General features: G+C 33.8%; 1 protein-coding gene across 12 annotated transcripts; it reads left to right on the forward strand.

The window, feature by feature from the left end:
• The first annotated feature begins 47,690 nt into the window (after positions 1 to 47,690).
• LOC124370485 lies at positions 47,691 to 53,067 on the forward strand. 12 transcript variants are annotated; one of them, XM_046828768.1, is made up of 6 exons: positions 47,693 to 47,807; positions 48,928 to 49,088; positions 49,292 to 49,339; positions 49,549 to 49,596; positions 49,804 to 49,851; positions 52,690 to 52,842. In XM_046828768.1, exons 2-6 carry the CDS (start codon positions 48,935 to 48,937, stop codon positions 52,761 to 52,763), a joined length of 372 nt encoding a protein of 123 aa, XP_046684724.1. In that variant the 5' UTR covers positions 47,693 to 47,807; positions 48,928 to 48,934; the 3' UTR covers positions 52,764 to 52,842. The 12 variants fall into 12 exon arrangements, with proteins under 12 accessions (XP_046684729.1, XP_046684730.1, XP_046684735.1 ...); XM_046828772.1 differs by lacking the exon at positions 52,690 to 52,842 and adding an exon at positions 51,901 to 51,983; XM_046828767.1 differs by lacking the exon at positions 52,690 to 52,842 and adding an exon at positions 51,497 to 51,585.
• The last annotated feature ends 9,871 nt before the right edge of the window (positions 53,068 to 62,938 follow it).

Below are 62,938 nucleotides of genomic sequence, written 5' to 3' on the forward strand. Positions count from 1 at the left end.
GTGAGGAAGAAGATCCATTATCCGGTATTTGGTAGGTATATGGGCTGTGACAATACTTGAGTGTACCACCAGAAATATCTTAGTAGAGCAGAAGTACGTATAAGTCAACCTTCCTGAATGGTATAAAACCTCGAGGGTTGTAAATTCTTTCTGATTTTGTTGGCAACCAGCGAAGTTAAGTATGTATCAAACATGTCTTATTAATTTTAAAATTATCTACCTTATCTTCTCACAATAAACTAACGTATCCAACAGGATGCTATATATGTCAGTGAGAAAATTAAATTTGTGAATTGATCAGATCTAAGTTTAGGGTTTAAAAAGAAGTATGCAGAAAAGGTTGCAATAAATGTGTGACTATACTTTATACTGGAAAAAAGGCCGACAAGTATATTTTTTAAAGTTAAAGAGTCTTATATCTGAAAGTTAAGAGTGAATATATGCTAACCAGAAGAATACAAAAGAGCTTTTTCTTAATGAAAGCGGTTTCTCAATAAATAAATCTTTAATGTGATTGATGCCTTTACGCTCTCGGCTGATATTGTATGAGGCATTTCAAGCCAAAAACTGCATATAGAACACTCCTTATTTTTAAACGTTTATAAATATTGTTATTCTGTTAGGGAAAAAATCTTATAATTCCTCATAGTCCTATAAGGACTTTTGCGCTACATTCAGAGTGATAGGATTTTCTGGATGGGTAATGTTAGGGATAGGGCCACATATTATAGAGGTCCATGAAGAACAATTTAGGGCGTTCATTAATCCATGTGCCCTCAAAAAGGGTTGACCTGCTCTGAACTGGCCTCTGCAGTCAAAGCAGGTATAGGGTGGCAAACTCTTATGTTGAGGCTAGCAAGAACCTCTGACACTTAGGAACAAACCCCACCAACTCAAACAGCCATCTCCCGCAGTAGACTACATGTATTACACAATAGATTAGATCTATTGAATTACACTTGCACCCCAGAATATCGAAATTTCGGTTAGTGATGTTCTGCTCTTTAACACCCATAAGGTTTCTCAGGTTTATGTGACACAGACTTTTCCTGTGCACAATGTTAGGTACCACTGGAAAGTATAACCTAGCCAGAAGTGCTCCCTGCTGGGTTCTATGTTGGAATAAGTGTTACAGTATTCGATACAAAAATATAAAAAATTCTATAACATGACAAGTATATAATCATTTTGAATAGTAATTGGTTAAAGTATAGGAGAGTAATCAATGTCAACTATGGAATGGGTATGGAAAGATAATTAAGCTAGTGCGAAAACAACACAAATGTTAGGGCAATGGTTTGAACATTGCAGACTGGTTTTTAAAATATTTATAGTTCTAGGAAACGGTCTCAAAATAAAATGAAAAATTATTTAATGCTCACCCTGTAACCTACTTTTCAAATAATAGTATATTGCTTGTTTAATAACCTACAGATATAGAACCTTGTTAACCCTAAGTAACTTGAAACAGATACATTAGAACGAAAACTATGATGAAATCTACGAAGGTTATTTTAGTTGAACATATACTATTTAGCAATAACTTGATATATCGAATAGTAGTATATCGATAAATAGGATATAAAATATGATAATTTATCACATAAGAATAAATGTAAGACAGTTAACAAAACATGTTTGTTTCTATAGTAAATATGTGTTTGTGTAATCAGATAACAAGACTTGGTAAAATTTCAGTAGTAGTGATGTAAACATGCAAGTAAAGGTTTAACCTAAAATACAAATAAACAGGTGAAGCAAACATAATACTGCATATACTAATATTTTTCTTAATATCCATAGTAACACTAAACGGCAGGTATTTCAAAGTTTTCGATAAGTTCAAAAGTGGTGTCTACAAAATTTGACGACCTCCCACCAAGTTAGATTGTAGAAGCAGGACGTGGAACAAGTGACATGGCCAAAACCTTGATAATGGCTAGGAGTATATTCATTTTTAAATTTAATGCTCAAAGTCGTTTAACACGCAGGACGTGGAAGATCTACACCAGGAGTACTATTGGCCAAGACCAAGATCGAGAAAAGGACTATTCTCGATTTTTTCCTAACTATTCTTATTACCCAAAGCAATTTACATTCCAGTTTTGCAGTTATTAATTACAGCTAAACCTGTGAAACAGCACCCATAAAATTATTACGCGTTTGCAGTTAAGAGTATTTTAATTTATAAAGAATTTTACAACGATTTTATTTTTTTGTTTACTGATTTATATTGATTAAAAATAAATAAAAAAAAACATTCATTTAGCAAACTGGAAGGACTTGATTTAAGATTTTAAATCCTTTCAGTACTCTAAGTGTACAGAAAGAATCACTTACAACGGTTTCATACATTATCTAAATGATGAAATATATAAGTTTATACATATATGATTAAAAGGGTAAAGATTGTCAAGAGAAATATTTACTTAAATGTGTCTGTGAGACATTTTCAAGCACTTTATAGTTTTGTAAATATTAACAATAATTTAAAATTAGCAAATGTTAGTTTATCTAAGATTAAAATTCATAAAGTATTGTGTTAATTTGATTAAACTGTATTATTTCTAAAAGTGGCATTGTACAGATTTAAGAAGTATTATGGTCTATATCTTTTATTATATACAATTAGTTGCTGAGATTACAACCAGAGTGTTTTTCCATTTTAAAGAGATTAGAAATGTCCGATTGAAAAAATACCATTATAGAAACAACTTATTAGATTCTATTTTCACCTTTAAATATTAAATTTATACATTTGATAATAATTTAACACTAAGGAAAGTTAATAGAATACTATATTTTAAAATACTGCCAGATTGTAGTTGATATAAAACTTTTAATTAAAATAAGTCTTGTAATGTTCCTTCCCAGAATTGCACCTTGTTTAGAGTATATCAAATAACTTGTAATAGTAAAACTAACCGTAGTTAGTAACATATTATTATTAATAGGAGGTGAGCATTGTGTAAACAAAAGGAAAGCAAATCGGCTGGAAAATCAGGTGGAAACACTAAAAATTTTTGTTAAGAAGTGATGAGCTATTTAGGCTTAGAGGTGCTGCGGTTTATACCCAGATACCGGGACAACTGAGGCTCTGGTTCTCGAATGCAAATTTTACTCTAAACCTATTAAATTCTAGTATATATTGCTATACAATATTTCTGGTGTAATTTATTGAGCCCAGCAGTTGTTTACACTATACACTTTATTTATACGTATAACTTTAAAACATATATCATCATTGAAATAAAAGAATGTAAACTGCAAACTTAATTTTAAGAGCCTCAAACATTTCCTATTGGAAACTGTTTATGTGGATGCAGTCTTTTGAATTAGTAGATAAAGTGTACCATATTAAATACCTAATATATTAATCACTCAACCTTAAAGTCATATCATATCTGTTTCCTATTTAACTACAACATTGTAATCGTCAATGTTATTGAGTAACGTAACATTACTCAACAATCATGCAAAGTTTATTTTTAGTTTCGTTTGAAAATAGTTATTAGACAAACGAACTGTGTTGTTTTAAAACGTAAGGTTTACAGAAAATATTTGAGACATTTTATTCTTAAAATTAATTTCAGTCCTTAACTCGTTATAATAGGTAACATTATAATTGGTTCCCAATTATCTAAAACAGTGTAATAATGTCAATGTTATTGAGAAACGTAATGACTTCGACAACCATGCAGATAAAGTAACTCGTAAAATGACTTCAAATGAATATTAGCACTAAATTTATTTTTAGTACGCTAAACTTCATTAAAATATTTATAAGACGAGTTAATAGTTTGTTTTTTTAAGTTATAAGCTTTACAGAAAATATTTGTGATATCTGATCTTTAAAATAATTTCAGTGCTTACTTGTTATTTTGTTATTGTGATTTCCGTGGTCTACTCAAATTAACTGTTAATCACAAAAGTATTTTTTACGTCTTTATTTCCACTATTCCAAAATTAGAATGAACAAAGTGTAACATATGTTGTATCGTTTTGCAGCAAAAACTTTAGAATAAAAAGACAGAATCACCTGTCATTTCATTACTGTAAAAGAAAAACATTTTTGTTACATTTTTCCAATTTAGCACAACATACTCGTATCACTATCATGTTACCAAATACACCCAAAAATATAAAAAATCAAAACAAACTAGCTTTAATGAAACACAAATTTTAATATTGACACTTTTAGGAAACAACTGGATATAAAATATAAAATCCCAAATGAATTACTTAAACATTTTCCAAAGTAACCATATACATAAAAAAAATGCGTTTTAAAACAACAAAATGGCAGGATGTGGATAATTTAAGAGCACCATTTGTATATTATATTATTATGTAAAATACATTGAAAACAACATCAATTATGGACGTTACAAAATCTTGTAGGAAACGCCGACTTAACCTCGCGTAGTGCGATGGCAGGAATGTTAGGGGTTAAAACTGTCATCAAGCTTTGTTCATTAGAGTTTTGTACAGAAGATTATTCAGTTTCAAATAATTCGATAATCCTGGTATGATAAATATATTATAATCTAGATTATTTGTAAGGGAATCCAATTCAATTAACTAACTTAATCCAACACTTAACATCAGGGATATCATAATTTTATTAATTTTCACTGGAACTCATTCATCATATAAATGGTTACCATTAGTAGTGCTTCGGAAGCCACCTTTAGCCGTTTGTCCCAAAGTTAAGTATTAGGGAGGGCTTCTTATAACTTTAGTCTGGTAAAATAAGACTTTACTTACTTAAATTGATTTAATTAATTTATATGCTTTACTCACTTTACTTACTGTACTTACTTTATACGCGTGAAAGATACACACTAAATATTTTTATAAGTCACTAATAAAAATTCACACTAAATGTGTAGTTTAATTCTAACGTGACCACTGTAAATTCAAAGTAAGTTTTTAATAAAAAGTAATTTAAAGTTTATAATCCTATATTAAACTATAAAAAGGCATTTAAATGGGTAAATATTTACACGAAACTTGATAAAATTCAACTTTTACACTATGGCTACCAGGCGGTTCGGCACAGTGCACTATCAAGTACAACACACTGAGCTCTTAACTACTGGTAGCCAACATGTGCAACTCTGGATCTTTATATCATTATAAAATATACCAAGCATTTAAAATTTGTCATTACAAAAGTGAGGCCGATTTCCTCTTAAGACTTTTCACGCCTATTCCTAAGGGCCACTGGCCTACGCGAAGTTCTTATCATACAGAAAATGGATGAGAATCAACAAATTCAAGGCCGATGGCACTGACAATAAGTGCTGCCACACAAGGACTTTTAAAGTGTGCTAACTCTAGCTTAGTTCCAGTCTTAAATCTTTGACCGTGCGGTGATCAGCTCTATCAATCATCGTATGTGGACATAAAACATATACATACAGTGAAACGGATATACATATAGACAGAGAGACATATAGACATACAGATGGAAAGAAATGAAATAATTCAGTGAAAGCAGTTTTCCCAGTGTGAATTTTTAAGTTTCATCAATGTTATAGTAACGGGGAACTAATTATACTGTATGTGCCATTTTAACATTTTACACACATATATCACACCATGCGCCAGTGGTTTAAATTAGAAATCAGAAAAACCTCTTGTAATTTTGTCATTAAAGCACCTTGTAGTCAATAGATATGAGCAGTAAATTGTTTATTACATTTAATATAAGTATAGAATATCGACAGGATTTACAAGTAATTTTGTATTTATGTTCTTCTAATTCTGAAAGGATCTAATTCTTCTAACTTTGCCCGCAGAATGTAAATAGCACACTCATTTGTTACAATTGAAATCTACAAATTTCTATTAGGTACAAAATGTTACATTAAATAAGTGACTCCATCTTAATTTGGGAAATATCGTTTAATTACAATAAATATTATAATAATATATTTTTAATTATATTTTAGTCGTACATCTGATAACAAAGAGTTGCTGAATACTGTAATTGAAACTTCTAATAGCTTTATTTAATAGAATTTGCTTCTTAATAAAAAGAGAGAATGCATTACATAAATTCATTTACATCCTGTGCGGATATAGTCAAAGACCTCTTTAAGCACGAAGACGAGTAACAGCATACTATTTTAATTTATTCTAATGTGTGTATATTTATAATGAGAAATAAATTATTTATTTTTACATATGATTCACAGTTTACCTTTTTATATTTAAACAATAACAATGCTACTGCGGAAACATGTTTTATAATAAAAAAACTATAATTAGTTAAAGTACAGGGAAGTAATCAATGTCTAACATGCAATAAGTATGGGGAGTTAATTAAGCTAGTTGGACAACCCTACTAGTGTTAGGGTAGTAGTTCGAAAATTTCAGACTGTTTATGAACACAGTGTTATAGCCTTCAGTTTATCAGTCTTATACTCGACATGATAAGTAAAAATAAATCACCACAGACTATTTGAAATTTATATGAAATGTATATAATATCCAATTTCTCACAAATTTTTCAAATAATTGGTTGTTTGTTTAAAACTTATCAAAATATTATTTTGTTTTCCCTAAGGCACTACATAATTTCAGATAAAATGTGCTGTATTGCAGACTACTAGAGCTGATACATTAACGCGAAAGCTTTGGACAAATCTACGCAAGTTATCTTAGTTGAAGATATACTTATTGGTAATAACAAGAAATATCAAAATACACAATATTCTAATACAAGTAACACAACTTGTTTGTCTCTATAGTTTTTATCTGTATCGGTAATCAGACAACAATAATCGGTTTTTTTCCTTTTTTTTCTTTTCTTTTCTTTTCTTTGCCTAAAAGGCGGTCTGGTTTTAAATAACCATGATACCTCGATGTACACTATTGTTGTCCATTTGTTCATCATAGTTTTGATTGTTATAATACATACACCTAATCAGCATCCATTCACATATATACACACATCACAGATAATATTTACAAAAAAATGTAACAGCACAAAGGTAAAAAATGGATTTTGTCTTCTCTGCCAGGGGCCAATCAAGCAGTATCAACGTTAGTATAATGTACACAAGCACGTGAAGGCGAAAACCAAAACAAATAGAAACAGGTGAAACATATACAACAGTGTGAATATTAATACTGTTGTAATATCCATAGAAACAACAAAGGACACGTAATTCAATGTTTTTCGATAAATTGAAAAGTTGTTTAGAGAAGTCGTTGAACTCACACCACGTTGGTTTGGAGGAGCCCACCCAAAACAAGTGCGACTAGGCTAAAAGCTTGATAAGGACCAGGAGTCTTTTCGTAGTTCAGTAAAATCAGTAAAGTCGTTAGACACGCAGGACGTGGAAAATCAACACCGGGATTCAACCAGTACTATGGCAAAGACCAGGATCGAGACAAGGACTTATAGATGAGTTACTTTTTACTTTTCATTTTAGTTTTTCTCTAACTATTCTTCTTACACAAAGTAGTTTAAATCCTAAATTTAGTGATTAATAATAATAATAAGAAAACTAATTCAAACGGTTCCTATGTAATAATTTAATTATTAACAGGATTTTTATCGTTAAGGAAATTTAAAATTATTTTAATTTATTTTTTGCTGAAGTTCTGAAGGCAAACAGAAAGAAACCTCAGAAAATTCATCAGATTGATTTAAATCCTTTAAGTACTTTTAGTGTACAGAAAGAATCAGTTTTAAATCACCTTCAAAATAATCTCTAAATGTCTTAAGATCCTTTCACATATATACCTATTTGATAATAAGTGTAAAGGTTACTTAGAGAATTAATTACTTGGTTAAATATGCCTGAGAGCAATCTTTCATGCATTTTATAAAAATATATAATATTAAAAATATTTTGAAATTAGTAAATTCTAGTTGAATTAGGATTAAAATAATAACTAATTATATTTACATGTTTGCACTGGAACCTTTAATAAGGATATTGTACAAATTTCAGGAGAAATACGACCTATAATTTTAACTTATTTAGTTGCTGAAATTACCACCAGAACTCTTTTTAAATTTACAAGACTATTAAAGTAATATAGCCATATACATAACTTATTAGAATCCATTTTTGCCTTTATTAAATTTTAACAAATAATAATAATATTACCCTATTGCATGCCAAATTATAATGAATCGTTGTAGAAAATATTTGTAAACATTCTTTAAATAATTATAAGTCATGATTTCATACGAAGATTTTTATGTTTTTGACTACAATATATATTTTTTTATACACAATTGTGGTTCATTATTTTCCCCGAAAATTAATGTGCATTTTTAATGAATCATTTTACAACGCCCAAATTTTTTAACATCAGTTCATAAATATTTGATAATGAGTATCGATTACTTAAAAAAGTTTTACTTAAATATGCCTAAGAGACATCTTTCAGTCATTTTATTTATTTAAATCCTTAATGTACTCTAAGTGAAAGAAAGAATAAGTTTACAATCACCTTCAATATCATCTCTAAGTGTTTTAAAGTCCTTTCATACATATTTGATAAAAACATTAAAGCTTAGTTAGAGAATTATTTAGTTAAATATGCCTGAGAGACATCTTTCAGGCATTTTATAGTAGTGCAATATTAAAAATATTTTTAAATTAGTGAATGTAAGTTGACTTATGATTAAAATTCATAACTTAATTATATTTGATTGCTTCCACTTAAAAATTACATCACGATAATGTAAAACTTGTTTAGGAAAAATATAGTCTATAATTGTTTATTCAATCAAAATCTTCCTGGAACTACCACCAGAGGTCAAAATTAAACCTTCATACACATTCCGAATGAAAATCAATTGCTAAACTTCTAGACGAAACGTTAAGAGCCTCTTTGAGCCAAAAAAATAAACATACAAATAAAACAATTTTAAGTTGAACAGTTATCAATTCTGTACCGTGCTCTATTGTCGCCTTAAAATATTGAGTATTCTCACCTTAGCTAAGTGAGATTTCATTATAACATAGAATTTGCTATTCGTAAAAGTTATACAACAGCTGTATTTTGACATCTAGTAGGAAGGTGCAGAATAAAGAATTACCAGAATGTGTCTATTAGACATCTTTTACTATCTTAGTAGCTAGTCTAGCTAACCGATCACCGTCTCAGCTTATCGATTTAAAGGCTTGAGTTGGAGTCCCGGTTACAGGATATGACTTTCGTAACCTGAAGTAATAAAGGCTCCTAAACGTATAATCAATTGTAAAAATGTAAAATGCATAACAGTATGAATTCATCGTAAAATTTGCTGTAGATTTGTACACTTTTCATAATTTTTATAAAATATTTTATAAGCTGGGAAATTAAATATACCTGAGGTTACATATCCCCTGATAACGTAAACTAATAGACAAAGACATGATATTTTGTAATTTGAGTTCTATTTAACACGTCTCATAATTAATTTCATTATTCTCTGATTAAACTCAATAAAGTATTTAACTATGTGTTATCAAATCTCTCATGAAGAAAATATAATATTTTTAATCAGAATTTTGGAACATATCTAAGCACGTGATATTGCAATAGAAAGAAACAAGGAAGTTTATTACAGTAAATTTTAGTGTACACGACATTTTAACTGTAGGGGAATTCTAATTCAATCTTGTGAACGTTGAGGTAAAATATTCAATATCCAGTATTAGGTAGGTATATGGGTAGTAACAATACTTGCGTGTACCACCAGAAATATCTTTGTAGGGCAGAATTACGAACGAGTAAACCCTGTTGAGTGGCATAAAACTTCTAGGGTTGCAAATACGCTCTAATTTTGTGAGCAATGAGCAAAGTTAAGTATGCATCAAACATGTCCGCTGAGGAGTGCTATTAAAATCACCTACTTTATCTTCTCATACTAAACTAAAGTATCCCGCAGAATACCATATATGTCATGTGTAGAAAGTAAAATTTGTGAATTGATTAGATCTAAGATTTAGCGTTCCTAAAGAAGTGGGTAGAAAATGTGCTATAAGATTTAGATTGCGCTTATTTTGGAAAAAGCCCAACAGACTTGTTGTAACTAAAAAAGTCATATATGAAAGTTAAATCGTGACTATATTCTATAAAATTAAAATACCAAAGTGCTTTTCTCTATGGATGCGGGTATCAAGAAATAGATTACGCATGTGAAGTAAGTTGTAACGTCCTTTGCGAGTGTATATTAAAAGGAATTTTCGATCCCAAAATGACGTAAAGAAAACTTTATTTTTAAACTCTTGGATTATAAATATTTTTAAAACCCTTAGGAAAAGAAGCTTATAAATTAAACCTTATCCTATAAGGAACTATGTGCTGCTTCCGGAGTGACAGGATAGTAAGGTTAGGGGTAGGGATCGCCTCATATTGACATCCATGAGGAATAATTTAGGGTACTAATCTCATCATGTACCCTCGAAAGAGTGGGAGGCCATTTTTGAACCGGCCTCTTTAGTCAAATCAGTTAGGGTGCTACACACCCTTTTGTCTAGGCTGGCAAAAACCTTTCTCTCTTACAAAACAAACCCTACCATCTCCAAAAGTTATCTGCCGCAATAGACGAGAAATTTCGAATTAACCAGACCCAAGAATCTTGACATGTGCGGTTAGGGATATGCCGCTTCTGGACTTCCATGACGTTGGCGAGATGTAAGTGACACATCGGTTTTTTTTACCTGGTAAGTTCAGCTGGAAGGTATAAAACAGCCAGAAGTAATCCCTGCTGGGTTGTAAATATATAAATTATATAAAGGAATATCGTTTTTGATACAGAAATATTAAATGTCTCTACCATGATACGTATAATAATGTAGAATAATAATTAGTTAAAGTCCAGGAGAGTAACCAATGTAAACTATACGATGAGTATAGAAAGTTAATTAAAGCTGTACGACAACCTTACTAGTGTTAGGACATAGGATTGAACATTGCAGACTAGTTAAGAAAAGTTTTGTCCGCGGCATACAGGTATTGGTTATTACAGGAAGATCGAAGTAAACTGTTCCAATACATAATTAAAATAATGTATTGTTTATTTATTAACTCATCGATATCGTAAATTGTTTGCTCTAAGGAACTTTACAATTGTAATCTACATATACTGTTATGTAGACTATTTAAGCTATGTAGACACATCAAAGGGAAAGTGATCTACAAAGTTTTCATTACTTGCAGATACACTATTTAACAATCACGACATATCGATTATTGTGCCGGGATATTTAATCTAAATTATGATAATTTATCACGATGACATTAATGTAAGACGAGTAACAAAACGAGTTTATCTCTATAGTATGTATGTGTTCGGGTATCCTGATAACGAAAATCTATTTACTGTTAATAGTGTCATTACGTGCATAATTAATTGACGGGAAAAACTATAAACAAAAAACGGATGATACATACAACAGTAAACATATTAAATCTTTTATATCCATAGAAACAAGAAAGAACATGTAGTATCAAGATTTTGATAAATTCAAATCTGTTATTTACAAAATTCGTTGAACTCAAGCCACGTTATGTTAGAGAAGCACGACCAGGAACAAGTGCGATGGCCAATACCTTGATAAGAGCCAGGATCTCTTTCATTGTTCCGTTTAATTTTCTAAATCGTTTAACGCGCAGGAAGTGGATAATCTACACCCGGAGTACGCTGGTGAAGACCAGGATCGAGACAAGGACTTATATATGAGTTACTTTTCTTCTTTCAAAGTCTTATACTTTGATTATTCTTCTTAATGAAAGTAGTTTTCCATCTTAGATTTAGCGACAGTTAACCACATCAAAAATATTGAAATAGTTCCAATGTAATTATAACAAGTTTGCAGTTAAAAGGATTACAATTTTTAATGAATTTTACAATAAGTTTATTTTCTTGTTTTATCTTGACCAACAAATAACTTTCGTATATTTTGTGGACGAACTGAAAGAACTTGTGATCTACGGTTTTACATCCCTTCAATACTCTAAGTGTACAGAAAGAAAACAGTTTACAGCTAAATTTTTTAAAATCGCCAAATGTTTTAAGATCCATTATCACATATTTTATAAAAAGTATAAAGACTACCAAAAGAATTATTTACTTAAATGTGTCTGAGAGAAATCTTTCAGACATTTTATAGTAGCGTAAATATTGAAAATAATTTTATATGATTGTTTAAACTCAATTATTTATATAAAAGGTGTTGTACAGATTTAAGGAGAATTATGGTCTATATATTTTAATTTTTTTAACTGGTTGTTGACTCAGTTTATTTGCTTGTTTTATCTTTATCAAGAATAACTTTCGTATTTTTTGTGGACGAACCGAAAGAACTTGTGATTTATGATTTTAAATCCCTTCAGTACTCTAAGTGTACAGAAAGAATCAGTTTACAACCAGCATCTTTGAAATAACTAAATATCAAGTCAAGTCAAGTCGCTGTGACTTGGGGGGGTGGATACCCCACATCTTTCAAGGCCTCTGCCGGTTAGGCTTTTGCCTTGTGTCTCGAGGGTCATAGCCCTAGTAGCTTTCGCTACCTGTCAGTGGGAACTATATATATTAATATACATTCTCACATGTTTTTATAAAAAAGTGTAAAAATAACCAAGAGACTTAAATTAAATGTGTCTGAAATACATCTCTCAGGCGTTTAATAGTTGTGTAAATATTGAAAATAATTTGAAATTAGTAAATGTTAGCCCATTTAGGATTAAAATTCATAACGTGTTGCGTTAATTTGTTTAAAATCATTGATTCCTAAAAATGGTGTTGTACATATTTGAGGAGAATTGTAGTCTATATCTTTTAATTTATTTAACTAGTTGATGAGATTACCACCGGAGTTTTCTTCCACTTTTCAAGGGACTAGAAATTGCCGATTGAAATTATAATTATTATATATATGGGTTATAGAAATAACTTCTTAGGTTGCATTTTCACCTTTAAATGTTTAAATTACACTATTATTAATAATTATACACCGAAGAAAATAAAAAATGCTATATCTAAAAATAATGCCAGCTTCTAGTTGGTATTAAACACCACTAAAATTGTTTATCGGAATATAATTTTCATTTCACACTGACAGGAAAGCCAATCTACTGCAAAATCAGATGGGAACAATTAAAATACTTGTTAGGAAATGACGAGCTATCTAGCCTTAGATGCGTTACAGTTTATACCCAGATACCGCGGTAACTGAGGCTCTGTCTGGTTGTTACATGCTCATTTTACTTTTAACATTATAAATTCTACTATAAATTGCTATTCAATATTTTCTCTTTTTAATGACTGTGTGCTATAATTTTTTAGACAATAATCTTTAATTTATACACAGAACTGTAAAACTCAATTAGCTTTGAATAAAATATCGTAAATTGCAAACTAGATATTTAAAGAGCCTCGAATATTTCGTATTGGGACCCGAGGATGTAGATGCATTCTTTTGAATTCGCAGAAAAAAAACACACTATAATTAATATATAGTATTGTCTTCACTTGACCTTAAGGTCATATCATATTTGATTCCTATTTATTGAGAACATTGTATTCATAATATTCATTGAATGCTGTATTTTAAAGTATTCCTTATAGGTATTTACGAAATTTGTATATTATTTAATAACTTAAGTATTATTTGAATTTTTAATATAAAAATATAATTTTTCACTGCTTACCGTGTGGCAGGACGCAGTGTATTCCAGTATTTTGTATTTCAATATATAAATATCGTAAGTCGCAGTAAGATGAAAATAATAATGGCAAGTACAATATATTATTTATATAGATGGTAGCGATGACATATTAAACCAATATACATATTCTGCTATTTTACAAAATACTTATGTTTAGCTTGTTGGACGTTTCCCATAGAGTATTTAATAGGCGAGTTTATCAATATGTAATAAATTCACAATATAGATAACCCTGTACGACGATTTATGCGATAGTAATTAGTTTCTTATAAATTAATGAAACTTTGGCCTACAAATAAATTTAATACCTTAAATTACATTTGAGACACCGGATAGGTTATTATTTAATTAGTAAGTAACCTTCTCAGGCACATTGTGAGAGAATTGTATTTACTTGTATCATCATACGCTAGTAATACATTCCTTACGTAGATAACCCTGTACGACGATTTATCCTCATGCGATAGTAATTAGTTTCTTATAAATTAATGAAACTTTGGCCTACAAATAAATTTAATACCTTAAATTACATTTGAGACACCGGATAGGTTATTATTTAATTAGTAAGTAACCTTCTCAGGCACATTGTGAGAGAATGTTATTTACTCGTATCATCATACGCTAGTAATACATTCCTTACGAAGCCTTAAAAGAATGGAAGTTCACGAATGAGTATAATATCTAAAAATTATGATTTAAAACAATTTCGTAAATTATTTAGCCTACATGTTGTGGAATTTTAAAGTAACTTATATAATTATTAATAAAGTAGAGTGCAATTTATAAAATAATTATATAATAAAATGAACCAACTAGAGGATGTTGTTTTCTATCTAATTTGCTCGAGATGCCTGGACATACACTATATGGATAATATAACAGTATATATATTAGAATCATAAATATAATAGCATTTATTAGTACATCTCTGAACCCAATCAGCAACACAAAGTATTTACTGTCTAAAATTGTGGTATGATGAAATCGTTAAGTATTCATTAGTTGTAGTAATAAAGTAAAAACCCAGGTATTATAATTTAGATACATTTACAAAACTAAGGTTATTTTCAAGCATAAACAAACCTTTGTCTTTGTTGGACAAAATATTAAATTTTGGTAAATATTCATTTGGGCTTTAAATTTATAATCACATGTTAATAACTGAAAAGTTTTGGATGTAACTACGTTATAATTGGCAATTTCCACTACACACTTTAATCAGAAATCGAGAAGAGGAATTTTCAGATATTCAATTTTCTCCAAAGAATGTTTATTTCAGTGTTAAACCACAAAGGATAGTTAATTCATTAAAATATACTAATATATTTTTGAATGTAATTACATTTGATATAAACATTTGAAACAATATTTTAGAAATTTATTACTGTTCCAGTTTTCTTGTAAATGAAATTGTAAATCTGTAAGATTTGTAATTGTAAGGCTGTTATCGGTTTGGACGCACAATGTCCAAAATTTTAAACGTATATCACTTTCTTACTTACAGTGTTTATACTTCAAATAAATTTTAGAGATCACAGAGTATGGTCTTGATCTGTGAAACCCCCTTGAACACATTCTTCGTTGAAAACATCATAATCCTGAATGATTTTTCAAAGGAAAATCGTTGAAGTATAAGTTCTGCAATCATGTGTAATAAACCAAATACCTGAATGAGCATGGTAATTTTAATACTCATTTATAACGTAAGGTTAGAGAAGGCACTTCCTACTGATGTGGGTAAACAATCCAACGAGTCATAAACTAAATATTATTATGCGCAAACGTGCAATATTATGACAACCATCTAAGGCAGTAACCGTCAGTTCGGAGTTTATTGCTAGACATGATATCCTTAGGATGCAAGCCAATCCGACCAAGTATTTAACTACAAAACAAAAACCTCTAACGTTAGACTAGTTCTATTCCAGTAGATATAAAGCAATTTCAATAGCTCCAGCTGGAGACGAAAAGACCCTAAAATCGGAAGCCTGCATTATGTTAGTAACTATATTTCCCTGGCAACAAACATCACCAATAGTGGTCCCCAATTCTGTCACCTGTCAATAACAACATTAGAAACTTGACTTGGCATCAATTCGCTGATAGAGCTTCCTCGACAAAAAAAGGATCGATGGCCAACCATTATGCCCTCTTCCAAATGTGACCAGGGCAGCCTGGGCCGGGTTAACACAATAACAATTATATCACACCAGTTTACAGCTCTCTTTAGGGTTGTATTAAGGTTATTAGACGTCACTACCATTTTAAATTTACCAGTCACAAGAATTATCATGTTATCCCATCTGTGCGAAAAGGCCTCTACTGTTACAGACCTAAACAGGTCGTCCATAACAAGAAGAAAGGACGCTATCCTATGGAAAGCCTTAAGTGGTATTTTCACTGATCCTTTCACCCCAAATAGTCGGTTTAATGTTTCTAAATTATTAGTAGGAATTTATGATCCAATAATTCCTGTACTGTTAAATATCAAATGTACATGAAAATTTTAGTTCTTTAATTCTGAAAATAGAGATTCCGGAAAAAAGTGAGAAAAACTATTACAGTAAGGTGTCAATGTACTACATTCCAGAGAAATTTTTTATCATTTTCTTGGAAAAGGATATTAAATTTACCGATTGTTCCTTGCTTAAAGTTCTATTGGAATTTTAATAATGATGAGAATTTTTTTCATTATTATTATATAACAAAGAAATCAGAGCAGTTTTTATGGTTTAATTTTGTGAAACCAATATTCAAAATTGTCATTTTATTGTCCACTCTATTGCTTCAAAGACTTCAAACTAACAAAACTAACGAAATTACTCGTACTTAAAGGTTTAGAACTAATAAACATTTGTTCTGATCATTATTAAGTTCTTTATATCCTGATGTGATTAAAATGTTAGTCTCAGAACTAAAACGAGTAATAGGCGACTTATAATATGTAATCAATGAATGAAAACTACAACTCGCTGGAAAGTTCTAAAATTTATTGATTCTGTTAAGAAATTTACATTATAAAGATGTTGTGTACTAGAGTCATTCTGCTATTGCTGTACTTTACGAGGGTGTCCTTTCTATTTAGAAGTTCATCAGGCTTATTTTTATACGAATTATTTATTCTAGTTTACCACGACACAGAAGTTAAATTATTATTAGTGATAGCAAGAATACTATTAGAAAATTATATCCAAGTAAGTTGTTTTATTACTGCATCATTTTCATTTGCCATGTCTTATCTCTTGTACTGTCGATGCGTGCTCTGGTGAATGTTTACGTAACCAACGGAATTAGTTAGGAATTGTAGACTATATTTCTTTTTTAAATTATTTGAAACTGTATTTTAAGTTATTATGTTTTAGACATTAAACGTGGTGTAGTTGTGTATTACTAATGTTACTCAGATAACGTACACTAATTTAAACTAAACATAATATGTAGCCTAACAAAAAAAGTCCAAAAAGTTGCACGAAGACTTACGTTAGAACATTATTCACATAAAATATTAAATGTTAGCCATCAACTATGGAAAGCAGTTCAAAACTGGTGTGACGCCCAGAATTTCGAAAGTGATTCAAACCCAATTCCCTCTGCACGCTTAGGGTACAGAGAGGATTAAAACAGCCCAAACACGAGTTTTGTAGCTTTCTATAAAGCAAATCAGAGAAAGTCTTTGAAAAATAAAAGGAAATTAAACAAAGTAATACATTATATTTGAAACTTCTATTTGCTTTGGAATCAGGTGATCGTTTTATATAAACTTTTTGTTTTTTGTATTGTATTTAATAGTCACTAAAATTAAGGTGTAAATTGCTTTGGGTATCAAGAGTCATTATTAGGAGAAATTGTGGTTAATCAATAATAGAAGTAACTCATCCTTGTAAGTCCTGGTCCTCGTCCAGCTTCTGACCATTAAATTGTACTACATGTGGTGATTACCTGACGTGCTGCAAGTTGAACGACGCTGGAAATGCTGACACATACTCGTAATATTATTTAATGATTAAAAACATTAAAATATTAGACCTTTGTTGTTTCTATGGATATGAAATAATGTTTGAGTGGAAACTGTTAATTGTATATCATATGGGTGACTTTTTTTTATCTTTTAGCGCCTTTTTATATCAAGGATACTTATAAAAAGAAATTAATTTCTACTTGTCTGATCTCCCATACACATACATTATAGTATAGAGAAACCATATAGTCATAAGTTACTCACCAAGATATAATTTCATAATGGTATTTTGGAATGGTTGCTTTGTAAATATCTCTCTGGACATTAACTTTTAGGGCAAAAGATTACTTATGTATTCAGAGTGAAAACCAAATATACGCTTCGATAAAGTCAGTTACAGTTATTTTTGAGGTTGAGTGGTAGATGTTCACTCAACTTTGGGAATCATTTGTAGAGCAGGGAATTTTTTATTTTTCTGAGGCATACGTAGAACGAGACCACCTTTTATCTAGGTTTTCTAACTGTGGGGAAAAGCAGAATCGAAGCAAATATATTTTATAGTAATGGAGTATACATATAATAAGGCCTCTTTTTTCTTCTTAGCCTTTAAAAGGGCGACCGATTTTTTTTGCTTTGAAGCATTAAGAAGAAAAAGGCAACCACATTTCAACTTCAGTAGTCTCAAAAACATGTCAAGGCATTCAAGCAAAGCCTCATTGGAATGTTCAAAACACGACCAGAATGCCAGTGATAAAACACCCTTTAATTTCACAACGTATTGAAATATGAGCAGGTATTTAAGATATTTCCTTAGGTTCTCTACATAACCTTCAAACAAGATCATCACTAAAAACTAACAATTCCATGATTGAGCATACCCTTGTTTAAAGAGTCCACTTCTACTTAATGACAAACTGGCCGTTCACGATAAGATTTTTAGGGATTAGAAGTAATGCCATCATTAGGGAAGGCCCAAAAGAGTATTTTTAACTATTCTAAACAATAGCATGTATTGGAGGTTATTATATAAAATATTTTATCCTACGTGTAACTAAAGTTATCTATGTACGTATTGTAGCTTGGATAATTAAATACATGAAATGGAAGAGAATACACTACTGCAGGTTTTGCAATATACTATTTTCAGAAAAATCAAACACTATCTCCTTTGAAAATCAAGATTTTACAGTTTAATAAAAACAAGCTTAATGTGTGGCTGTCCTAAAACAGGTAATGAATTGTTCTTATTTTTAGACTATCCTGTGAGAGTTATCGCTTTCATAAGAGTCTGATTTAAAAGACAACAACAAATTTGTTTAAGAAAACTGTATCAACTAAGTTATGCATTAATACAAACCAAAAAGTTTTGGCAACCTTCAAATTTCATCAAATTATCAGTTTTTTTCATACTTGTTTATCATTTTGGTGGATTTTCCATATCGTATGTTTGATAACATTGGATAACTTTAATAGTTAAACTGAAAGTAATCGGATATAAATCATAACCATTAATTAAGAATATCCAATAAATAAAAAATATATTTCTTTGGTTAGTTATATAATTTAATAATACTCTTATTCAATTGAAATATGTGATACTTAAAACATTATTAAAGAAGATTACTCTAGCAGTTTTCTCTATCTATGTAGCAGTTCAGCTTGACGCATTATTCTTCATAGCGACTCTTTTAATTAATTTTTTATGACAAATATATATTATTATTTGCAATTACTTACAGTAAAAAATAGAATATTATAAGATATATTGGAACCTAATTTGGCGTTTCCATCAATGCATAACTTAAGTTCCCCTTCTCTTATTTAATGTTCTAAAGAAGAGATCTGGAGTTTATTTAGGAAACTAATTGAATAATTTAACAATTATAGACCATATTTCTGTTATAAACTCGGCATAACTTTTTCTTTTATATTTATTGATTTTAAACAACAAACTCAATTTATTAAGGCACTCTAACCATTTTCAACTAGCATACACCGTGAGTCATGGTTCCGGTGACGGTAATGTCTGGGTTAAGTTGAACAGCCTTACCATTTACAGTGTATACCTCTCCCCAATTACTCCGCGCGAGAGTGTCTAGAAAGGTTGGAAGCGCTGGTAGACAGTTTCCGATACGTCCCTGGGCGTGTTATAGTGGCGGGTGACTTCAATGTCAATGCCCGTACGTTCGAAAGGGGTATGCCCGTGACTAACGTGAGGGGAAGACATATTTTGGAGATGGTCTTGAGACTCGATTTGGAAGTCGTAAATATAGGGACAAGGCCGACCGTCCAAAGCACTCTCGATGAGTCAATACCAGATATTACGCTGGTTTCGGCCGATTTGAACCCTTTAGTAGCGGAATGGCGAGTGATGGACGCGTACACTGCTAGTGACCACGAGTTCATCGCTTTTCATCTTATCGATAATCGGTTGCCGCGGCGAGCGAATACCCGAAACACTCTTGGATGGAATCTGGCTAAGCTAGCAGGGGAAAACTCGTCGAGCAGCTAGATCTTACTATCGAGGCTGGTGTTCCGATGTTTCCCGAGTCCACGGCAACAGCTGAGGTTGAGGCTTATATAGAATCTTCCATGAAGCTGATAGAACACGCTTGTGATTCGTCAAAGCCTCGGAAACGACCCTACCGGGGCTGTCTCTAAGCCTTCTGATAGATGGACGAAATCGGCGAGCTCAGAAGAACTGCACTAATGTGCAGACGTAGAGCGCAGCTAGCTCGAAACCGGTCTGAAGCTATAACTAGGTCGGCAGAACATAAGGCTGCTAAGAAAGCTCTGAGTGCAGCAATCCGTCTGAGCAAGTCACGATGCTGTCGTAAGCTCTGCCAGGAGGTGAACTCCAACCCTTGGGGAAGATTATACAGACTTGTGACAAAAAAGCTCGGAGGAATGGCGGCTAATAGCACGGAAATGCCTTCTGGAATGATTTCAGCGATCGTGAAAGCTCTCTTCTCAAGTCACCCTGTGAGGCGGGAGGAGATAGTAGCGAGGCCGGTTGCAGACGTTCCCATTTTTACAGAGCAGGAGCTTGTAGCAGCGATGTATACTATGCGCAACAAGAGTTTGGTAGCGGGTGTGTTCCCGTCGCGCTAGCACGTTTCTAGGTTGGCGCTGATCAGCAAAGGAAAAAGAGACCCGAACTCCCCGTCGTCATACAGGCCACTTTGTATGCTTCACACAGCGAGGAAGCTCTATGAAAGGTTGCTGAAGCCCAGATTGCAGTTTTCCATCGAAGCCACCGAAGAACTCTCTCCCTGGCAGCACGGCTTTCGACAGCGAACTCAAATCTAAACGCCATTACAGAGGTGGTCAGTGTCGCCCAGCCAGCCGAAACAGCTTGTCACCAGGGTCGGCTGATTGTGCTGTTGTGCCGACGGATGCCTTGACGTAAAGAACGCGTTTAACTCTGCTCGGTGGGAGAACATTCTGGAGCCGTTGCAGCAGGACTTCAGCGTGACCGACTATCTATTGGTCGTTTTGCAGGACTACCTGAAGAATCGTCGGCTGTTGTATGAAACTAAAGACGGAAGGAGACAGAAAGTGATCACTGCCGGTTTGGCTCAAGGGTCTATTCTCGGCCCAGACCTATAGAATGTTTTATACGATGGCTTGCTTCGCCTCGAGATGCCCCACGACGTCTTCCTCGTGGGTTATGCCGATGACGTAGATGCAGTCATCACAGCGAGGAATCCGGACTTGGCACATTTACGCCTTAATTAGGTAATGATTCAGGTCAAGGGCTGGATGACGAGCCACAGACTTGAGGTGGCGGTCGCCAAGACGGAAATCGTTATGCTCACTCGACGGGTAATCCCCGCTCTGATCTATATGAATGTGCGGGGTGTCGAAGTTCGGACAAGGACTGGGGCGAAGTACCTGGGTGTGTTTCTCGACTGCCGTGTTCGGTATTAGGAGCACATTCAGGCGGTATGCGACAAAGACACTAAGGTGGTTACGTCTCTCGGCAGGCTAATGGCTAACGTAGGTAGCCCTAGATCAAGTAAGAGACACCTCCTCATGTCTAGTGTAACCTCAACCTTTCTGTATGGCGCAGAGGTGTAAGCGGGTGTCATGAGGATAAGGCGATACAGTCAAAGGCTGTTATCGGTTCAGAGAAGAGCAGTACTTAGGGTCGCCTGCGCCTATCAAACCAGTTCCGGTTCGGCCATGGTGGTCGTGGTTGGGGTGATTCCTATTGATCTGCTGACCATCGACAGACAGACCGTCTTTCGGGAGGCCGCCGAGTGGGGTGGAGAGGATGCCTTGGCTGCTGCCAGGGTGGAGACTCTGTAGGTTTAACAGCGGAGGTGGACGGAAAGTCTCATCCAAAAGCTTCAACTCTGGATATATCGTGGCAACGGGGAGATTTCTACCGGTGTCATTTCGTGCCAGGGCACGGTTACTTTAGGAAGTCCCAGTACAGAATTGGAAAAGTCAGATCGCATCGGTGTGCTTACTGGATTGAGGAAGATGATGACGGTCATCACACCTTCCTCGCTTGCGGGCGCTTTACCGAGGCCAGGCGAACGTTCGCCTACACAGTTGCCACCTCAGTGGCGATGTTTTGGCAGACACCATTGTGGAGCTGATGCTGCAGAGTGAGGAAGCATGGAATACATGGAATGCCTGGCAAACCCCTAGCTTCCGAAACAAGTAGTTTTATCCTGGTTGAAACATAAGACATAGGCAAACAAAACTAGCATACACCAACATTCACTCATTTTCAATACTTAGCATATTTGAAGATACCAGAAAGATTGTTGTAAGACAAGAGTTATGAATTACCATGATATAAGAATCGTTAAGAGAATAATTGTAAACATATTATATCTGTACACCTTTGGTATACAGAGGATTAAAATTAAATTAGTATAAAATAATAGCTCTTTTACAGAAATAAAATGGATTTTGACTTAAATTTACCAAATTTGATTATAATTGAAAGAAATAATAATACAATATATAAATTATATTTCATTTGCATTCTAGAATTTATTACATACAAGCTCAATTATTCCAGTGATGTTGTAGAGAATACCAATCTAGGATGTAAACTGTTTGGTGTATCAAGAGATAGAGGAAAATATATATAAATAATAAAAGTAACTAATTCATGTGATACCTAATCCTGACCCTGGACCTGGTCCTTTTTCTGGCCATTTCATTGTGTTCCTAGTGGTGCTTCATTGATGTGCTGTTAGTTAAATAAAACTTTTAAATGGTATGACGTAAAACTGTTAACTGAACTAAAAACATGTAAACACTTGTATCCTCTTTTGTTTCCATGAATATTACATAATATAAAGTAAAAACTGTTGCATTAAAATGTGGTTTTATAATTTTATTTTTATCTTGTCTAGCTCGTTTCCATCACGACAACACTTTACTATCTGGTTGAAAATACATATTAGATTTTAAAGACATAAACGTGTAAATACAAAAAGAAACCATGTTTAATTATTAACTACAACAAGATTTTAATAAAGAAATTCTTCCTTGTGTCCTAGGTAAAGGTCCATTTATGGGCATAGTCTGTGAGACAGTAAATCGGGAAAGCGTGGATTAAACTATTGGGTTTTAGTACACGAGCTGTTAAACCAAGTCCTCGCAGGAATAACGTAATCGTTTCGGGATTGCCTGAAAACGGTGAAAAACTCAAAACTGAAAAATATTCGAAATAACCAATTAGTAAATGTCATCCTGAGAAGACTCATATAATAAAACCATCGCAATTTCTCATCTTACCCAACATAAGACCTTAGTATGTAAAAAACCAATACTTTCTTAAAATATTTTGTATGAACAGCATTTAAAAGTTTCCAAGTTATTGTATTCTTAACTACTTCTTTTATGAACGACATCCTACTACATTTATAAAAAGCTGCACCTTTTTATACATTAAAAATTGGTATGAGTCATTTTAATCTTAATTAATAGGGAATGACATTAATTATATTATAACATTAATATCGTGTTTTGAATCTGATATAGAAACTTAGTATAAATGAGTAAATTTTTAACATGTTTATAAAAAACTAATACAAAAATAATATAACCATAGCCGGCAATAATTACAGTTTACATGGCTAACGGTTTATTTAACTCTCCGACTTGAGGGCATTGTCTTTAAAGTTAAATATAAAACGGATCAAAACATTGGAGTATTCACCAGCAAATTTCGCCGTTACTTGTCGGGTAACGGCAGTCACTAATCTGGTATGCTCGATGACCGGTCACAAGAATCAAGGTCAGACAATCGATCTTGTCGGAGTCGACCTTCGCACTGACTGTTTTACCCACGGCCAGCTGTACGTCCTGCTCAGTAGAGTTCGACGCCCAGAAGACATCGTGGTCCTTACCATCCTTAAAGGGTATCCGATGACGTCGTCTACGCGAGGAAAATCATGTACGGCGAACTTTTTCAGTAAACAAGATTGACAATGGCAGTAGGCTAGAGGGCCTGCTAGAACAAAACTCCCCGTCGAGATTGACTATAGGAGTAGGCTAGGGGGCCTGCTAGAACAAAACTTCCCGTCGAGATTGACTATCGCAGTAGGCTAGGGGACTGCAAGAACGAAACTCCCCGTCGAGATTGACTATATCAGCAGGCTAGGGGGCCTGCTAGAACAAAACTCCCCGTTGAGATTGACTATAGCAGTAGGCTAGGGGGCCTGCTAGAACAAAACTCCCCGTCGAGATTGACTATAGCAGTAGGCTAGGGGGCCTGCTAAAACCAAACTCCCCGTCGAGATTGACTATAGCAGTAGGCTAGGGGCCTGCTAGAACAAAACTCCCAGTCGAGATTGACTATGGCAGTAGGCTAATGGCCCTGTTTAAATGAAATTCCCGGTCATGGTTGACACTGTCAGTAGGCAAGTGGGGCCTACCCAAACAAAAGTAGTCGTCAATGTAACTAAGTTTTCTTTAAAAATGTAAATATTTGGTCTCTGTGTTTGCCGGCCTCTCCACGGCGAGACTTTATAAGCCATGCTTGCGTTTTAAATCGTTGACAAACTAACGGGCAAACAACAGTTTTATTTTTTTGACAAGTTATTAGTATTTACGGTTTACTTTTCATTCCCTGGCTAACCTAACCTTGGACTTTAGTTATTCCTAAATTCTTCTTATATTAGTTATGGTTACATCACTTAATTATTTTACAAAACATATTGATTATTTTTATACAACATATAATTAGGCTGAGCGGTAGAGAACAGTTAGGACCCGCACGATTCTCGAGAACGGATACAACTGTGAACATGACATTTGGAAACTTCATTTCCGAATTTAACCAAAAGAATAAAACTAAAAAAAATATATTTTTTTAACATTACTTCCTAATTTAACCAATAACCAAATCCCTCTATGAGCCCTGGGGCGACTTGTAATATTATAAAATCAAATGTACAAAAACCGGGTTGAGTTTCTTTTTAAGTGAAGTTATCTTTAAATTATGAAATATTTTTAATTCCATATTCTCAGGAATACATAATTATCCCAATTACCTATTAACGGATATCATTTTCCTACTAACGGACATACAAGCTAAGGACATAAGTAGTTTTAAGAATAAATTGTCGCAAATATTTTCTAATATTCTTTTAAAATTCTAAGGAGCTGGTATTCCGATAACTATTTTAAACAATACAAAACTTAAATTTGAACTTACATTTAAAGCCTTCGTTAGAGTTAATTTATCTGCAAGGTTATTGAGTCGTTACGTTTCTCAATAACATTCACCATTACAATGTTTCAGTTAGTGAGGAACCATTATTTGTGATATGTCTTTGAAGTAGAGTGATGATTTTATATTATTTATTCAATATTTAATATTCTATGTACTTATTGAAAAAATTTATTTACCTCAGTTCCCAATTGGAAATGTTTGAGTTTCTTGAAAAATCCAGTTTGCAATTTACATTCTTTATTTCAAATATTTCCGTAATAAATAAAGTTAAAGTATAACTGTGTCATGGTCTTAATCAATAGCACCTGAAATATTGAATAGCTATCTTTACTAGCATTTATTATTTTAATGTATTATGTGTATGTAACAACCAGTGCCTCAGTTAGCCTGGTACCGGTATCTGGACCACAAGTTAGATAGCTTGTGATTTCTGAACAAACATTTTGATTGTTCCTATCTGATTTTGCAGAAGGTTGGCTTTCCTGTCAGTGTGTGACGAAAATTATATTCCGATAAACAATTGTAGTGGAAAATGTCATAACAACTAGGAGTAGGCATTATTTTCAAATATAGCATATTTTACTTTTTTCAGAGTAAAATTATTATTAATAGTGTAAGTGAACCATGTAAAGGTGACAACGGAATCTAAGGAGTTGTTTCTATAACTGTATCATCACAATCGGCAAGCTATAATCTCTTGTAAAGTAAAAGAAAGCTCTCGTAGTAATCACATCAACTAATTGAATAAAGTAAAAGATATAGAATATAATTCTCCTCAAATCTGTACAACAACGTTTTTAGAAACGACTAGCAGTTTCCCGCGGCTTCGCACGCAATTTCCCGTTGAAAACAGTACACTATATTCACTTATTCTTTTTCTATCACATTCTAAACATTGCTGAGATAATTGATAGTCGTTCCATCGTGAGCCTCTTGGGCGCATTATGAAGGTATGTACCATATTCCTGCCTCTATCTTTCGTTGTTTTTGCTAGGTGTCGATAAGTTATTCAGAACAATTAATGTATATGAATCTCGGTAAACTAATTAGGTTATAAAGAATCAAATTCGGTCTGTTAAAATTAATTTTTTGTCTAAGATATTTCCAGTATTATTTAGGAGTGTGCCTTCAAGAAAATGTATCAAAGAAACCCAATTTCGATCATAAAGTGTCTTCTTTCGGCTATTTTTATTTACCTTCCATGTAACCAAATTCGATTACCTTATGTGGAAACATTCACGGATTTTTACAATGAGGTTGTTTTCATAATAGCGTTAAATAGTATTTTCATTGCATTAGATAGTTTATTGTTCATTGGTGCAATCTGAATTTAAAATTAAGCAATGACGTCTTCTATGCAACCTGCATTACAGTACTGATCAAGCACTTTACAATAAACATTTTCTAAATTTTAAATGTAAACAAATGTTTCTACCTCTTTAATGAAATTCAGCTGAAAGTATTAACAGATGTTAAGTATCAGTTCGCTTTGTATTATGTCTCGTAGCGCAGTCTGTCGGATCCAATACAAAACACTCTAACATCAACAACGATTTATAGTTAAAAAATTAATTAAATAAACTATTTAAACAGCCACCTCTCTAAAAGTATGCCGATGTTACTTCCAGTAACGTGTAGAATCACTGTACAAAATTTCACGATGTTTCGTGCATTGGTTCCAGAGTTATAACGGAACATACAAACAAACATTCGCATTTATATATATATATATATATATATATATATATATAATATATATATATATATATATATATATATATATATATATAGATTGATTTTAAACAAATTAAGGTACTTTGGGATTATACCGACCACACCCAGTATGAAGAACACAAAAATATAAATTTATAGAAACATACATAATAAAACGAAAAATCAACTCTTTAACTACAAAATTACAAACTTACAACGATTATCAATTGTTAATGAGGTCAGATTCCGTTATATACCCCCAACGCTTAAACTTTTTTCAATGAACTTACAACGTTATAAAACGATGTAGTTGAGTAACAAAATTAACATTCCATCAATCAACAAGCATTTCCAGGTATTGTGATCGGTATTGTTGTCGCTGTTATCTTATCTTTCTCGCTGTTATCTTATCTTTCTCGAGAATCCCGATTACGGCAGGCCGCGCGGCATCACATAATTATTTAAGTTTTTGCACGGTACATAATTGCCTTTCCATTACAATTCATTTTATATTTCTGACCAGCCCCTCTAGAATTTGATCTTTTATTGATAGGTACTATCTCGAGGGATGTTTTTCTGTCGTTGACATCGGCGCGGGGTAGCACCGAAGGTGCTGCCGAAACCCGCGCCGGTGGCCGGAGGCATTCGCATTTTGGGTGGCGGAATGTGATCAAGAATAAAAACAAGTTTTGTGAGTTTTTTTCAATAAAGAGTTTAGTTTTTGTTTAGTAATGTTTGTTTTTGTTGAATTGCTGTGTTTGGAGAAATGTAGGGGTAAAACACGGAAATACTGTACAACAAAGCGACGCACCAACTGAACAGGCGGCGAGACACTGCAATCACGTTATCTACTAGACCGCTCGACTTTGACCTCTGTCTGAGGATGGGGAGGGGTTTGCGATAAGACAATACCTGTTTTATACTGACGAAATATTGTTCTACGCTAATCTAGTAATCAGTAGAAACAAAATGTCAAATAACGATTCATGACTGGGTGTGGTCGGTATAATCCCAAAGTACCCAAATTAACGCAATACGGTATGAATTTTAATCCAAGGGCAGCTAAAATTCACTAGTTTCATTTAAAAAAATTTTTACATTACTATATAATTGCCAGAAAAATATCTCTAAGTCACATAGAAGTAAATAATTCTCCGTGTACTCTTTTCATTTGTTATAAACTATGTGAGAATGGACCATAAAACATTTGGATTTGGTAAAATATGTAATTGTAGACTGATTCTTTCTGTACATTTATAGTACTGAAGGGATTTAAAACCATACATAACAAGTTGTTACTGCTTAAGCATAAAACATAACTAAATGTTAATCAAAATAAGTATCACTACACAAGAATATAAATTCATTGCAAAAGTCCTTAAAATTAAAATCCTCTTAACTGAAAATGCGTTATAATAACGTAGGAATTGTTTCACTGTTTGTTTTCTTTAATTGATTATTGCAAAACTAGAATGTATATAGCTTTGGGTAAAAAGAATATTGAGAGAAAATCTTTGAATTGTAAATAATAAGGTAAGTCGTTCATAAATCCTTGTCTGGATCATGCCTGGTCTTCGACATAGTACTCCTGGTGTAGATTTTCCACGCCCTAACGTCTTTGAACATTAAACTGAACAATTAAAAATGTCCTGGCATTATTCAAGCTTTTGGCCATTGCACTTTTTCTGGTCGCTTTTCTGCAACCTACCGTGGTGTAAGTTTAACGATTTGTATTTATCTAAAGCTTTATGATACATGTCCTTTGTTTTTTCGATGGATAAAAATTATGAATAGTACGTACACTGGTTTCGGTTTTTGCCTTTACTTGCTTGTTTACGTCATGACTATTAATAAAATTAAATACATGTTATCATTTCATGTTCAATGAAATCTTATGCATTTCATAAGATATTACAATATTTATCAATGTTATAAACGTGGAATGAATTCTAATTTATAAATTAATTATTCATAATATAACGTTTTTTAACAATTCACCTATACTATGTACTGTTTCCATCATTGAGAAATCTTATACAGGAGTTTTTTGCTATGAATAAACTTTAAATATTCTGTGCCAATGTTTAATATAATTTTATTTGTGTAATATGGCTTGTAATAATTTTGAGAGAAGTTTAAAAGTGCACTTTTTTCTATACTACGTAAATTAGGTACGTAAAATCAAAATTTTTTGAAAATAGACAAATTATCAATACCGTAAACGGTTATATCGATAACGATTTCAGGCTAATAAGTCTTGCAGTAATATATTGACACATACAACCATAATCTATTAAAGGAACAGATTTAAATGTGTCATTTAAATGTTTATATGGTAGGTACCCATATTAATATATAATTTAATAACATGTATTTCGTTAAACTTTTGGTACTACACATGACTAATTAAAAAATTATTTCAGGTAGAACTACGTGATTTCAGATAAGAAATCATTGTACACTGCTTCCCACTATATGTTTTGTGTACAGAGAGGAAGAAATAAAGTACAATACACAAATTAGCAGGTTCTATACAAAACGAACCTTAGAATGCTACAACTATAATATAAACCCAAGAAAAAAAAATCTGCTTAATATGTTAACTGTTCTGGTGATTTATGATGTGATAAATATTCGTTAAAACTAGGAACTAAACTGTTTTAGGTAGCAAGTGATATTGAGATCACAAACTGTGATTTTTAGTAATGAAATTACCTCATCCATGTAAGTCCTGGTCCTGGTCCTGGCCATCAAATAGTGTTCCTGGCTCTACTTCCGCGACTAGTTGTGAGTTGGACGAAGATTAAAAACGGTGCGACATTTCAATTTCAAATTATTAACAAAAACATTAAATTATTTACCTACGTTGTTTCCATGGATATTAAATAATATGTTATGTTCCCTTTTGCACGTTTCTCATCTGCTTTTCTTATCTTTGCGACGTCACGACTGCTACTAACATTTAACCGATTTCTTGTTACACAAACACATGCATTCTAAGGAGACAAACGTTTGAATAAAACACAATAACAAAAGTTATAGTATAATTTATCCCTGCCTCAAGTTATGTACTAGATTATTATTTATACATCATTATCTAGGAATATTATTCGACATGACACTTCATACTCTTGCTAATAATTAGTCTACATTAACGTGCTTTTAAATTTATAAGAAAATAATATAACTAAACACGTAAAAATGCTTCAATAACCATATAGAAATGTATGCTTATGTTAAAATGCGAACTTTTTAGAAGATTTTAGGATGGATATAAACCTCAAAGTAAAACTGAGACATGGGAGAGCTTATTACTTACTTATTATGTCAGCGTCTCAGGTAAAAAAGGCACATTGTGGGAGAATGTACATAGCTTTAATATCAAATACTTGCAATAAATTCCTTATAAAGGCTTCAAAGCTTGAAATTGAGTATAATGATTTAATGTTAAATTACGGCAATATAGTTAAGGTATTACATCCTGTAGGATTGTTAGTGCATAACGTTAACTATTAGATATGCAGATTAAAGTTTATTAATACATTTACATAATTCAATGAAACACTTAAAGGATCCTTTGTTTTATTTCCAACAAATAAAGGAAACTGGCAGTTTATTTAGTATACACAAGATCCGTGCACACGAACCACAGATGGTGGACTGAGTATATGGGCGAGTAATGCAACTGTTGATTTACAAAATATTATATTTTTATTTTATGAGTATTTCATAGAACGAAGTCAACAATAAAATATCCTTATTGTCTAAACCAATGACAACAGTCTATTACTATTGAAAATCTATTTGATGATATTAATTCCTTGGCTGTAATAATAATGTTCAAAGTGAATTACTATTATTTAAATCAGTTTAGATATATAAGAACATTTTGGTAAAACTTGTCTTAGCTAAACATAGGTTTTATATGTCCAGTAACTTGATTGCTAGATTACTAAATGTTCAAATATTAACAGTAAATATAAAACATTTTTATCAATTGGAGATTTTATAAGCGACTAAATGTATTTGGGCTGTATCGTCAAAAGAGTTGGAGATTTCGGGGGGTTAATTATATATATATAAAGGTTTAACTACAGAATTTTTTATTAAAAAACCATAAAATGTTTGGAATTTGAAAACTCTTAATAACCATAAAAGATGTCCCTTAGTTTTTCTTATAGAAATGTGTATTACATTTTAAATCTATATATATATATATATATATATATATATATATATATACAGTTAATATTTTTAGCAAATCAAAAAATTTTGATCTTACAGAAAAATTTAAAAACTTTTAATGTATCGAATTCTTTTGATATCCTTTTTTCTTAATCTGAAGAAATTCCACAACACAAAGTGTGGCGCTGATTTGTGACAGGGAAAGATCATTAAAGCATTTAAATTAAAATACTTTTAATATCTTTTTAAAAACTTGATTTTTATATGTATCCAAGATATTGTTGACGGATCCTTATAAGCAATTTTCCATGTTATTCAAAGCGTACACACATGCACGGGCGAGCTTTTACGGTATCTCGATTGCTTAGTAAGCTATTTTTTTGTTTTATGTAGTATTTTTATAGTTTTCAACAGACACGCTAATACATTTTATGACTTACAATTTGAGTGACATTTCTTAAAAATGCCGTTTTTCCTAATTCATAAAAAAATGTGATATTTTTCATTTAAATTTTATATATTTCTTTGTAGACTACGATTGAAATTAGGGGAACTTAGATTTTAATAGAACATATTTAAATACATATAGGTACAATAATACATTAATATAAGCTATTTTAGTAACTAATGACCTATTATTTTTGTGAAAACCAGCACAAAACCAAGAAAGGAATGAAAAGCCATCTCTACAACGACGGGTTGAAAGCAGCCGTTTCCATTTTCATTAGTCTCCTATTATCTACATTCTAGTGTTTAGTATGGACATTTTTGACTACTAAATATGCATGAGATGTTTAAATTCTACAAATAGCTCTCCCGTTCAATGCACAGGTCAATTTAAAGCATGACTAAAGGATCCAATATACGAGTGTGCGGCATCTTGCACCAAAATGAGTGAATGTACTCCTATTACCGACAGAATGTATATGTCAAGAAGGGTTTGTAACCTAAAAACAGGATGTTGATGTCGTACTTATACATGCTTATTTGTCGTAGAATACGAGGCATAAATTATAATATATTGGTTCACATGTTCCCGGCTATTTAATTATTTCTGAGGAAGACCAACATGTATTGCCTTGGCTTATCATATAAGGAATCCACAGAGAAGTCAATACATTATCTTATAAAAGTCATAAGGTGACGATTTATATTTAATTAGCACATAAATCTGATCTTTCTTTTGAAGGGATAGAGGAATTTCCCGTAAGACAAGAAACAACTTTGCTAAAGTTTTTGTGGAAGTCTAAGTGGGAGAGTACAAAGGGTTAAACACTTTAATTTTCCGTAGATCATATTTACAGTAGCTAGACACATATTTCCAATGTAATGTAATTTAATTCAAGTAATCCATCCATATACATATGTTAGGTAGGAAAACTGAGATTCTTGAAAACAAGTAGAATACACTAAAACAGGGATCTCAACACACCTTTTTCAAAGAAATTAAACAACAGCTCCATGTAAAAACATAATTGAGTGCTAGGTTTGTTATTTATCTGAAGAAGAGATCAGATTGCAGATACAGAAATGTACTGCTACCTCCCAAGCCTCTAGATATTGAAAATATCTTCCTACTCTATGTAAAAATGTACATTGACCAATGACCGAGACACACACATGTAGTCTACCGCAATGTGAGACAAAGGTCAGCGGTCCATAACGGCCTGCCCTAGCAGGCTGTAGTTAATTTTATTATCATATTGCCAATCGATATAAAAATCATCAAAGTGCAACACATTTAAATACTAGTTTGAATCACTGTTTAATGGCATACGCATTTTATGATTTAGAAGAGTTTTTAGCAATTGTAGTGGGCGTAATTGGCGATGAATAAATGGAAAAGAACGAAAGGTATGTCTGTGCGAGAGTATATTCAACATGAAGTTTGATATACTATTGTATTATTTCTGAAATTAATATAACACAATTAACTACTATTCACAATGGTTTTGAAGAAATGAAATTCTGAAAACTGCTATATTTCTATAGAATCTTTGGATCTCTCCAGACGAACCTTGACCCCAGGATTCCATGAGCCAAGTCTGTGATAGTCCCAGAATTTACACGCTGCACTAAGTGGAATGAAAATTGTAAAATAAGACAAAGATTCACTTGATAAACATTTCTTTCAAATGTATAAAAACATATAACTATTAAATTGTTCTTATTCGCGCTATGTACATTTTAAATTCATATATTTCACCTTCCGGTTGAATGTTAACGTAAATCATATAAATAATGGATTTTTTAAAATTTATTTTTTTATTTTTTTTTTAACAGACGGCCAGGTTTCCTAGGCCTGGTAGTTGTCTCTCAGCCATTCAGCTTATTGTGCACCCCCTCCCAGGTTTAAGCTGTATCAAATCCCAGGCCTTTACAAAACCATGAGATCTTCTGAACAATGCTTTTCTGTTCCAACCCCTCTTCAGTATGCATAAGAACACCTAGGGATCTTGAGCGTTTGCTCTGTAATGCCGGACATTCAAATATGACGTGCTTGGCTGTTTCGTCAGCCTCGCCACATTTCCTGCACAGTGGTTCCTGAACTGGAATACCTATTATGTTCAGGTGACTTCGGAATATCCAATGACCTGTAATAAAACCAGTCACCTTTCTGATCTCCGTTCTACTCATTCTAAGGGCATCTGCTGCAATGTTCCTTGATGGTCCCTTGAGCATCCGCTTTGCTTGTACATTCCCCTCAGTATTTCTCCAATGGTGTAGGTGTTTGTTAGCCATCCACTTGGTAACTGATCTACGTGCTAAGTTATATGAGACCCCACACGTTGGTTCAGGATCGGTAAGAAGACAGTTGGCTCCCAAGTTAGCGCAACTGTCTGCCCCTTCATTTCCTGTGATTCCTCTATGTCCAGGCACCCAAGTTAGAATAACTTTATTGGTTTTCGCCAGCAATTTCAAGACCTTATGGCATTCCCAGACTGTCTTCGAATTACAGTCATGGTTGGCCAAGGCCTGCAGAGCAGCCCTGCTGTCCGAGTTAATGTAGATGTTTTTGCCTTTGTAGCCCCTTTCCACATTAACTCTTGCACATTCTGCAAGGGCTGTAACTTCAGCCTAAAAGACAGTTGCCAGTTTACCTAGGCTAAAGCTTAAGTTAAACCTTGGTCTGGCTCCCCAGACCCCTGCCCCAGTACCCTTCAGAGTCTTTGACCCGTCCGTGTACCAGGTTAGAGCCTTCTTCATGTAGTCAGGCTCACCTTTTGACCATTCCTTCCTTTCAACAATGTTGACTTGAAATGGGTTTTCCCAGTCCGTAACTTTTGCCATTCTGTCAGACATCATTTCTAGAATATCCAGTTTGAGAATGTCAACGATCTCGGAGTGCTTACTAGCATGGTGATAATGCCAGTTCCCATTGCACTTCAGTCTGTATGCAGCCATCCTAGCCTCTCCTATGACGAATATGTCTAGGGGTGGGAGGTTTAGCACTACTTCCATAGCAGCGGTTGGTGTTCCTCTCATGGCACCCGTTGTCCCCAAGCATGCCAACCGCTGTACCTTTGACTGGTTTTTTGCGGCAGTCACCTGTTGGACTTTTGGCCACCATACCACTGAGCCATACACCATCATTGGCCTAATGACTCTGGTGTACAGCCAGTGTGACATGTCGGGTCTAAGCCCCCATGTGCATCCTACCGCACGTCTCACCATCATCAATGTAGTCTGAGATCGTCTGATTATGTATTCCAGATGACAATTCCAGGTGAGTTTATCATCCAGTTTGACACCTAGATATTTGAAGTCCCTGCTTAACTGTATCTGGCCCCCACATAGGACTGGCTGTGTGATTTCCAGTTTCCTTCTTCTTGTAAATGGTATCATGACGGTCTTCGAAGGATTTACTGCAAGTCCTTCTTCGTCACACCATCGCTCCACAATGGCCAGTGCTCTCTGCATCATTTCCAGACACGTAACCATATGCTTGCCTCTTATGAGTATGACAACATCATCTGCATAGCCTTGAGCATACATACCCTGTTCATTCAGAGTCCAGAGTAAGTCATCCACAACTATGTTCCAAAGGCTTGGTGTTAATACGCCTCCTTGTGGACATCCTCGCTGAGTTTTGACCTCTCTTGTGACTCCGCACAGAGATGCCTGTGCTCTTCTGCTCTTCAGCATGTTACTTATCCACCTAACAACAGTTTTCTCCGTATCCCTGGATGTAAGCTTAGACACTATAGAGTGAGTACTCGTATTATCAAAAGCTCCTTCTATATCCAGGAACACTGCTAAAGCTATTTCCTTTTGTTCAATAGCTTGCTCAATCTTGCCAACCAGACAGTGTAGGGCTGTTTCACGAGATTTACCTTTCTGATAGGCATGTTGATTTGGATGTAAGGGACGATTGACGAGGACTGTGTCCCTTAAATGCCTATCCAGAACCTTCTCCATGGTCTTGACGAAGAAGGATGTTAGGCTTATTGGTCTATAAGCCTTTGCAACCTCATAGGAGGGTTTGCCTGGCTTCGGGATAAATATAACCCTAGAGGTCCTCCAAGATGAGGGTATGACTCCTGTCGCTAGACTAGTTCAAAACAGTCATAGGAGCAGAGGTATCACCAAGTCCCCACTCTCCTGCAGTAAAGCGGGAAAAATGCCATCGGTACCTGGTGATTTGAACGGCTTAAAAGACTCCAGGGCCCGTTTTATCCCTAAGTAGTTGATAAAAGTCTTTGCACAGTTCCAGTCCTCCTTAGACGAGCTATCTCTAGGTTCTCGCCACATTTGTAGGGCTTCGAGCTAGGACTTTTTGGAGTTTTGCGCAGTCAGGAGCCTTATCAATACTGTGACAGAATTCTCTCCACGAGTTTATCTTAGCTCTTCTCACCTCTTTATTCTACTCTGTTAGGGCAGCAGAGTACCTATCCCAGTTCCCTGCACGTTTGCATGTATTATATGCTCTGTGAAGGTTTTTCCTCAAGGTTTCCAGCCCCTGGTTCCACCAATATGCTTTTTTCCTTGATTTTTTCTCAATCACGGGGCAGGCTTTGTGGTACGATTCTATCATGGCGTTTTGCAAAGAGTTCGCCATGTCCTCGACCCCTTGCCCCTGATACCCATTTTCCCTTACTAGATTGTTTTTTAGCTCTGCATTGAAAGCTACCCAATCTGTTTTCTTTGGGTTTCTATAGGTCTCCTTTATTTTATACGACCTCATGTCAAAGGAGATATACTTATGGTCTGAAGCAGACGCTTCATCTAGCACACTCCAGTTTAAAACTTTAGTTGCAATATAGTTGCTAGTCAGAGTTATATCTAAGACCTCTTCTCTTACCCCTGTACCTCTTCTTTGTACAAAAGGTGGTTTTCGGCCTTGATTCATAATAACTAAGTTGGATTCTACTATGAAATTCAAGAGGCACTAACCCCGATTGTTGATGTTGCTGCTCCCCCAAGCGGTGTGGTGGGCATTCGCGTCACAACCGACTATCAGGTGCCTCCGCGTAAGGGTTCCGAACTCCACAATCCGCCTCATCTCCGCAGTTGGCGATGGTTCTGGAGAATCGTATGGGAGGTAAACCGATGCAAACAGGATTCTGATGTTGCCATCACCTGTCTGCAAGTGAACCTCTGTCACGGCTGTGTCTCTAGAACACATTTGTGCCATTTTTAGTGATTAGATTTTGTTACTGACATATATACATGCTCTAGGGTTGTTACTGCCAGAATCATATATCAAATTACCTTTAGCGGTGCTCATCCCCATCACACGGCTGCCAACGGTCCATGGTGCTTGGATCAGGACCACGCCTATGTCGTCAGCCAGGATCTTCTGGCAGAGTGTTGCCGTAGCTGCTCTGCTGTGGTGTAAGTTTATCTGGAGCACCGCTGTCATCCACTATTGATCGTTACCTCCCTGCAGCTTGAAGGTGATCCTGTCGTTACGCAAAAATGGGCGAATCGCCAGAGTCTTCAGCTTCTTCAGGGAGCCTTCGTCCACATGAAGGACCAGGAATTCGCCGTTGGTACTAGATTTCCCTCCAACAGCAGTCCATTGATCCGTGTTAAGGTCATTCTGGTTTTGAGGGCTTCGAACAGCTCTTGCTTGCTGTCCACCTCGATGTCCTTAAGGATAAAAGTGGATACTTTGAACATCCTTACCAGGCTTTTAGCTGGGCCCATTTTCAGCTGAACCCCTTCGAAAGGACTCAGCTCCTGGACCTGCTTCTCCAGCCACACCCTTGTTTCTGTGTTAACAAAGCCGACCACTATCGCTCCACCTTCAACATGACAGCTGGACATCCTAACGTTTTTGCCCTTAAAGGCGCGTTTGCCCAGCACTTTCTTCAGGTTGTTGGCTTCTTCCGTCGATAGCTTCTCTTCTGGGTGTTCGAGCCGGACAATAGCCAGCTTCTCCATAGAGATCCTTTCGGCATATGTTTCGGGAGTCTTCTTAGTGACACGTCCATTATGCCCCTTCCTTCTTTTCTCCCCTCCCTTTGCTTGTTCTTCAGGTGTCAGCTGCGATCGCAGCCTCTTCACACCTGCATAGCTTGGGGTTTGTTGTTTTTGGGCTGGTACGGAATGAGTTTTCCCTTGCTCTGAGGCCCCAACAACAACCAAGTTCCCTTTTGAGCAACCTGCTTCGTTGTGTGGTTTCATCAGAGCTCGGTTTTTCTCTTCCCACCTCTTCTGCCTTTCTTTCCGGGGGATTATCGGCTCACCTCTAGCGATAGCCTCTTCTATCCTCCGCTTTCATAGTTCGCCTCTCGAGGGCCGCTTCTTTTTTGGCTCTTCCGGCCGAACTTCGCCTTCTGACAAGAGAAGTCTGTCTTCCTCTATTGGGGTCATCTCAGACACTATTAGTTGCTCAATCGGTAGCTCTTCTGGTTGAGTTTCGCTTAACTATTGATTTTCAGTTTTGTTTTTGTTTAGTTTTTCATTCTCCATTCTGATCCCACGAGAACCGGGTATTTGCAGTCCATCTTCCCAGTAACCCGATTAGGAAGATAAGGGTAATTACGACTGGGTGTCCCCTGGTTCCCAGAAGGCTCCGTTGTAGACACTGAATATACCCCCAGTGCCACGAGACTCTCAGCACGGGTCGCATAACACCTTAGTCTGGGGTTGTTGGTAAAGTAGGGGTGGGACCATCAGGAAAGGAAGGGATAGGTAACTACTCTTAATTTCAGGGCCAAACCAAGAGGGCGAAAAGGTTTTCTACTCTTGTCACTGGAATAGTGACAAGGGAAGGTGGCTTCCTCCCCTTGTCCTGCCACTCCCTTAGAAGTTGCAGCACAAGACGAGGATGGTACATCACCCACGATCCTATCTGGGACAGTGGCTGATGCCGATGAGGATGCCAGTCCCCCACGGATATAAATAATGGAATGAACAATACACTAAAATGTGTTGAAAATGGGAGCTACATTAACTATTATAACAATTATAACTATTTAATTGTTCTTATTCGCGCTATGTACATTTTAAATTCTTATATTTCACCTTCCGGTTGAATGTTAACGTAAATCAAATAAATAATGGAATGAACAATAAACTAAAATGTGTTGAAAATGGGAACTACATTTATTATTTAGTTTATGTTTAATTAATATTTTTAAAGTATATAAAATATTAAACTGTTTAAAACATAATTGTTATTTAATTGTACATTAGGATCTATTTCAGTACTTTTTATAATTTCAAAATGTTCCTGGTTGTTCGGCGTCTTTTATTGTATATGTGTCAATATCATTATTGTTCTCGATATTTGTGGATTTATGGCAACTATAATTTAAATAATATTAGTATTTTGGTTATTTATTATATTCAATGATTTTACTTCTTCCTTAAATCTAATTTTAGAGGTTAAGCTACTGGTATCTAATAACAAAATGTATCATTCATATAAGTACTTGTTTTCTTTTAAAGAAAATTGTAAACCAGTTCGCCCTAAACGCTTTGGGTAACGGGATTGACAATTATAAACTTATTTTAAACCAGCCTTTCTGTAAACGTTTCAATAGAATTTCATAGCTACAGTAATCTTTCTAGTCCAAGAAATAAGTTTAGCAAAGGTTAATAGAAGTATTAAAACTCCATATCTTAAATTTTACTTACGCAATTCCTGTCCTGTGATTATTAGTTGCTAAATTTAGGATGTACATTAGTTTAGTTAACGAAAGATAATGACGGTGGAAACTGTTATATTTGAACAATAAAAGTAACTCATCTGCAAGTCTTGACCCTGGCCCTGGTGCTGGTTGTCTGTTTGGTAATGATTACACTCTGCTCTGCAATTTTTAGACTTGACCAAACTAATAGAATACAAAATATTAAAACAACTGTAGTCTTTCCCATATTGTTTCCCGGGATTTACATGAGTTTAATATCGATTCTCAGCTGATATCTTCCATGTTTAAGCTATGTGAAATCCCAGGCCTTTACGAAACCATGAGATCTGTACAATGCTTACCTGCTCCAACATATCTTCAATACGCCTAAGAAAACCAAAGATCCTAACTAACTACCTTTATCACAGACTTAAAATACATAATAGAGAAATTAAAGGTTAAATTAATTAGCGGGTTATAGGATTTATTATTAATGTCATACAATTCACAATGGTAACCAAGATTCTTACTAAAGTCATTATGATTATGGTGCAGAGTTCTCTCACATTTTAAATTTCAGCTGATAAATTTTTCACTACAATATTTCGTTTAAGTTTGACTTGTAATGGAAATAAACATTTATTAGTTACAGTTAAAATTAAAATTCGTAAAGTAATTTTGAAATGTATTTCTCTTAATAATTTACCACTTTAACAGACTATACGTTATATCTTGTACTGGGAGAGAGAAATCTGGCGTTAAATTCAATACTACGTAAAGACCTTGAACATTATAGACCATATGACTATCAAAACTGGTTAACGCAGTTTTAGACAACTATTAAATATAATAAATAGTCATACTTTACTTACAAGTTTAATTCCTCACCAGCAATTACAACATTTTTTTAGCCAATGTCTATATTTATGTTACTTGAAATTGCCAGAAACACTTCTGATATATATCTTTTAAGAAATAATTCTCCCCTTTCAATTTAAATCAAATATTTAATATAAAATGTGTAGTCTCAAATGTGCTGCGTAGGATGACTTTGTAAAACATCAAGCTGACGGTGGTGTCGGCGGCATCTGGAAAATCTCCAGGGCACTTCGAGGGGAGAAGAAGACCCACCGACCACTTCATGGACAGCGTGGTATTGTCTACTCCCCTGGAGATCGAGCAGAGGCCTTCGCCGACACCATGGAAGACCAATTCTCCCCAAACACGGATGTCTACGACGAGGAAACGTGCGAAATGATTGAAAACTTCCTGGAGGAATACCAACCTGACGAAGACGACCTACTGCCCACTGTGACTACACTTGAAGTGCAAGACCACATTCACCGCCTTCGCCCGAAGAAGGCCCCTTGCCCGGACTCCTTAGGAACTCCAGCATTAAAGAACCTGCCGGCTTGGGTGATCGTCACGATCACCTGCATCTTCAACTCATGCCTACGCCTGGCTCACTTCCCGACCACCTGGAAGGATGCCAAGGTGATCATGATACCCAAGCCCGGAAAGGACCCTCTCTTCCCGGGGAACCACAGGCCGATCTCCCTCTTGCCTGTGCTCTCCAAGATTCTGGAGAACCCTGAGGGGTTCTTCACGTCTATCACGACAGAACAATTCGGCTTCCGCACCGGCCACCCCACCACCCTTCAGCTTCGCAGAGTCCTGAACAACATCACAGGAGCTGTAGTAAGGAAGCACCACTCCACTTCGGTCCTGATAGACGTGAGCAAAGCCTTCGACAAGGTGTGGCACGAGGGACTGCTCTTTAAGCTGTCATCGTCTCCATTGCCTGGCAGGATTTTCCGGCTGCTCCGCAGCTATCTCCACCTCCGGACCTTCTCCGTCAGCGTTGCCCGATCCACCTCCACGACCCGCCCAGTGACATCTGGTGTGCCACAGGGATCAGTCCTCGGCCCGATCCTGTACCTGTGGTACACAAACGACTTTCCGGTCGCTCCGAGAGTGCAGCTCTCCCTGTATGCGGCCACTGCGCTCCCTGCGCTCCTCACGGCCACTTCTGCTAACCTGAGGATGGCTGGGTTCTACATCCAGCGGCAGCTGCACCTACTGGAGCCCTGGTTGACCAAGTGGAGGACCAAGGTCAACGTTGACAAATGTGAAGCCATAAACTTCACGAGGACAAGGAGACAAGCGGACGGCCGTTACCTGTCACTCAACGGCGACGACATACCGTGGAAGACTTCAGTCAAGTACCTGGGGGTACTCCTGGACTCCAAGCTGACCTTCATACCCCACGTCAAGAGGATCTGTGGCCAAGCGAGGAAGTGCTTCGGCAGCATCGGCCCCCTGCTCAACTCTGCGAAGCTACCAACCAGGACGAAGGTCCTGCTCTACACGGCTCTGATACGACCAGTGCTCACATATGCGGCCCCAGCATGGTACCACCTCACCTGCAAGACCACAAGGAGGCAGTTGCTCGCTGTCCAGAGCGTGTGTCTCCGGCGGGCCACTTGCTCCGTGAGGAACACCGTAGTCAGGGCTTCGTCCAACATCCCTACCATCAGGAGCTTCGTACAAGGCCTGACATCGAGCCTCGAGGAAGCTGCAGAGTCCTCACCGTGGGATCACATCCGTGAGCTTCGCGCCCAGGAGGTCCCCCAACTGCGTCTTCCCATGGATGACTGATGACATCGACTACAACTTCGACTGCACCACGACACTTCACCCCACTGACAGGTAGCGACAGCTACTAGGGCTTTGACCCTGGAGACACAAGGCCTAACCGGCAGAGGCCTTGAAAGAAGTGGGGGATCCACCCCCCACAGTCACAGCGACTTGGACTTGGACTGTTAATATGGAAGCGACGTTTCAAGAATTATATTCTGATTAAATTCTTTCTGTACTTTTTTGGTACATACAGAATTAAAAACAGCTCAAAGGACAAGTATTTAAATACTAATTATCAACACAATGCATTGGTTAAGAATAATGTCCACGAAACAAGAAGATTTTACTACCCGACCAGAACTTGTATTATTTAATCACCGCTACAAAAGCTAATTAAAATAGCAAGTGTAGAATTATAAAAGAAATTATGTATTAACTTTTTCTCCATATAGAAGAGCAAGTTCTATGACGGTGCATGTCCATAACTATGGCATTATTGATACCTATTAGGGGCTACTCAGTAGGCTCAAACAATTTATAATTTGTCTGCTGGGGGAAGTAAAAATGTCTGCAAGATATCTCAACATTGAAATGAGCAACATACTTTGAATTTTGCATGCAATTTCAGTGAAGCCTGTTACGTGACACGTGGTGTGGCTTAATCCTACCTTCTTGTAAATCATTGTGGAATAACACTTGTTCAATGACGAGATGTTCTCTGAGAATATCGAAACTGAGAACTGTTCTTGTTATAGGCAGTTTTATGTGAGCAGCCCCTTTCATAAAATACATGGTCAATGCAATTTATATTTTGAGTAAAACTTATTGCTAAGGATACGTATCTCCGAAATGTAAGAATAGAGTACTACAATCACTTTAAAATCTTTAATTTGAAATAAGAAAAATCTATATATCAGGTTTTAAATCTAAATACCACTTTTTTCCATTATAATATTTTGTAATTTCACTTAATTGTACAATATAAACCAATAAAAAAATAAATAGTTGTGGTCGATTCTATGATTTATAAATAGTTAATACACATTTTTATCAATTGCCTTATAAAATCAAAATGGTTCTATTCTGTACAGTGCTCTCTCATTTTAGAAATTCTGCTGACGCCTTTTTCACCAAAATGACTCATCCTACTTTGTCATGAACTATAAATTATTATTTATTAAAGCGTACAAAATGTAATTTTAAAGTTATATTGGAAAATTATAAGGCGTTTGTATTAATTTATTAATGAAATTGTCTATTCCATACTTCTTGTACTCTTACAGAGAATTCTAGTGTTAAATTCAGTAACTAAGTAAACAACTAAAATATTAGAGACCATATTAATCTCGGAACTGATCAACAAAATTTAAAAATATTATTCAATATAATAAACAGAAATATTTATTTAGGAACTCTATTCTGAAATGGCTACATAATTAGTTTTCAACTCAAGGTCAGTATTTATACTACTAGAAATTCCTAGAAAATTTCTTATAGATATAATTTAGGAAATAATACTCAAATTAAACTGTAAAAATGTTAGCAAATTTGTATGCACAATACAAATTAAGGCTTAGAAGTTGAAGACTTTGTGTATTAAACTCTGATTATATTCTTTCTGTACACTATAGGTACAGACAGAATGAAAAACAGCCCAAAATACAAGTATTGAAATAAAAATTATAAATGCAATTCATTGGTTAAAGATAATGTCTATGAAACAAGAAAATCCTGAAATCAAAACATATACACAGATAAAAATTCATTTTACACCATATGATCACATTACTGTCCCAGTTTTTTTTTGCTGTGATTAATTAGGATGTAAACTGCTTTGGGTTACAAGAGATGCTATGAGGAGAAACATAGACCCCCAAATAATAAAAGTAATTAATTCATCCATGTAAGACCTGGTCCTGGTTTTAGCCAGCCCACCTTATTCTAGCTGATGTATTACGTACGGCATGTGGAATTAATTCTGAACACAAAAGTTTTGAACTATCTCAAAGTAATATACCTGTTCTTTGATGTTTCCATGGAATTAAGTAGGTTTTACGTACGTTTCACGTGTTTACCTACATTTTCTTTTACAAACATTGCTTCTTTACGTAAACACAAGTACTTACTTTAAACCGGGTTCTTTTAATGTGATTGAATATCCATACACACATTACATGTTCTTTTATGACATTAAGTTTGTCGTGTAAACTGGTCACTAAATTTCTTACGCAGTTTCTCAATCCACTAACCAACGCAATGTAAAGGTTATTTATTCATATATTATCCAACTTGATATCACCTTATTTTTTTAATGGTTTACACACATATGTATTAATTAAGATATTTTAATTGTGTATGATATTGTTTTACTTACTGCAGCTGAAAAATTATTAACAATACTTATTTTTGATATAAATTATTACTTTGAATATATTTTATGCGGTAGCTAAGTAACTGATGAAAGAAGAAACAAGGAAAATCCTCTTTAACATTAATAATGGTGTTAAAAAGTCTGATTTACATGCATGCCTAAACCTAATTTTCTTTATAACCAAGTTTAGTTAACAGTTATTACCTGTACAGAGGTAATAATATTCCATAAAGTTAGATAAACTGAACAATCAAGCATACTTCCAGTGCAATAAAACAGCAAAATATACTTTAAAAGCGTAGTTTTATACATCTTTACTGATGGTACAGGAAACAATCGAATCCGTCTCATTTGTTATTCTGTTACCTTGGAGATGAGTTGGCTACTGGATGAAAGATGTTACAGTATGATACTGTTGTCATATAATATCGGCGCTACTACAACAAAGTGTTTTGTTCCTTTGACATTTGTAAAAGGAAAGCAAACAGAAGAAATATTATGAATTCTCTTTTTATAAACCACAACCTTCTTCCATACCTGTAAGAGTCGTCTTTAAAACTTAAATCGGATGTGAACGGCTTAAAGGTGTGTTCCGAACCACCACCAATGGCCGGGCAGGCTGACTGCTTGCACGGACAGGATCGCTCAACGGCCACCTTTGATGGCAGCAGTCACGCTCGACGTTGCGTGATATATGTTTTGAAATATAACGGTGCGTTTCGAGAATTGTAATCCACCCTCTTTCTCAGGTATTAAAAGACCCTTAACACTTATGATTAAGTGCAAAGAAACTTAAAGTATAAAGTGCGGCAATGAACTTGCCTACTATTATACATTATTAGTGGCACAATAATATAAGGTATTATGAAGCTAATACTATTCATTATAACATAATATAGTAAACATTATGTTAACAAAATACTTGCCTACTATTATAAAACATTAGTGGCACAATAATATAAGGTATTATGAAGCTAATACTATTAATTCATTATAACATAACATAGTAAACATTATGATAACAAAATAATGTGAAATAATGTGATATTTCAAAATCGTGCGACTACTTAAAAATATATTCCTTTTTAGATATACTAGTTTTAGAAATGATTCAAACAACTTCTGATAAGACGCTTTACTGCAACCAAGAGTTTCAATATCTTAACACTTTTTGATAATTAGATTGTTATTTAAATTAGCGCCGTTTAGAGTTTTAAACATTCAAAATTGGAGTTAAACGGTCTCAAACCGTCACATTTAATCTATTTGTAACCCAAATGTTAATTTTACAAAGAGGTTTCATGTAATAATCTTGTAAATAAACGATAATTAATTCCAAAAATGTTTAAAAATTACAAAGTACCTGTTGTTGAAATTAAATCGTATTGCTCGAAACATTACAGTGTAAAGTGTTTCTCGTGCGAATAAACATCAATGGATTATTAAAAAATGTTAAGAGACGTCCATGGGAAACATGGAATGTTATACGCACACCAAAAACTAATACGAAGTTATTTAAAACATTCACGAATAACATTGATTGTTCAATGAATAGCAATTCCTTCACTTCAGAACTGTATAAAAATGGTTAAAACTTTCTTAAGTGTTTTTATGAATACAAATTTGGTATCTCTGTAAATGCTCGATATATTTTCAAATATTATTCAAATACCACAAAGATGTTGAGAAGCAACGCTACTGGTACAATGTCTGAAACACAATCTTCAATACTGTAAGTACCCCATGATTTCAATAATAGAACATAAGTAATATAATTGGGTTTATTTTATTTCTTCCCATATCCGCTAAATATTATTTATCCTCATATCCGCTACAAATTTATGAGAGCTTCCTGTTTACATGAAAAACTCCAAAGATGATGAGTTTTAGAGACATTATATATAAACAAGGCAACAAATGAGGAATTTTTTTAAGATTTTCTAATCTCATAATTATGCGTAGTAAGTACTTTATATTATTCAATGTAATAAATCATACTGATGCAGTTTATACAAATTAATAGACCAAATACTAAGACAAGAGTCAATTACTGTTGCCATAAATATAAACTTTTTGATACATTTTCTTGATTGTGCCAACAAGGCAAACACAGCGTTTGGGTCGAAACTATAATTCACTCTAAACAGGGCTGATACACGTGCAAATCCAAGTAAATTGTTTGCGACACCTCGGGTAACGGTTACTTTCTTTATAATAATTTTGGTCGTTTACCGGATTTAAACCTTACTGAAATTATATATATATATATATATATATATATATATATATATATATATATATATGTAGTAGAGTGGTAACGGAGAGAATAAGTACTCTATGCGAATCAGTCTTTATAGAGGCTAGGGACATCTAAATCTTAACTAAATCTTAACTAATAGTAAATTACATATATATATATATATATATATATATATATATATATATATATATACATATATAAACATAAAAAATTGCAATTCTAACAAATACGATATGCGTGCAAGGAAAAATTTTGGATCCAGCAAGTTATATTAGGTGTTAACTGATTACAAATGTGATATGCATCATAGATATGTAGTTGCTCAGAATGGAAACTGAACTGTGTAAAGATCCAAGATAACGGTAAATGACATAAGTTACTTGGAGAAATTGAGACTATATAAATGTTTTAATCAGGTCCCTCTAGTCGCCCCCCAGACAACTATACCAGTTTAGGAGGGTTTACTAGACATTTTTCTGAATAGAAAATTGCTTTACACGCTTTTATTCTGTAGTAATATTCTCGGCATTCAGGTTGAATAGGTTCACTTATACGTTTGGTTTATTTAGCTATGGATTTCTCGATTTCGTGTTTCGTGTGAAATTTAGTGAACTTTTTTACTGATATTTTTACAAGTAACAATAATTCAGACACTGTTCTTACAGTAAAATTACGTTTAATAGATATTATAAAACTTATTCATCTTTAAAATATTAAATTTTAAATTTAATGTCGCATTGACTATTAAAAATATATGTAGACCTGTTTTAGTAATAAAAGTTTACTGGTGTAATAAGCACAGTAAGCGTTCTGCCTACATGAGCATCTTTATATTTTAATTGAGTGTATCTTTCTTACCACTGCACATTTCATAGCAATAAACCTTTCTATTAATTACTCATTGCTGTTTCAGAATAGGAAACGATATATTTGCTGTTTCACCTTTAAGTGGGCATTTAAAATAATGTTTCACTTATTAATCACATAATCGCAATTGAAAAAAACTGAACGAACTTGAACAAATTTTAGTAGTAATTATTCTTTAAATAGCTTTTTAGTAGTAAGATATTTAAATAGAGAATAAATGATGATGAACTGCAGTAAATGGGACATAGATAATTATGAACTACACAAACACGTGCAATCTTTGTATATAAAGCAGTGAATATCAGACGTTCATTATCAACTACAGTCCCTGTTTTTGGGTGTTAATATAAGCTAACTTACCACTTTATTTTTAATAATTGATACTGTAAACAGGGTGTACATTAATTACAACTACTAGTTTACCAGAAACTTATTTTTGGAGGGCTTACATTAAAAATGGACATCCTTACAGAATAATATATTCCTGTAAATGCTTATAAAGGGAAGTATATGGTTTTAGTGTTGAGGCGTTAGCCTAAAGTGCCTTAAACTATATGATTAATTAGATTTGTTAGCTTTATGCCTAAATTTTCAACTAATCACATAATTAAGTTGTTTACAAATATTGTTTGAATAAATACAAGACTCAATTTAAAAATTATATATATATATATATATATATATATATATATATATATATATATATATATATATGTTATGTGTGTGTGTGTGTGTGTGTGTGTGTGTGTGTGTGTGTGTGTGTGTGTGTGTGTGTGTGTGTGTGTGTTTCAAACATCACTTAATAAGAAAAAGGTAAAAGCTTAATTTTTTCGATATATCTCGAACTGAGTGAATGCAAAAGTTAAAGTGAAATTTTAGTTATGTTACACACATAAAAATATGTTTCATGAATATCTAACAACATGACTATTTTCAATTTAGTATTAGTAGTTTCTAGATTAAACAATATTTCAGGTCTTGCATTTGTTGCATGATACTGGTCATCTGCTGCCATTCAACTTTTAAATTGGCACACCAGAGCTTCAGATAGTTCTGAAGCGTACATAAATACAGCTTTTAAAATTGGACCAAAATAATTGGTGTTAGAATAATATAAATTATACATATTGATTCCTTGTATATTTTTTAAGTTTATAGTAAAAATGTTAAAAGACATTTTAAAAAATGGCCCACTTATTGCACCTTTATTATTACAAAAGAAAGATTTTTCATAATTATTTAAAAGTTATTTATGGGGTGATATGAGAGCCTTAACAAGCTCAGTGCATTTTCCAGCTCCAACTTCTCCCATTTTGAAATTATTGACGGATATCTCTGTGTCGCAATGAAACCATGATGTGGTATATTGTGCTAGTCGTGAGCCTCATCAACCGCAGACCTGTTTCATCTGCTTTTACTCCAATTATATTACTTACGACATAGATCTGTCTGTTGCAGTGAAACCATGATGTGGTCTGTATTGCTATTCGTGACTCTCTGCATGGTCCTAATGGAGGTTATCCCATCCTCTCAACTACCAGCTGAGGATAATGAAATGTTCGCCTTCCAAAATGGACATTTAGGAGACGGGCCGCCTGGTAAAAGAGATGTGAGTTTTGGTAAGTACTCAAATTAGTAATATTAATACACACTAAGTACTTTATAATATGATGGCATAATTTAAACAATAATATACCCAGTGCAGAGCTAAATATCTCCTTAAAAATGTCTTGTTAAAAGAACTGAGAAAAAGTTTACGAAAGGTGCTGTTAGAGTATTAAATTTTCAGTTTTTGAGGATAATGATATGTTCGCTTTTCCAGATGGGCAATCAGGAGACGGGCCACCTGGTAAAAGAGATGTGAGGTTTGGTAGGTATTAAAATTAGTAATATTAATACAAACTAAGTACTTTATAGTATGATAGCGTAATTTCAACAATAATATATACAGTGCAGAGCTAAATATATCCTTAACAATTGTCTTGGTAACAGAAATGAACTAAATTTTACGAAAAGACGCCGTAAGAATATTAAATTTTCAGTTTCTGAGGATAATGATAATTATGTTCGCTTTTCCAGATGGGCAATCCGGAGACGGGCCACCTGGTAAAAGAGATGTGAGTTTTGGTAGGTACTCAAATTAGTAATATTACTACAGACTAAGTACTTTCTACAATTATAGCATAGCTTATACTATAATATAAATAGTGCAGAGGCTTATATCTTCTTAAAATTTTACTTATAAACAGAACTGAACTAAATTTTGCGAAAAAAAACGCTGTAAGAATATTAAAATTCCGGTTTCTGAGGATAATGATATGTTCGCTTTTCCAGATGGGCAATCCGGAGACGGGCCACCTGGTAAAAGAGATGTGAGTGATGGTAAGTATTCAAATTATTAGTATTAATACAGACTAAGTACTTTATAATGCGATAGCATAATTTAAACCATAGTATATACGGTGGAGAGCTTAATATCCCCGCAAAAATTGACTTGTTAACAGAAGTGAGCTAAACGTTACGAAGAGGCACTATAAAATTCTTATATTGCTTAGTCCTAATTAGATACTAAATTGAAGTATATTTTTTGTAAAATTTTTTAGCACTTGTAAGTCTATAATTCTTAAGAGGGAATGGGAACCTAGTTTACGATTACGTAATTGTCGGATAAACCTCATTCCTCAAGGTAAACGCATTACACCTATTCAGCTACGGTTAGTGTATGTTACGTTAGGTTATAGGTAATGATAGATTGGTTTTTGTTAGCTTACGTGTGATAACGTAATTTACACGTAGGTGATATTCACTGCTGATTTACCAGCGCTGATAAATCCATATCTTGTGATGTTAGCTTCTCACTTTTGGAAAATCGTAAAATAATTATCGTTTGATTTTTACTAATAGTTCCCTTCTTATATACATTTTTATTTCTATGTAAACATTTAAAAATATTCGTCGTATTATATTCTGATTTGAATATTGTTGAACATGGAATTTATTTGTTAAAATACTATTGTGTTATGTTTTTAATTCTTGGTTTGGCTCCTGTTTCTAGGTTTAATTAAATCAGTGTGTTAATGATAAAGAGTTCTAGGATCTCAACAATTAAAAAATGAACACTGGGTTTCCTGTTTTATTTAAACATAGAACTACTTGGAAGGGAATTGAGGCAGATTAATATTATTATAATATATTATATAACTGTATATATTATATTTAGAATCGCCTCGTATCGGCATTGAAAAATAAATGGCTGCGTAAATAGCGGATATTCATACGGTAGGCAGTTGAAAAGTATGTTTTATCCAAAATAGTATAAAACTTGACATATGTAACTTAATTATTTATTTAAATTGTATTGTCAATTTTTTATATCTTACGTAACTCCTACTTATTATTACTTTATTTATATTTTTCTGGTAACACTAGCTTAATTCGTAAATTTTAAGGGAAATAAAAGCGATAAAAAATTTAAATAAATTAATAATTATTCTTGTTTGAAATTTTTGCCTTTTAAAATTTGTTATTAATTTAACATTTAAGTTCAAATGTTATAAAATATTTACATACCAAAATTAGTTTCATGTAATTATAAGTGCATGATGTAATGAATCTCTGTTAAAAATAGGAAAAAATTGTTTAATCAACAGTCGAGAACAGAAAATATCCTTAGTATCATTGCCCTCATGTGAACTAGTAGCACAAGATTGACCACGAGATGTCATAGTTCTAGGCCTATGGTGTATCTCTGTGCATTTTCTCATGTTCCATGTACTTTGTTACGTATAATCAAGATGAAACTTTTACAATTAGAACAATTTATTACCAATCGCAGTCAGACGCCAGTACATCCTCCGGAGTCTCGGCTGTGTTGGCCTAAAGCCACGGTGCCCAACAAAATAGTATTACAGTAGCTCAAGACTGGCCTTATTGTATTGCAGCTCTAATCCAACTTATGCTTGTTTTTCTTGGCCTTGATACTTGTACTTTTTGAACAATACTGTATAATCACGGTGAAGTTTTATAGAAATAGTTAACGACAAGGGCAGACTTTTGCACGGAGAGGATTGTTGGCCTCCGTCATTGTGCAGAAGACGTTAGTAACGTAACAGCTCAAGACTAGCCTTATTGTATTGCAGCTCTAATCCAACGTATGGTTGTTTGTTCTTAGCCTTGATACTTGTATTTTGTGAAAAATACTGTATAATCACGGTGAAAATTTATAGAAATAAATAACGACGAGGGCATACTATTGCACGGAGAGGATTGCTGGCCTCCGTCATTGTGCAGAAGACGTTAGTACTGTAGCAGCTCAAGACTGCCCTTATTGTATTGCAGCTCTAATCTAACTTATGCTTGTTTTTTCTTAGCCTTGATAGTTGCACTTTGCGATCAATACTGTATAATCACGATGAAGCTTTATAGAAATAGTTAACGACAAGGGCAGACTGTTACACGGAAAGAATTGTTGGCCTCCGTCATTGTGCAGAAGACGTTAGTAACGTAACAGCTCAAGACTGGCCTTATTGTACTGCAGCTCTAATCCAACTTATGCTTGTTTTTTCTTAGCCTTGATAGTTGCACTTTGCGATCAATACTGTATAATCACGATGAAGCTTTATAGAAATAGTTAACGACAAGGGCAGACTGTTGCACAGAGAGGATTGTTGGCCTCCGTCATTGTGCAGAAGACGTTAGTAACGTAACAGCTCATGACTGGCCTTATTGTATTGCAGCTCTAATCCAACTTATGCTTGTTTTTCTTAGACATGATACTTGTACTTTTTGAACAATACTGTATAATCACGGTGAAGTTTTATAGAAATAGTTAACGACAAGGGCAGACTTTTGCACGGAGAGAATTGTTGGCCTCCGTCATTGTGCAGAAGACGTTAGTAACGTAACAGCTCAAGACTGGCCTTATTGTATTGCAGCTCTAATCCAACGTATGGTTGTTTGTTCTTAGCCTTGATACTTGTATTTTGTGAAAAATACTGTATAATCACGGTGAAAATTTATAGAAATAAATAACGACGAGGGCATACTATTGCACGGAGAGGATTGCTGGCCTCCGTCATTGTGCAGAAGACGTTAGTACTGTAGCAGCTCAAGACTGCCCTTATTGTATTGCAGCTCTAATCTAACTTATGCTTGTTTTTTCTTAGCCTATATACTTGTACTTTGCGATCAATACTGTATAATAACGATGAAGTTTTATAGAAATAGTTAACGAAAAGGGCAGACTGTTGCACGGAGAGGACTGCTGGCCTCCGTCATTGTGCAGAAGACGTTAGTACTGTAACAGCTCAAGACTGGCCTTATTGTATTGCAGCACTAATCCAACTTATGCTTGTTTGTTCTTAGCCTTGATACTTGTAATTTGTCAAAAATACTGTATAATGACGATTATGTTTTATATAAATAGTTAACGACAAGGGCAGACTGTTGCACGGAAAGGATTGTTGGCCTCGGGCATTTTGCTTACGACGTTAGAACTGTAGCAGCTCAAGATTGGCCTTGAATCGCACCACTAAGCCCACGTTCTGCTTGTGTGTAACTTTGCCTTAGTCTATAAACTTTGTGAATAATTCTGTTTAAGAATTGCTAGTTATTTTTTCCTTGTATTGATCATAGATGTAATATTTTATACTATCATGATAATGGAGACGTTTTTTTAGTCACCTTGCAATCCTGAATGTTTTTTTCAATAATTTCTTCATTATCTCTGTACAATATATACGAGGAAGACCAGTATCTAAGTAATCTTATAGCCTGGCTATACTTATGTTAATACATTGTGGGAGTCGAAGCTAATTGTGAACGCCTCAAAGGTACTATCGCACGAAACACCGCCAGCTCATGGCACAATATTAATTATTCGTGATTGATCACATTGGTAGCAAACACGCTTAGAGCTTTTTCAAACATTCCGTCTGATTTTCTGAAGTGAGGATATAACCAAGATTTAACCTGCAGTATCTCGTCTCCCTGCTTTGTTTGAGGAGAGGGTACCAAAGACTAAATACAGAGTGCTGCGTTTATCTCCGTTAAAGTGTGGATCACATAGAGGATAATTGATACACCGTTTCTACGGTTGTATATTTAAAGTTAGCTATGACTATCTACTGTGGAGACACTATCAATGTTGAAAAACAAGCCTCTCCACCATCGGCATTTACGGTAAATCGGTGTCTGTGTAAACATACACGCAAGATAGTATTAGCCTGGCTTCCAGATAAAAATGGACTGCATTATCGGACGCTGGTTGTTAGGCTGGTATATTTTCCGGACAGAAATATTCTATTTCATAGCTATGCTTCCCGTAATGGAACAGGATCCTGCTCCGGTTTTCCGGTCTATGTAAAACTCTACTTTTTAATAATTTTAGTACTAGCAACGAAATAATGTATTGGGAATTGACACTCCACTCAAACGCTCAATCGTTATTGCTTGGTAGCTTAAAACTTTAGGAGAGGAGTGTGAAGTCAGACTCCTTATATGTAAGAAATGAGAAATTATCAAAAGTATTTTATATTATTCTTCAAATTTGTTACGTGTTATGTAATGGAAATCGCTGAGTTTGCATGCCAATACTTTAACTCTATATAGCTTGTTTCATTTTCGATTTATCCTGTGGACAGATAAACAAACAATCGTACAGGAAAGAAATGTTAACATTCACGGTGACCTAAAAGAGAGATCGTGTGAGCTTACATAGTATTAGGCTTCTATGACGCTTAGTCTAATTCAATGTTTGGACAGCACCATAATATAATTCATTTTGCCTATGTATAAACCTCATGCTAGGTTTTTTATCAGTACGCAAATAACATTCCTGGTAAGCAAACGAGGGTACTACCACAAAGGTGTGCAATGGAATCTTATATTGCCAGTAACTTCCAACATTAAGCACAATATATTATAATATATTTCTACTCTGATTTTAAAAGTGGCATTACAATATCACATGATAGTACACAGTTTGTTGAAATGCAAATAACAAGCAAAAATATTCGCTCTGCTAAATCCGTACTATTGACCTGCACTTATATCAAACGCAGTGACGCAGTTATGATTGGAAAAGCAGGATTTATGTGAGTGTTGAGTTTAGCTCCACTTTACCTTTCTCATATGTGCAGCAACTGAAATCAACCGTCTTCCACACAAGCAAATCTTACTTGAAATCAAATCTTCTAAACAGTACACAGCTATGGTGAGAAGGATGATTCAGTGACGCTGTGAATGTTAGGTGTTAAACCAACGCGGGGGGGTTTCCTTCTTTTTTTCGTTTTCGTCAACAAAATATTTTTGGATTGCTTTCGATGAGCATGACTCGAGATTTAAGAAGTCTGCAACAGCATCAGATTTTAGACGCTGCACTAAGAAGAAGGTGAACTCGAGCTAAAGTCAACATACGTATTGAATCAGTCCTTCCCATCTTATCTGCGTTATTGAAGATTCAGTAGCTCCACCGTGCTTTTGGATCGTGTCAGTCAACATCATAGTGCTTTTAGTTGTGCACCTGATGAGACATGAGTATATAGGGTGCGTAATGAAAATAATGACCATTATCTGGAAAATACATCATTTAATCATCCGATTGATAAAAATGGTAAAATACTTCAAAATAGTCTCCTCATGCATCAATAAACCTGCGTAGACAATTCTGCCACGCTTGGAAGCACCCTGGAACTCCTTCACTGGAACGCCTCTCAGTACTCTTATAACTTCAGCTTGGAGGTTTCCCACTGAATCCCAGTGCTTTCCCATCAGCTCTCTCTTCAGTCGGTGGAACAAAACAAAATCACACATAGCTATGTCAGGGCTGTAAGTAGATTGGGGCACCATGGAGGTCTTGTTCTTGGTAGGGTAGTTGGCAACTACGAATGCTATGTGGCTGGGGACATTTTCGTGGTGGAGCTTGAAGATGACTTTAATATCAGGCCGGACGTGGGCGATCTTGCATTTCAGTCTCAAGCATCTCCAGACAAAGGACTGCGTTGACAGTTTTTCCTTGCGGTACAAACTCAAAATGGAAGATTTCTCAAACGTCAAAGAAGACTAACAGCATTATTTTGATACGAGACATGTTCATGTGAACTTTTTGGGGTTCGGGAGAGGATTGTATGTTATTCTCCAAAACGACTTATTTTATTTCGTCATGAAACTGAAATTTCATTATTATCATTTAAAAAGAGGAATTTTAATATTTAAATTTAGTATTAGAATCTAATTATGCATTTCTAATATTGCATAATTTAAATTTGCCCATTATTATATCTTGTACTGTGAAAGAGAGCTCTGGCGTGGATTTCTGTAACTAATAGAATGAGTTACAGATTTCAAGAACAAATTTAGGTCACAACTGTTTGGTATTGTTTTTAATTTTTGAAATATATCAATCAAACCAAAAATAATCATTTTTTATATCTTAAATAAACATCAACGAGTAATGTGAACTGATTACGAATTTTTTGCTTACTAGCAACGCTAGAAAGATTGTTGTAAAACACAAATTATAAAATGCCTCTCATAACAATATATACATATTTTCTTTTTATTACGCGAAAAATTCAAATATCTATTGCTGTTTATTCAATACGAAATATTGTAAACTGATTCTCCCTGTACTCTTTGGGTACTAAGAGGATTATACATAGCACCTAACACGAATTAGTAGCTTTTACACAATACTTAAAAATACAGTGTATTAACTATATTTAATTTGTACTTATGTTAGCGCTACATATAAACTACTAATAATCGCTAAAACTAGGATGTAAACTGTTTTGTATAGCGAGAAATAGCAAGTAAAAAACTATGATTAAAATTAAATTAAAGTTACTCATCCTTGTAAGTCCTGGTCCTGGTCCTGCTTCTGGCCAATCATCGTGTACCTGGTGCTACTTCCACGACTAGCTGTGAGTTGAAAATTTGAAAAATGCAGCGCCATAAAACTTTAGACTTATTTTAAAACATTCAATAATAAATGCTATTTTGTTTCCAAGGATATAAAATAATATTGTACTGAAACTGCTGCTTACGTTTTAGCTTACGTTAGTGCTGACGTCACAACTACTAATAACGCTAAACTTTTGTTGTATGATTACCCCAACACATAAATTTTAGAGGCACAAATGGGTAAATAAAACTGAACTATAAAGATTGTTATAAGTTTCCCCCTCTCTGATAAATGTGTAACATTATTTTTGTTTGGATGCAATATCCAGGGAAACTTTACGACATGACATCTTTTACTATTTCTAATTATTCTACAATACGCGACACGACATGACATTTGGAAACTTCATTTCCGAATTTAAAAAAAAGGATAAAACTGAATACAAAAATTTAAAACATCATTTTAAAATTTAACCAATCACTAAATCCCTCTATGAGGCCTGGGGCGAGTTGTAATAGTATACAATCAAATTAATGTACACAAACTGGGTTGAGTTTCTTTTTAAGTGAAGTTATCTTTAAATTTGAAATACTTTTAATTTAATATTCTCAGGAATACATAATTATCCCAATTAAGTTCTGTACAATAATATTACGTTTACAAAAATAATCAAATTTATAATTTATTATTTTCGTCAACGGTAAAAAAGATAGCGCCACATAAAAATATTGTTGATCCTTACACGGTTAAGCTTTTTAAACCTATCAAAAAACAATTTCCACCTATTGTATGGTTAATAAAGTTCTTAACTTAAAATATAAATCTCCCAATTGATATTAAATATTTCTATGTTTCCATGAAGTCATTGGTAGACATTTAACTTTGTTCCTGCAACCTGTTAGGCCCAAAGAAGCTCACACCGTTTCGACTAGAAGTTAAGCGTCAACCTCTTTATGAGAGACTTACTAATTCATGCTGTTTGTTAAGTAATTTAGCAGCATTGTACGTATTAATTATTGAGTAATTCTTAACATAATAAATAACTTATAGAGTAGTTCTGTTCCGATTAAAATCATTTATTAAAATAATTATTATCTGTTTTATTCTTAAATAATAGTAACAAAGTTACTCTCAGTTACGTTTTATATTTATTTAAAAAAGGAATGTTTTAAAGATAAATAATTTTAATAAAGCTGAACTGTTTCCGAAACTAAATGTTTAATAACTAAAAGATGTGTTAAAAAATAAAAAATAATTGTTTGTACTATGACAGGAAACAAATAGAGGAAAATAAATTTAATTCTGAATGTCTGTGAAGGTTAACTTCAGAGCTCTGGTGATGATTTTAGAAACTAATTGGTTAAATCAACAATTACAGACCACATTCGTACTCAAATCTGTAACATATAGTTATTATTTTATTGAGTGTAAACAATTAAATGTTATTAAGATATGGATTTTATTCCTAAGTCAACTAGCATTCGTTTAATTGAAGTCATGTTCAATATTGCACTGCTATTAAATGTTATTATTATGAGTGATATCTCTAAGACATAATTAAGTAAATAGTACTCCAAGTATCTTTACACTATTTATGAGATATGTTTGAACGGATATTATATAGTTTGGTGGATGTGTCGAAACTGATTGTAAACTGATTCTTTCTGCACCCTTATAGTACTGAAAGGATTTGAAAACATAAATCTCATGTTCTTCTTAGCTCACAAAATATACGAAAGTTATTTGTTGATCAAGATGATCTTCCTCATTGTAAAAACTCTACTAATTTAAAAAGAGTTGAAACTAAATAGAAACTGTTTGACTGTTCACTGTAAATTTAAACTGCAATTATATAATTACTTAGGGACGGAAAATACTATTTTCTTGAGTTATTTAAAATGAGCATTTATTTGATATATATAATATTGTAAAGACAAGTTTAATAATATTTCGTTTAATTTTTAAATATTTTACCGTGATTTGTTTGAAATTATTAACTCCTGTATATGACTGATGAAATGAAAGCTATAACTGTTTTATATATATATATATATTTATATAGTCGATTTTGTGCTTAAAGAGGCATTTGATCATATCTGCACAGGACGTAAAGGCTTTCACCAAATTCATTATCTCTCTTTATTAAGAAACTACATCCATTAAGTTATTTTATTTGTAATACTTAAATCAAGCATTCAACGTATTTATAAAAAAATATGAAAATATAAATATAACATAATATTTATAAAATATAAAATATTACTATAAAAATACTTCAATAGTTTAGTTATAAACACGCTTGACTCAGAATAACACAATTTCCATTCATAACTAGCACCCGTGTATATTGAGACTATTGTTAGTAAATAGCACGTCCGATTCGGAACTCAAACTTTGAAGCTTTACGTGGTATAGCCGATTCGGTAAACAAATACTACCAAGACAGTAGAAGATGTCTACCAGGCACATTCTAGTAATATTTCTTTAGCATGTACCCAATAGATGAGAAGGTGCAGGTATTATAGTCCTGTCCTGAAAAGAATATTATAAAATTATTTAATTCGTAAATTTTTAATTTATGAAAGGAATAATGGAGTCCAATAAGAAAGTTATTTATTAAACTCTCGACAGGAGAGAGTTCTGGTTTACGATTCAGTAACTAATTCTTAAAGTTAAAAGTTATAGTATATTATTCTTTTATAAACTACCCTATAATGCTTTTTTTATATGTAATTGAAACAGTGTAACATGATATAGTCGATCACCGATATTATTATTTAGCATGCAAAGTTTACTAAAATTTCAATATTTATTCCATGAAAATACGTTAGAAAGAAGGCGGTTTGATGTAAGTAAAAAATATATAAGAAATATATTTTCTTGTATTGATTTTTCATCAAATATTTAAAAACAGGTCCAATTTCACCAAGTGTCACAATTTCGTTTGTGTTGTATTACAAAAACGATTCTCCCTGTATTCTTTGGGTATAGAGCGGATTATAAATAGCCTAAAACACAACATTTGCAGTATTAAAACAAAGCTATGACAACCTTAATAAATCTAGAAATCAACTCAATTTAATGATTAACACGTATTTCAAAGTTGTAATTTAGTAATGATGTTGTCAATGCAACTGTTCCGGTTTTCTGTCACTAAAACTAGGATGTGTAAACTGCTTTTGTAGTGTGAGATCGAGGAGCAGATGCTGTGATTTCAAAGGGAAAAAAAAGTAACTCATCTGTATGTTCTGGTCCTGGTCCTGGCCATATTGTATCCTGGAGGAGTTTCCCGGAGGTGCTCGAAATAGAACAATTTTCAACATAAACTGAGCTATAGAAAAATGACTGAACAAATCCTGTATCTTTTTGTTTCTATGGCTATACGTAATTTGTATATATTGTACTGTTGGGTATGTTTCAGCTGTTTCCCTATTTTCTTTTAATTTTCAACTGTGCAGTCATTTCTTACGCTGCGTCTATTACTTAAAGGCTATAAAATTCCCGTACAACATAGTCGTACATTATCTAGTTACAAATACATCAATAAACATATTTATATCATGCTTGTTTCGAAATCCAAACCACATGCACGTTTGACATGGCATGTTACTATACAGCTACATCTACAAAACCTACATAACATCCTATCAGATTCAAGTAGTCTGCCATACAATGCACTTTTAAATGTCCCCTAAGAATTATTCCTAACGTTACTTCACGAATTATAAGTAACATTTTTGAAGGAAACAGGATTATTTCCGACTTTTTACCATCGATCAGTGATACAATAAAATCAGTCTACTTAAATTCAAAATCTACAATCTGATCTCTTCTTCGGGAAAATGACTAAATCAATTCATAACTACAATCTAGGTTAAAGTAAACAAAAAAAAGCTAAAGCATCGACACGCTTAAGTCTGGAACTACAACATCCTTGTTGTGTGTCTATTCCATGCACCCTTACTCAAAAACATGCACTTAATAAAAACTAAATACTGATTATTACAACAGAACTACAGAATACATAAAATAGTTATTAAATTGTATAAACATTTAACACAGAATATTCCAACACTTATTCATAAACTGTATATTACGCTTCTGAAACTTATAGATTTATAGTAAAGCGTACATAATTCCGGTTGAACTATTACAGTGCAAATAAATTTCCATCCATATCAGAAGAATAAAATATATATTTAATTTATTTTTATACTGAATTTATAACGTTAATATGCCTTTCCTCTAAAATTCTTGTAAGCTAACTCACTTTTGGGCTAAGTAGGTGTTTATAATTTTCATTTTTCTGCAAGTTAAAAATATTTAAACGTACAGCTAGTTAATTAATCAAGAAGGTGTTGTTGCTACTGTGTCGCCAAACATTTAACAAGTATAAGTTTGCTCATTTTAATGTTACGTTTCCAGTGGGATAATACTTGTATGGGACTTCTAAAAACCTAGAATTCCAGAACCTGGAATGTCTGGTTTAAAAACGATTTTCTGGCTCAAATTATTTATATTTTTAATAGCAAATTTTAATTTACCTAAGTGCATCGTTTAAGAAGATATACAGGCATACATAATTAGGTTGAGAAGCCTATTTTAAAAAAACACGTATATTTCCGACCTTTATAATTAATCTATGACCTTGACAAAACATTTCCATAAATGCCCCACCATTCAAGAGACTAAATTTTGTGAGATTTATCCAGCTCCTAGAGGTGTTGTCGTGAGAAGGGAAGCCAGCTTTGAGCCAGCCTCTCTTATCAAAGCCGGTAAGGGGTGGCACACCCTTGTCTAGGCTGGCAAGAACCATTGACTCATAGAAAACGAACACTACAAACTCCAACAGTCATCTCCCGCAGTAGACCAGAACTACCGAACTAACCTTGTCGAATCTCGACATTTGAGGTTAGTGATGTACCGCTCCTGGATATACATAAGGTTGTATAGATTTAAGTGACATCAGTTTTTGCTGTACCTAGTGTGGGTTCAACCGGAAGGTATAAACTAACCAAAAGTGAACCCTCCGGGCGAAGTAAATGTGTAAATAGATTTTACTGTGTTAGAGCTAGCAGATACATTACATAAATAATTCTTCATAATTTTTTTTTTAGAGGAAATGAGTACACATCTTCAGAGAAACTAAATAAAATTTTCATTAAAAAACAAGATGTTAGGAACACAATTTATTTTAGGCTCTCTAAATATACATATTTGAAACTGCTCTCACTTTCAGATTTGTTTTCTCTAACATTCCATATACAGTATGAGAGAGACGTGGTAAAAAACACATATTCAATACAGTTATTTGAGTGATTGTAAAGCAATTTATAAAATATAATAAAATATAGTTTTAATAGCCTTCAGCTTAATCTTAACAATTATTAAATCTATTATTTGACACCATTGGTAAATTTGATACCTAAAAATTCAAGTATATGAACAATTATAATTCCTGAACTGGAAAGATATTAAACAAATTCAACAAAAAATAAAATTTTGTAGCAATTTTTAGGTTTCATTGATACTGTTATTTAAATTCAAATACTAACGAAGAAGTTTTTTATGTATGTTGTCGTTATTGCTACTATGCGAAAACAGCGTGCACAAACCAGAACTCGAACTCTGGCCCTTGAGTTGACAAGTTGAGACAGAATAACTCAGCTACGTCAGAAGACGTCTTTTAGACACATTCTGGTAATTTTTCAGCATATTCCCTATAAATATGGAAGTGCACCTTTGCATTAATATGCTATAATTATTATTGCTATATGGTATTAATAGTGCTATATAATGCAAAGATCTTATCATAAAAATAAATTGTAATGTAGTTCAAGCGAAAAGTTTAAGTATTTGAAAATAGCAACGGCACCCAGTACGGAATTACTGGATTGACTGATTTATGTTTCGTGTACAAAGAGAAATACAAAACAATATGGGTTAAAATAATGTTTGTTTGTTAAAATGGTCACAGTTATATGAATTATTACATGTAAACACTTAAACATAACCTACTCAGGTGTTTTTATTATTAATATACACTACCATGCAGTTAATATACACTACTTAGAACTCACTGTTAATATTTACCACACTACAGAAAACCGGAAAGATAGCTGTGAGCCTCAGGTAAAAAATGGGTTTCTTAAACAATTAAAAGTTATTATCAACTGTGTACACCAGTCCAAAATTCATAACGCAATTCAATATTTTGGTATGAAACCGTTAAGCCGATAATACATATACTTTCTGTGTACAGAAAGATTTGAAAACATCCCAAAAGGCACGCGAGGTGTTTTGGCAGCATGAAGTTCACCTACAAAGTTCGAGACAGAAAACTGTATTAGCTGCAAGAATTAAAAGATTAGTCACAAGAACGTTAGACAAAACTTATTCTAACCAGTAACGAGTAATAGACTTGCGAAAATATATATTATTTAAACTGAAAATAATAACGAGGCAGTTTTATGACGCTCAGACTTATTACGAGATTGGACGTGCACCATCATATATAACTCATTCTTCTCTATGTGGAAATTTCTTTTAAAATTTTATACCAGTTTT

The sequence above is a fragment of the Homalodisca vitripennis genome, unplaced genomic scaffold (genome assembly GCF_021130785.1).
Source record: "Homalodisca vitripennis isolate AUS2020 unplaced genomic scaffold, UT_GWSS_2.1 ScUCBcl_192;HRSCAF=1557, whole genome shotgun sequence".
Taxonomy (NCBI): domain Eukaryota; kingdom Metazoa; phylum Arthropoda; class Insecta; order Hemiptera; family Cicadellidae; genus Homalodisca; species Homalodisca vitripennis.

Coding starts and splice junctions, on each gene's coding strand:
- LOC124370485 (XM_046828768.1), top strand. CDS start 48,935: ATGATGTGGTCTGTATTGCTATTCGTGACTCTCTGCATGGTCCTAATG. Junction 49,089..49,291: donor TAAAAGAGATGTGAGTTTTG/GTAAGTACTCAA, acceptor TCGCTTTTCCAG/ATGGGCAATCAGGAGACGGG. Junction 49,340..49,548: donor TAAAAGAGATGTGAGGTTTG/GTAGGTATTAAA, acceptor TCGCTTTTCCAG/ATGGGCAATCCGGAGACGGG.